The 63,634-nt window shown below is 39.7% G+C and overlaps 6 protein-coding genes and 1 long non-coding RNA gene across 8 annotated transcripts; 1 reads left to right on the top strand and 6 right to left on the bottom strand.

The window, feature by feature from the left end:
- Positions 1-608: 608 nt before the first annotated feature.
- LOC145424220 (uncharacterized) lies at positions 609-9,169 on the bottom strand. 2 transcript variants are annotated; one of them, XR_013905234.1, is made up of 6 exons: positions 8,962-9,119; positions 5,510-5,670; positions 2,486-2,602; positions 1,911-1,935; positions 1,575-1,752; positions 609-828 (listed from the first exon to the last, which is right to left on the bottom strand). XR_013905234.1 is itself a non-coding variant. In XM_080297329.1 (6 exons), exons 1-6 carry the CDS (start codon positions 8,987-8,989, stop codon positions 662-664), a joined length of 537 nt encoding a protein of 178 aa, XP_080153455.1. In that variant the 5' UTR covers positions 8,990-9,169; the 3' UTR covers positions 609-661. The 2 variants fall into 2 exon arrangements, 1 of the variants encoding a protein (XP_080153455.1); XM_080297329.1 differs by having other exon boundaries at positions 1,714-1,752; positions 8,962-9,169.
- A 5,970-nt stretch (positions 9,170-15,139) lies between these two features.
- Positions 15,140-16,185, bottom strand: LOC145424462 (uncharacterized). The gene is made up of 3 exons (XR_013905543.1): positions 16,068-16,185; positions 15,936-15,994; positions 15,140-15,604 (listed from the first exon to the last, which is right to left on the bottom strand). It is a non-coding gene; the product is annotated as an uncharacterized LOC145424462 (long non-coding RNA).
- Positions 16,186-19,513: 3,328 nt separating this feature from the next.
- Positions 19,514-20,840, bottom strand: LOC113016758 (trypsin-3-like). Its single transcript, XM_080297819.1, has 5 exons — positions 20,694-20,840; positions 20,465-20,615; positions 20,235-20,367; positions 19,884-20,138; positions 19,514-19,785 (listed from the first exon to the last, which is right to left on the bottom strand). Exons 1-5 carry the CDS (start codon positions 20,749-20,751, stop codon positions 19,618-19,620), a joined length of 765 nt encoding a protein of 254 aa, XP_080153945.1. The 5' UTR covers positions 20,752-20,840; the 3' UTR covers positions 19,514-19,617.
- Positions 20,841-31,385: 10,545 nt separating this feature from the next.
- Positions 31,386-32,767, bottom strand: LOC113016757 (mast cell protease 1A-like). The gene is made up of 5 exons (XM_080297821.1): positions 32,642-32,767; positions 32,403-32,553; positions 32,179-32,311; positions 31,760-32,020; positions 31,386-31,653 (listed from the first exon to the last, which is right to left on the bottom strand). The coding sequence occupies exons 1-5, from the start codon at positions 32,697-32,699 to the stop codon at positions 31,492-31,494; spliced, it is 765 nt and encodes a 254-aa protein (XP_080153947.1). The 5' UTR covers positions 32,700-32,767; the 3' UTR covers positions 31,386-31,491.
- Positions 32,768-36,231: 3,464 nt separating this feature from the next.
- LOC113016336 (granzyme K-like) lies at positions 36,232-38,684 on the top strand. The gene is made up of 5 exons (XM_026159100.2): positions 36,232-36,373; positions 36,508-36,649; positions 37,265-37,403; positions 37,658-37,927; positions 38,040-38,684. The coding sequence occupies exons 1-5, from the start codon at positions 36,310-36,312 to the stop codon at positions 38,187-38,189; spliced, it is 765 nt and encodes a 254-aa protein (XP_026014885.1). The 5' UTR covers positions 36,232-36,309; the 3' UTR covers positions 38,190-38,684.
- A 16,796-nt stretch (positions 38,685-55,480) lies between these two features.
- On the bottom strand, positions 55,481-56,848 carry LOC113016423 (trypsin-like). The gene is made up of 5 exons (XM_080297820.1): positions 56,696-56,848; positions 56,461-56,611; positions 56,233-56,365; positions 55,847-56,104; positions 55,481-55,750 (listed from the first exon to the last, which is right to left on the bottom strand). Exons 1-5 carry the CDS (start codon positions 56,751-56,753, stop codon positions 55,583-55,585), a joined length of 768 nt encoding a protein of 255 aa, XP_080153946.1. The 5' UTR covers positions 56,754-56,848; the 3' UTR covers positions 55,481-55,582.
- A 2,955-nt stretch (positions 56,849-59,803) lies between these two features.
- LOC113015844 (trypsin-like) lies at positions 59,804-61,180 on the bottom strand. Its single transcript, XM_026158198.2, has 5 exons — positions 61,010-61,180; positions 60,772-60,922; positions 60,544-60,676; positions 60,131-60,385; positions 59,804-60,024 (listed from the first exon to the last, which is right to left on the bottom strand). The coding sequence occupies exons 1-5, from the start codon at positions 61,065-61,067 to the stop codon at positions 59,830-59,832; spliced, it is 792 nt and encodes a 263-aa protein (XP_026013983.2). The 5' UTR covers positions 61,068-61,180; the 3' UTR covers positions 59,804-59,829.
- Positions 61,181-63,634: the final 2,454 nt, after the last annotated feature.

Here is a 63,634-nt window from a genome sequence, read left to right on the forward strand (position 1 = left end):
TACATTTATCAGCGTGATTTTTTTCCTGTGTAACCGTGATAAACCGAACAATACGTTTGTAACATTTTTGTGCAGTTGCTTAAAAAGTAAAAGTCATAAACAAACTGATATTAAATAAAAACAAGTCTGTCAGGTTTAATTAAAGATTAAAAAATGTGACTGTTTGGAGTAATTATTTCATGATCCAGGCTTTACAGGGTTAACAGCTTCTCTCTGATTAACACGGGAATGTCGACGCTGCGTTGATGGACAGGAAGTGAAGTCACAGCTGGCTGCTCGCTCAGATTCATCTGTGATCGTTCCCTGTTTAGAAGCTCTGTTTATCCTGAGGGTACCTGTGTAGCCCTGACCTCTGGTCGGACTGAAGCTACGAAATCAACGAACTTATTGCTAAAAAGCAAAAAAAAAGCAAAAAAAAAAAAAGGGGGTTTTTTTGTTATTTTTTTTTAAACAGCTGGATCTGTTTGGGGCTCCTGGACTAAAACAAAACGTTTATCTTTACATCTGGCTCCATCATCATTTTAAACATATATATATTTAAAGAGAATATCTAATAATACACTGAATGTTTATTTAACAGTCAATTATTATTATTATCATTATTATTATTGTTTTTATTATTGTTGATGATGGAGCCGTGCAATGGGTTTGTTTGCAGTGTTTAAACAGTTTGAGCTGGAGTGTAAAGAGCAGTTGGGGTCGTCACAGAACGTTTTTTCTTATAGAAGCACCAAAGCATGACAATGATGAAGATGACAGATGACAGAAGGCTAACAGCGACGATGGCTCGGGTTGTCCACTTCGGCTTGTCTGGGTGGGTGGGGTTTGCTGAGGAGACAAAAACATGAGGGCATTCTCAGGATCATTATTATTTTCACAGCTCGAACAGAAACATCCTGCTGGATGGTGATGGTGTGGTCCAGATGATGAGGCGCTGATCTGACTCCCTGACAGAAACAGAATTTTTTTAAAGTCTTACTTCCGTTTCTACAGAGCGCCGCAGAGTCCATAGAGGCGAAAAATATTTCAAATGAGCATGTGCTGAAAGCAGAGCGCTCTGATGAGGCCGTAGGAAGGACAAGAAGAATTTGTTTAGTGTTTGTTAATGAGGCAAATTTAATTGAAGGTGGACTGTCAAGAATTAGCGATTAAACAGAACGTAGAGAACAGTCTGGACCTGTTTTCATTCAGCTCTGCTGGGAGGAGCTTATGTATGAAATGACCCAGGGATGCTGAGATATAACCCTCAGCCTGCTCTGCTGTTAGCTTTTTACTAAGACTTAAACAACCTGCCCAGGAAAGACGTCCTGTATGTGCCCATGCTCCTAAACCAAAGTCATGTGGCACAGCTGAAAGTGAACGGGCGGCACAAACCTTCAGGAAAAAGTTTTGAAGATCATCGATTTAAACTGAGTGAAGAAACGTGCAGAAGTTTGATATCTGTGGCTTCTCCTGTCTGCTCTCCTCAGATATGAACAGTTTAGTCTTCGATGTTAAACTGACACTAAACTGTTATTAATGCAAAATAACCAGTTAGATTCTACAGGGAGTACATATGTGAAGTAATCCATTACTTTAAAGAAACAGTCTCCAGGTGTTCCTCTGAGCTGAGGCGGTGTGGCGTTTACTGACACTCTGTGAGGCTGCAGTTCATGTCAGAGCAGAGTGAGGAGACTTGAACACCCCAACCTGTTCAGGAAACATGTGACTTACGGGAAGGTGAAGCAGGGTCCAGGTGAGAACTGCAGTTCACTAGAAGAGAAAAAGAAATGTGGTGAATGAAACAGCGGATGATGGAAAGCATTTCCTGTCTGCTGGAAAAACGAACAAACAAAAAACAAAAAAACTTTTAAGCTGAGTGTGGGAACACCTGTATGAATTAATTATTAATTACTCTTTAGAGCTCTCACCTGCGCATTCGATCTCCTGCAGCATCTGAGGGAAAAAAAAGTTGAGGTCAGAGCTAAAAATAGTTTTCTGAGAGCATACAAAGAACAGGAAACAGTCGCTCTGTCAAACTGTGGAGATGATCTGATTTTTCTGGTAATATCTCCTCTGACTGAGAAACTGAAGAAACAGTATGCTCACATTTGCAACCTGTTAATCAATGTGTAACCCCGCCCCATTTCCTCACGTTCTTCTGCTCCTTTTTTGCTTTTAACAGCTCCATAATCTCAAAAATAACATGTTTAAATTTCCTGTCATAAAGTTAAACAAACAAACAAAATAAAAACAGATCAGATACAGAGATGCACAGTTTGTTTTTCAGTCAGTGACACAGAAGTGTTCAGTGTTCAGCTGCACGCACTGAAATGTAAATCTGTGTTTTGAAATGATGAACTCCGTTTCTGTAAAGTTAAAATATCACCGTTAAACTTTGCACACTGATAGTTCAGGACTGAGCTCAGCAGTGGAAGATTTTAGTCTTTTTGTAATAAAACCACAGAAAAAAAGGTCTGAATCTGAGCAAGAAGCTTGTTTTTACCCCAGAGCACTCCAGGATGTAGCGCAGGGGACGACAGTCAGCCAGGATGATGGAGTTGTCCGTCAGACTGTGGACAAAGACTTCATGAAAGCGTGAGCCTCGTGCCATGACAGTTTTCTGCAAAAGAAACAAAATACTTGATTATTACCGTCCATCCTTCCACTGCTGCTTACGCAGGTGACGGAGGCAGCAGTCTAACAGAGACTCTCAGACCTCCCTTTCTCAGAAACCTCTGAAAACATCAACGCATTCCCACACCATCCTGCAGACATAATCCCCAGCCAGGAGATGTCCTGGACAGACACTAAACCACCCTAGCTGGCCGACTTATGAAAGGTCAGCAATAGGTGTTACCTAACTGTCTCAGAATCGCTCTTCGTCTGGCCCCTCACCCAGGACCAATTTGCCTTGGGAGACCCTAACAGGGGCTAAATGCCCCCGACAACATAGCTCCTGGGATCACACGGGCACACAAACCCCTCCACCACGATAAGGTGGCGATTCACGGAGGGGGTTATTGTAATTCTTCAGCAGCTAATCAAGGTTGAAATGATTGATCACCAGAACACAGAGGTAGACTCTCTCAACTTTCATCTAGCACCAGCAACAGGTCAAATTTTGTTGCTCCGGGATTTAGAAAGTGCATTTGGTTTGAACAGAGACACAGGCTGATGTTACAAACACAGTTAAAGGCAATAAGAAGATCTTCAGCTGGACTGTAAGCACTCAGTGTTAGGACCTGAATGCAGTATGGTCCAGTGGGTCATTCTGTGTTTTTGAGTGAAGAGTTCACAGACTAAACATTACTGACTGGAGGTGACAAATGATTCCACATCTTCCACGGCGAGGTTTACTTTTTGTTTCATTTTTCACGCTGTTGCCACTAAATGTTGTTATTGTAACTGTTGTTTCCATAATCGAGTTTAAAAAGTGAAAACGTTACTTTACTGCTGTGTAACATTTGCCTGAACCCTCCGAGTTTCAGGTTTCACAGAACGACGAGAAATGAAACGAAAAACAAAAGAGCAAAGACACACACACACACACGCGCGCGCGCGTGCGTGCACGCACGCACACACACTCTATGCAATGCCGTCAGCCACAACTTTACAACCACACGAAGCTTCCAGCTTTCACTGAGAGGTTGATAAAGCAAAGAATGTTAATAACTTTGTGACTGAGTTACATCAGAGCTGCAGACCAAGAAAACAAACAAATTCTTCTGCTCTGCTTCTTCCGCTTCACCTCACGGGGAAAGTCCAGTGGAAATCTGGGGAAAGTCCTCCTGCTATTGTTCCCTTTTTAAAACTCTGTTCATCAACTTTATACGTAGATTCACCGAGTCCTAGCATCCAAGGGGAAGGTCAAAAAGCTTCCAAAACATACAGAATAGATTTGTGGATGAAACACAAAATAGATGCCACAATAGAGAAAATAAGCAATAGATGAGAAATAAAAATGAAAAAAGCTACAACTCTCTGTATATAAGGGCACCAAAAGTAATGAGATTTGTGTTTGGTTGATTATTTTTGCTGTAACAATGCTTGTTGGCACCTGGCACCTCTTCCTCGTGCAGGTCAGTGGCCTGGTCACACACTGCTGTGGGATGGATCCCATTCATCAACTAGCGTTTGTCAGCCAGTGTGGTTGTGTTGGCCACTCTGGCACAAAAGGCTGATCCCACAAGCGTTCAGTGAGGATGAATGCGTTCACACATACAGCCAATTTATAATCGGCAGTTAAACTAACCCATTAACCCGTCTTTTGACTGAGCCGGGCGACTCCTTTTTCCCTACAGCGCATTGCGCCACAGCCTGTGAAAGTCGCTTTGATGATTTATGATGTAATACAGCAGTCAAACCTGCTTCCTGTCTGATTACCTCACCCTCAGCCTCAGTCAGACATTCTCAAACATTCCTGATAATCTGCCTGAGATCAGACCCACTGCTGTCATGTTTCAGTGTGTTCACAAACAGGCGTTTGGCATTCGATCAGCAATTCTCTGGGAATTGCTGATCGAATTCTCTGGGAGGATTGGGAGGAAGTCTCAAAGAGATGCCGTCTTTGAGACGCGGTCTCTTTGAGACGCGGTCTCTTTGAGATGCGGTCTCAAAGAGACTGAAGTCAGACTCTGACTTCAGTCCTTCTGCCTGCAGAGTATCTCTTACTTGTCTGCATCACACAAACACAGAATCTGGTTTCCTGTTTAGCTTCAGTCTGACTTAAATGACACAAACGTGACGGATTTACTGCCACAAATCAAAGAAAACTGGTTTCAGTTTCAAAGACACCTGATTCTGTGAAAAACACCACAAACCTCCACCTCAGAGCTTCCTGCTGGCTCACAGCATCACTGGCACTGATGCTCTGTTTCATGATCACTAAAATCAACTTTTCACTCAGCCAGCTGATTTTTGCTTTGTCTGAGAATCAAAAGAAACACTTAAGCAACTGAGGAAGGCCACACCCAAAACATGGCAGCTGAGGCATTAGGAAGTATAACTGGAAGGACTAGATTTGATACCCATTCAGGTATTTATGTATGGCAGGATCTGACATTGCACTCAGTGAGCATTCTGAAAACGAGCTACAGACATAACAACGAGCCTGAATGTACCTGAAGATGTGTCCTCTAGGAGCAAACATGCTGTTCTTCTCTTAGCCTTTATCAATTAATTTATTATTCACCTGTGCTATGTGAGCCCCGCCCTTCACTGCTGCTAGTCACCTAGCAGCCAAGTCACCTTGAGCGCCTGTGATCACTCGGGTTTACATTCCCTGTCTGTTTATGGATTTCTCTGAGGTGCACAGCCAGTCCAATGACCCGCCCAATGTTTGAAGTGTCCAGAGTTCTCCAAACAAGGAAGTTAAAAGAACAAAATCTATGATGTAATCGTGGTGTTGATCAATAGCAGCAGGTTGTGAAAGTGAAATGTGTAATTGCTTGTGATTTGCTGATCTAACTCTGAGAGCATGTGTGCAGCAGTAACAGCAATGGCATCATGCTGAGTGTGGTGGACTCACGTTCTGATCCTCCCAGCAGGTGCTGCAGCTGGATGAACTGGGCCCGTGTGGCAGCTGGAACAGGACCGACCCATTAGAGAGCCGTGTGGAGTTACAGGTTAGACTTGATGGAGACTCTGCTGCAGAAAGCTGAAGACCAGGCAGCAGCGCGAGGGCGAAAACTGAAAGTGAACAAACGGCACGGTCACACAACTTCAAAACTCTGACACTGGACCAGTCTAACACCTAAAGATGGTCTCAGAGCTACGACGGCAGTTTGTTGCTGTATAAAGCAGCAGCAAAAGTGGAACGACTGGATCTGTTCCAGATGTTTACATCTAAAGCCAGCTGTCAAATTTATAGCAGTGCTCTGATACTATATTTTAAACTGTAGGGGCACACTAATAGAGCCCTGTGGGACTCCATACTGTGTTTAAAGTCTTCGATTTGATTACCAGAACATTTCTAAAAGCTGAGCTTCAATTAAATTTTAGTTCTATAGCACCAAATCACAACCTCCGTCGCCTCGAAGTGTTTAATATAGGTAAAGACCCTACAATAACACAGAGAAACACCCCATATGAGCAAACACTTAGTAACAGTGGGAAGGAAAAACTCCCAACATTTGCTCTGTAAGTTATAACGATCATAAAGGTTCTAAAAGGTCTGATAGCTGAGGCCCAAAGAAAAAATGCTGTTTATGATGCATTACTTCAGAGGGGTGGTTTACAGAGGTTTAACCCTTTAAGTGAGGTTTCTTGACATTGCAGCTGTATTTGAGAGTGCTGCCACTTAGCTGTTACAGGACGAGAGGCAGGGTACACCTGGACAGGTTGGCATTCGATCGCAAGGCTAAAGGCAACAATTCACGCCTGCAGCCAATTTAAAAATCACCAATTACCTTATTAACCCATCTTTGGCCCGAGTTGGAGAGAATCCACAGACACGGGGAGAACACGTAAATGCTGCACAGCTGTGAGGCAACAGTGCTAACCACTCTGACACCTGTATTTGTCTTTTTTACTTTACCGATTCAGTGCTTTGTCTCGGCGACGTTTCAACTCAGTAAGTAACCGACTGCTAGCTGTCTGCTAGCTTCACCTGCTGTTGGAGCATTTTAATGACATTATCTGTCCATTAATATGTCTGGAGTGAGGTTACTGTATTAACACACTGAGAAGTCTGAGTTCCAGCTTTTCTGAGTGAAATTCTGGGATTTATCCTGGATGTGACTGAACTCTAATCAGCAGGTATCTGTGTTTGTGTGATGCTCCCATAACGTCGGTAAGTGCAGACTGATAACCGGCATAGGTAGTATTAAAAGATAACTTAGTGTTCCACCCTCTCACCCAAATATGGTCACTTCTGGTCACTGACAAGCCAACAGGGTGGCGGCCAAAACACCGTCTCTGCTGTTCCTCTAGACGAGTTTCAAAGATTTTTTCATCACTGGGAAAGTCCAGTGAGAAATGCCTACAAAGTCCTTGTGCTGCTGTTGTAACAAACATGAGCCTTCATTCATTCAGCTGTTTCTCTGCTGTGAGTGTGAGGACACTCCCACTGACATACTTTCACCTGTACACTGCAAGCCCCGCCGCCTTGCCACTGTTAGATTCTAACCATGAAGGCGAATGCCTTTGGAAGAGTTCCTCCTCCTCTTCCTGACGTGTTCGTGTGTTGCTATGAAACACACTCCAGCAAGCTGCCTGACGTTAAAACTGTGTCAGAGTTTAAAGTGTGCCAGCCTCGGCAAGCCTTCTGCTTTTTATCACAGCGTGTCCTGACAGAAGGAAACGTACAGAGTGAAAATCCCCAAACAACAGCTCACAACAAACACGTTTCCATGGAAACATCCAGCTCTGATGGATGTTTCCATGGACTGTTCAGCTGACTGAACAGTCTGTGGTTCAAAGTTTTTCAGGCTGTAAAAGTCACTCTCATGTTTTTATGATGCAATACAACCATCATGACACAAACACAATGGATTTACTGACACAGATACAACCTCAGAGCCAGGATGGGACTAACAGACTCAAACGAGCTTCAGTTAAAGGAAAACTCGTCTGCTTTCAGCTTCAGAAACTCAGCTGATCCTGTGAATACACCACAAACCTCCACCTGTTATCATCTTTACCAACAGAAACACTCAGGAAAGCAAACAGGTGAATCTGAAGCAGCTAAACTCACCAATTAATACATCACAGTTCAGGTGACCTTGTGTTTCACTCTATTTGGGATTCCCAAAAGGTTGATTGTTTTCATCTGGACGTGATGTTTTCAGTGAGAGAAACATTTCATCACTCACCCAAGGTGAGTGACTCAGCTGAATGAAACGTTTCTTCAGATGTAATTTAAAAAGGTCAACGTGTGAATCTCGCAGGTTACGGAGTTAGAAAGAGAACATTCGATGAGCTCATCCAGCATGAAGCAGTGGAAAGAGGAAGTTTCAAAACACACTTAAGACTCAACCATCATGATGCGTACAAACTACCCTTAAACATGAAGAAAATACTCTGAAACAACAAACTCCACCCAACAAAAAGTCCCCCAACGGCACAGCCGGATCTCTGACTTTCCCCTCACGTTCACTGTTTTTGTGCAGACCGATGATCTGTAGGTCAAAGGGCAGGCTGCTGTTTCCACGCTCCACCTGTTCTTACTTGCAGGTGAGACTCCATGAAAGGGAAATCAGCACTGCAGAGTTCTTTAAATATGTCAATGTCACAGATTTAAAGAAAGTTGTCACAGGTTCTTCTTGGTCATTCGCCTGTTTCAATCACATTCACCCTTCAGGCAAACAGACACAGGGCTCGGGAATATAAAACGGTAACCAAAGGAATGCGCTGTTCATAATAATTTAGCGGGTTAAGATAAGAGGACTGGTCATCAGTGTCAAATTGTCCCATTATTCAGGCTGATTGATCAGTTTTCGCATTTATTTGAAGGATGGAGACCGTCTGCCTCCCCTCACAGGAAGCCAACAAACAGGATTGTTTGAGGAGAAGCAAGAAACACCTCCTCTGAGCGCCGGACTTTCCAGGAAATCACTTCACATTAACTAAATCACAGCTGCGTGTGCAGAAGGACTGAAAACACTGAAGCCATCATTAAAAATATGATGTCTGTTACTCTGTTTTTATTTACTGAGCGCAGCTGGCACTGTAATATGCTGTAACTACAAGAGTGACGTCATTATTACTCGTGATCTTTTTTGCACATTATAAAGCAACAAGTTATTTATGATGGATTCAATTCCAGCAGTCATTTTTTGGTAAATACCGGAAACCCCTTTTTGACTTTTTGGCACAGCACCGGCTATCGGAGTGCGTCAAAGTGCGTCTGCTGTGTTCACCTGTTGCAGGTGAGACAAACCCTGACTGTGGCCCGCGGATAGTTCACAGAAGAAAGAAAGCGAAGGAGGAAAATTTGAAACAAAGATCACACAGAGACCGTCAGAAGGACAGCCAACTCACCGTACACGGAGACAATCATGATGTTCATGCTGGGAGAAATCGTCTTGTTTGCAGCTTCTTGGCGGGTAAACGCACCGAGCACTGAGCCACGGGTAGTGATGTGACGTTCTGTATCGAGGCTTCGAAGCTTGTGTCGAGTAATTGAGGGAGCGTTTCCGCGATGCGCGTATCGAGGTTTGCTTCATTTATGGGAGGGGCTGAAAACGATGACGTCCGAAGCCTCGCTGCCCGGCTGTACCACGTGACTGGTTCATGAAGTGGTTCGAACTTTGCCGCGAGATATGACAGCGATACAAACCCCTCAGACTTTATTCAAAAATGTGGGTGTTTGGTGGAGAGTTGCGATTAGTGAGAGTTTGGAGACAGTTTGGAGGTTTATGAGAGTGAGGAGAGAAAGTCAGGAGAGAATGGAGCCAGCTAAGAAGAGGAGGCTGTCCTCCCCTGTGTGGGAACATTTTGATTTTATTCCTCCCAACAAGGTATGTTAATTTCTACAGAAGATATATTTTCATAATACTGATTGTGCAATACAATTTATGTTAAGCTGTCTTGACTTTTGTACAAGGTGAAGTGTTTGCTATGTGCCAGGGAGCTGGGCTATAACAACAACACCTCATCCATGCTTAGGCACTGAAGGAAATTGCCTTCCCGGGTTTCCTCCGTGGCGTGAGCGATAAGCAGAGTTCTGTCCTTTCCTAAGATTCCTAATTATTTAAAGTAACACTCAGGTATGCCATTCAGCGTGTTAGTACGAGCTCGGGAGCAGCTTGGGAGAACAAGAAAACAGAGACTGCTTTAGGTTGCCTTCCCAATCGACTCAAAGGTTTATTTGATACACAGCAGTTTATATAGAGAAAAAAAGGTTCGTGTGTCAGCTTTCCCAGTTCAAACCGGTACAGACCAAATAAGGAAACGTCTTCCTGCCTTCTGAGCAAAGTATCCCTTGTGTAGTTTATCAGTTCAGCTACAATTTATGATCATCCCAGCAAAATACACTCCTAGACATAGAATACAGAGTTCTTTCATCAGTGAATTCTGAAACAAACCACCTAGCCTTTAACGAGCCTTTTCCAGGAGATAAAGAAAAAGGGAGGATGGGAGTAAGGATGTGGTCTCATCTCTGTGGTGTTTTCGACCTTGAGGTACCAGCCTGTAAGTCTTACACATTAATTCTTGGGTCACAGAGAAAGAGAAAAACAACTAGTAGATTGGCCTTATTGAGTAACAGTTTTCCTGTATAAAACAATATCCTGTAAATGCTTACCGTGGTATCAAAATATCATAACAGGCACTACAGAGCTTTGCATGAGAATAAGGGGAACACGGATTGTGGAGCAAGACCAGGTGAGCCATCAAATGCAATGATAATATAGCATGCAGTAATGTTACTAAATGATATAACAATATTATACAACTGTAATAAGTGACGTGTGTGATATTTATATTTGTGCTTTGTCTTTATTGTCTTTCCTCAGGAGAACAATCTCAAATAGATGAAGACCTGGTTAGCATGGTGATTGAGGACTCCCAGCCATTTAGCATTGTGGAGGACAAAGGATGTAAAAGATTTGTTAAATTATTAAATCCTAGCTATGTTCTCCCCACTAAAAAGGTCATAAAAGCAGTGAAAATTTAGTTCTTATAGAATAAAATGTGAACAGGCATACCTCAACGTTACAAAAGCACAACTACTGTCCACACCCCAACCACACCTCACCTCACAGTAAATGATCATTTCCATTTTAAGCATTTCCAAATAATCATTTTCCATACTGCCAGTATAAATATACACAGTATACTGCCATCACTACAATATAGATGTTTTACACACTCCTTTTGTTGTTGACATTTACAGGCTGTGTGCAAAAGGCCACACTCTTCAAATTCATGCCAGCTATTATTTTTACGTCCAGTAGGTGTCCTACTAGAGCAAATGAAGCTTCAAGAAGCTTTGCGCTGGGATGAACCAATTGGATGAAAAGCTTCAGTGCTTCATGAAGCTTTACCTGCCCATCACTAGGCCACGGGGTGTGTCTGTTTTTGCTTTTACGTCGGAAAGCCCCGCCCTCCATTGCTTCTCCCCACCCTCCCTTTTTGACGCCATCTGTCGGTGGTCGCTATCATTACACTACTTTAACGTCTCACAAACGTAATAATAATACTAATACTACTACTATTACTACTACTAATAATAATCAGTGTTGGAACTAACGCGTTATTAAGTAACGCGTTACAGTAACTACGTTATTATTGTGGTAACGAGCACGGTAACTAGTTATTATTCCAAAATCAGAAACGCGTTATTCGTTACTGGGATTTAGATAGGGTCGTTACTCGTTACTTCGTGTAGTGGCTATCGCGGAGCTTCCACAGATTCAGTAACATTAGCAAGTGGTGGAGGCCAGCAGGTGGATGAAGGAAAAGGGGACGCAGAAGGAAAAGAGACCCGAGGCGGCCGCCGGTCCAAGTGTGAACTGAACTTCAGGTAAGAAGTTATGACCTGCAGTCTCTCTGGGTCAGATATGAACCAAGTTTAGGTGGAGTTTATTTTCGTTATTCTGACTTTTTCCGTACTGCGTACTAGCTAGCATGACGGGGTTTCTATACAGCTGGGTGGGTGCTATGATGTTAACGATGTTAAACTTTATTTTGTTCATAAGTTATAAGAGTTGCCAACCGTCCCGTCTGGTATTCAGAGAAAATATTACGCGTTTCTTATTGAGGTGAAAAGGAACAGTTTGTCCCGTAATTCAGCTACAATGAAAAAGGCACAAAGCTGGAGTTATTCTGTGTCTTTGCTGCACAGCTGCCTCTTCTTCTTTCATTCTCCCCCCTCCCTCTCCTGTTTCTACTTCAATCATGAAACTGATCAATGATCAGCTGATCGGCTCTCTTGTTTGTTTATCGCCCACTTTGCGCCAGAAAGAGGAAACCAGCCGATGTCGCGTTAAACAACAGCAGCACGTTTAAGCTTGATCAGCTGTTGTTAGAATTTATTTAATATTAATTTCTACTATCAGCTGATGTTTGCTGGAGCCACAGCTGCAAAAAAGCTGCTGGTCATGATATGGTTTGGTTATCTGGTGAGAGGGAAACATGAAGATGAAACCAGGAGATGTCCTTACTGAATCATCAGAGCTGAACAGGTGATGGAGAAACAGGTTTACCTTTAAGGTGACATGAATGAGTTGAAGGGAAGTTATGAACTGTTTCTGAGAGACAAATAACACCAGGATCCTTTTTTACATAGCTGACAGCTGGTAACTGTGCAGGTGCGGATCTATCAAAGTTTTTGCCAGGGGGGCAGGTAGGGCATTAACAGGGAGAGGTGGGCACAAGGAAATACTTTTCTTTCTTATTCTCATTTAAAATGTATAGCTTTTAAAAAATAATTATCTGAATCTTACAACAAACGATTGATAGATTGATGCATATATACCATCAAGACAGTGTACATCACTGTCACAACAGCATTTGTTTTCATTCAAAGGCTTTATGATTTTTCCTATAATGGTGGGCCGGTCTCTAGTCAAAATGCATGGGCCAATTTTTTGTCCCAGTCCAGCCCTGTATGCAGCTCATCTGCAGTCTGGTGTTACCTACATCTTCCTATTCAGAAGACAGAATTTCAGAGTTCTGAGTACAATCAAAACCTCCACGACTGCAGTTTTTGTGTTGGATGTAAAAGGCGCACATGATGCTGTGACGTAGGCTAGAATCATGGCAGCAGTCAATGACGGTCCAGGCGTGGGATTTCTCTCGTGGAAATATGCACATTATCTTTTCCTTTCTATTGGTAGGTGGCACAGTGCACTTGTGGCAAGTAAGCAAGCTAGAAGACTGGCAAAGTTATGGAAGCAACACATTAACAAGAGAATTCTGAGTAAAACCAAAGTTACTTTCCCTAGTAACTCGTTACTTTGAAAGTAACGAGTAACTTGAAGTAACTGAGTTGTTACTTCTATCAAAAGTAACTAGTAATGTAACGAAGTTACTAATTTAAAGTAACTTACCCAACACTGCTAATAATAATAATAAATTGCGAGTTTAGACCTTTTCTGGGGGACCTCTAAATTCCATCATAGCATCCCTTAAATATCTCCAGTAATCTTAATAATAATAATACTATCCTAATGTCAAATTTAGCCAACTTGTCTTTTGGAGATGGTAAATGAATGAAAACAGGCTTAAACACGCAGAGTTCTTCATGTCAGAATGTTACAGTGCACTCGTTAATATAGACTAGAGCAAATTCTCATGCTGGAATATCACGAGTTATCAGCCCAGGAGCTGATGAGCATTATGGTTATAGTTTCATGGTCTGTTTACAGCACATTTATAGGTAGTGACAGAACCAGGGTTTTCTTTCTACATGAATTTAAAGCCGTTACCTATCAGCAGCAGCTCAATTACAATGTTGCAATAATTTCTGCTACACTATTACATTTACTATTTGTGTGACAGCACAGAGCTTGAGAGGTAAGAGTGGACGTGTAGTCAGAAGCACAGTTATAATGCCAAGGTACCTTGTGCTTTGCCCACATTCACTGATGGTGATCATTTCACATAACAAAGCAGCGATTTACACTGTTATCAAATGTGGATCTCCAACCTGCTCTAATAAGAACTCAGATTATTTTTGTTATTATCATTTTTGTGTGATTGTTAGAGCAAAGAATGAGTGAGGAGGATGCAGAGATCATACAAAAGTGGGAAGACCAGGTGAGCAAATTTGCAGGTAGGGAAGAAAAACCATAACTGTCTGGGTAATTAAAAAAATAAATAGATTTACACCCATTTCACAGATGCTTTGTGTGTTTTCCATAACTTAAATTTATCGTGGACATTCTAAACAGTATTGATATGAACTGATATGCATTTAACAGAACTGACAGGACTATAAACATGCTTGAACAGGAAGGATCCTTCTGATCTTTGCTGTGTCTGCACGCCCACATTACCTGGTAATGGTCATCATTTAAAAGGTGCTGCTCAGTAACCAAACATCGTTGTGTTATTTTGTCCTAAATATACAAACCTGTCTCATCTTTGATCAGCTCAGAAAGCTTGACTACTGAATGCTTGTGTTTACCCTCAGGATGACTTATATATATATATATATATAGAATTTAAGAGGAAGGGGTGGAGGACATGATAGAAACAGACCTATTAGTGAACCAGGCTGGAATAAACTGAGTGTTGCTCCTGTTTCTTTCAATCGGAAACACATGTGTTGGGGTAAGTTTAATGCACTCAGAGCTGATCAGTGTCTTTAAACTGAGCTGCAGATAAAACAAACAACATTACAAAACACTGTTGTGAGCAAAAATAAATGGATTTAATGAAACTCACTGATTATATTGGTCATTGTTGGACCCTAAATTATTCAACATATATATCAATGACGTGTATTGTGCCCAAAGTAGTAACAAATTATACTTTTTCCATTATGCTAATATTTTTCGTTCCCAAATTTATTGGATGAGATGAATACTAAAATGAATAACTGTCATAACTGTGGAGCGGTGAGGAGTGTGGACCCAAATGCAGGCACTAATGATTAACTGTGAGTGAGTTTTATTTTTACTGGAAAGAGAAATGCAAACAAAAGCAGGGCATGGCAGTGACTTAAACTAACAAAACCTAAACTGGGAGAAGCTACAAAAGAATAATACAAAAAGCCTGTGACTAGAAACCTGAGACAGGGAAACACGGAACATGAAGACCAGTGAGGAGAAACATGGAACGTGGAGAAATACAACTGGAGACATGCAGTAGAAATGCACACAGAGTGACACAGAACTAAGACTAAACATACAACATACGGAGACAAATAAGGAGAATGGAACTAAACCTTCACTAGAGTCATGACACCAGGAACACAGGGGAGGCACAGAAACAGAACAGAAACCTCAACCAAGAACTATAAATATAATACAGAAAACAATAATTCAAAGAGTATAACTTAAACCAAAAACACTGGCTCACAGACCCAGTACTGCGACAATAACAGCACGCTTTAGCTTGATTGATGAGCTTTCTTGGGGTAACACTGATGTAGCGCTAATGAGTTAATACAGGCTAGGGATTGAGTGTGATTTTGTGGTTATTATTAATCAGAAGATTTAGGAATGCTACCGGAGCTGATGGGCAGTAATTAAATACACACAACACAAAATGCTTTTGCAGGTACCATGTATTTAACCGAAAGCAAAGAAAATTAAGAAAAGAAAATGAAAGCTTAAATAATCATTCCTGCTGTAGCTATTTAATTAATAGAAAAACCCAGTGGGGGTGCACAAAAACAACTAAGCAAATTCTTCCGGCTTATACCAAGCAATAAAGATTCTCAAAAAAAAGTTCCCCATAAATAACACATGTTAACATCGAAAACACTGATCCACACTGAAGTCCATGAGTTTTATCTGAATATCCATGAGCAATGTCCAAGCGCTATTGTCCATAAACGGGGGAACTGGTGTGTATGATTGTGGAAATCAGTGTATTCGGAAATTACGGGACAGAGCGTCGCCTTTGATAGCTTCCTACCAGTCCAGTGGAAGCTTCAATGCAGAATGAGTCCTGCTCCTAGCCGTTCATTGGCTCGCCATCCTTTTCCATACCCAAAAAAGGTTCACCTGGCCTGCATTAAATAAACAAGGCCAATAAGAAATCACATGAATAACTTACAAAAATGTCAGCCAATTAAGCTAAATACATTAAGTTATTCTTGTTCCTGTGTACACAATTTATAAAAATAAACAAACAATATATTGGTTAAATATAATATTTCTAACCAATAAGGATTTAACTGAAAACATTTCAACTGCTACATACATACATACTATGTAGCTCCACAACATTTGTTATTCAACAACTATCAGTCAAATCAAAATCAAATTGTTTGGACCGGCAGCAGCCGATTAGGGTCAGCTGGTAGCAATACAAACAGTCAATTAAAAGTTCAAACTCACCAATTCCATTCTGTTCAGTGCACAACAACATTATGGCTCTGGCTCACAGTAATCAGCATCTAAGTTGCATAAGTTAGTTGGTGTTAAGAAAATGCATTAAAACGGGAAAAGCAAATGTTTGCCAATACACACCTGCAACAGCTCTGTCACCTGGCTTGCCTCCACGCATCTGACGGGAGGAAGCCGGGACAGGCTTACTATGACCTACATGCCATTCGATTGGCTGAGCAAAGTCATGTGGTTGGAGTCATGCATTTGTGATGCGTTCAATGGCAGGAAATAAGTGCAGGAAATCACTCTGGGTTACAAGAGACTTAGCTGAAAAACACTTGTTAATGAGGTATTCATCCCAAAATATCGAGAAGCATTCCAATACTGTCAAAGGAAGCTAACAGCAGTGGCTAATATTTCCTTTACACCACCTTATTAGAATAACGGGAGCATCCACATGGTGCATCAGCAAACAGTCAACCTTAAATACAGGAAACGGATCACTGTAGGCCAAAGACACAAGACCACAGGAGCGGTTTGCTCAGGAGCCACACTCCAATATAATTTACTTTCCATTCCAGTAGGTGGCGCATCACTACACAACATGTAAGGTGGAGCTGAACAACAAGACAACACTTGTATAGAATTGTATAACATAAAAAACAGTGATCAGTTTTTTATGATATCTTAATCATCTTATGGTACCATATCACACTCATTAGAGCACTTCACTGTCACACTGCAGGCTTACTTGTTGCTCCTAGAGTATTTAAAAGTAGAATGGGAGGGAGAGCCTTCAGTTTTCAGGGGAACCAGCTTCCAGTTTGGATTCAGGAGACAGACGCTGTCTCTACTTATAAGATTAGGCTTTAAACTTTCCTTTTCACTAAAGCATATAGCTAGTTTTGGATCAGGTGACCCTGAATCCTCCGCTTGCTGGGGAATTCCCATCATGCATTGAATGTTTCTTCTTCACTCTGTGTTTATACATCTCTCTGCATTTAACTCCTTAGTGCCTGAAATATGATGTATTTGTCAGAAAATTACATTTCTTTGAAAATGGAGATATTATTGAACCATTTGACAAATTTGTCTAAAAAATTAATTACATTTTAATTTCCATCAGATTTACTATGTTTGCCCTTTAACGAAATTGTTTAAAAATGTATTGTGTAATTTATTAAGGTTTTCCCTGGGGAAAATTATATCAAATATGTTACACTAGGTGTTAAGAGATTTAATTTACGAAATCAGTAGAATATGTCAGAAACTCCACAGACAACAAAAACAGTGTGTTTGGGATTTTCATGGACTTTTATCGGACAGTTTATTGGATGTGATTTTTTGTTGAGAGAGAAGAAAATTATACTTTTGTGTTTCTGTGCTTGGAGTGAAAGGAACGGTCTGAGTGTAAAGCTCTTCAAGATGAGGTACAACTATATAGTTTTAATGAGATATAAAGAAGAGAAAGAGATCAACGATGAAGATGAAGAGAGAGCTGAGTATAAAAGCAAAGCTTTCAATGCACCAGCTGATCTGCATCCCCAGCCTCACTTACGGTCACAAGCTCTGAAAGAATGAGATCTTGGATACAAGCGATGGAGTTTTCTCCAAGGCGGGGCTGGCCTCTCTCTCAGAGAGGGGGTGCAGAGTTCAGTCATTCAAGAGGAGCTCAAAGTAGAGCTACTACACAGCAAAAAGAGCCGGTTGAGGTGGTTCTGGCATCTGCCTAGGATGCCTTCTTTTAGGCGAGGTGTCTTAGACATGTCCCACTGGGAGGAGTCCCCAGTGCAGACCCTGGACTTGATGGCGAGCTTACAACCCCTGAATGGCCCGGGAACGCCGGTGTGAGTTGGAGGAGATGGCTGGAAAGCTGGAAGTCTGGGCTTCCAGATAAGCGGAAGGAAATGGAAAGATGGATGAACTGATGAATGGATGGATGTCTGTCTTCAGCTAGTTACTACTTCATACTTATTGTAACTGTCCCTGAGACAGTCATGCTTACTTTAGTTCATTTATTTGTTGGAAAGAATACAAAATGTATTGGATAAGATAATAAACGTGCAGCATTGATTGAACTTGAACTGGTTACAAAATATGGGTTTGTTAAAGATGTAAAGTTTGTTTGAGGTAGAGTTTGTAATGGTCACATGACCAGAGTTTGGCTGAGAGCACAACCCTGGCATTGTGGGTCAGAACTAGCATGGAGCTACAGAGCTACAGATGCTGCTACAGCCACAACATTAATGTTATTCTGCATGTGGTCCAAGAGGCACACAAGGTATGGTTTTCATGTATATTGTTTATAAAATGCTGCATACATGTACAGGACATTTTCAGTAATATCTATTATTTTGCATTTTTTCTGTTCTGCTGGCTCAAGACTGTTTATGGACACTAACATGAGAGACTTTGATAAGATAAAAGATATTTATGTTGTAAACTTTGTGTTTTCTTCACTTTTCACAGTGTTTGAAGACAATAAGAGAGAGAGAGAGAATGTTTTTTTTTCCGAAGACATCAGTATGATGCGTGGCCATTCTTTGTTGGACCCCTGTAGTTACACTTATTCCGAGTTTTAATTGACATTCCAAAACTGGAGGCACTTGCTTTGATGTGTGCATGTAATCATGAAGCTGTAAAAACAAGATAATGTGACAATATTTTGTATTTTATGTACCTTATGTTTGCTAATGTGTAATTAGCAGCATACTTATAGTTGTTGTTGAGGTTTATAACAATAAAGATAATTAAAAACTGATAACTTATAGCAAAGTGGTGGGATTAAATAGGCATGCACTTCTTCCCACTCCTTATTGATATGTAAACTGAATCTGTTGGTGTCCGATTTGGGTTCTTTCTGTCTGCTTTCATAACAGCTGGGGTTATTTAATCATGTGTGATATCACTTATGTGTGCTATGGTTTATGCAGCGAAAACATGTTTACAGATGTGTAACGATGTGCAGCCATCAGCATGTTTTTATCTGGAGTTTGGTGAATGTCTATCAACAAACATTTCTTTGAATTCGGTGATGGATCACACGAAGCAGTTTCCTGCTTCACCTCTAGCATCACGTAGTCTCTCTTATCAATCTACTGCCATACAAATTCTCTTGATGTCTGTTTGCATCATTTACACAACACACTCCCCACTCACTTTAAAATAAAGTGTGTAACTGTGCATGTGCTGGAATATACATATGCTTCACACAGATCACTACATAGGTACATTTATGTTTGTTTCATTTATATTATTTAAGTGTACATGACTCAGCAAACTTTGAGAAGACTGTGGCTGGTGATAATCATCTGTTGTTTTCTGAAGATGACAATAAAACAGAACAGAGTGTATAATTTTTATATTGGGTGGAGAAATAAATACGTTTTATTATTTTGAGCTATTTAAATTAATTTCTAATGCATCTGCAAAGTGACCTTTGTTTGGTGAAGTAAATGTTGTTGTATTTGTATTGTAGGTCTACACTAATATAGTTATACATGAATATTATCTGAGTATATATCATTTGGAAGAATTTATTATTTAAATGTACAGTACATGTTCAAAATAAATGAGGAAGTCACAGGTTTAATGCTGCGGTATATTTTTATTTTCATTTTTGGTTATGCTAACAGAGAATCAGAAATCCTGACATTTCAATAATATACAAGCCAAACTGTCAGTGAATTCTTTACTCCTCATATTTTCTGGATTTCACAATCCCGTCAATCCACTGACGGTATTTTGAGATGTCTGTATAGACGTTGGGTTTATTGGGGTAACTGCAGTTTTCATTATAGTTGAAAGAAACAACGCCAACAGCCAACCCGTCGCACAGCAGAGGACCACCAGAATCTCCCTGTGAGGAGGAAGAATTTTAATTTACCAGCTTTTATTCAGTTTTTTATATATTTGCAATCAAGGAGCCATTTTAAACTGAAAGGACAGAAAAAATACCTGACAGAATCCTTTGGTTGTTTTGTATCCACCTGCACAGATAACATTGGCAGGAAGACCATGCCATAGTTCCTCACAGACCCTTAAGTTAATGACAGACACGTCCACCACCCTCAGCTCATCAACAGATTTAACATCAGTTTCAGTTTTTCCCCATCCAGCCACCTGACACACTTGGTTTCCTTCAAGGTGTATTTCAGCAGGTGGAAGCTGAATTGTTTGTACCCTTTCATTTAGCTGAACTTTGTAAAGCAGCTGGAGACATGACATGAAGTAAAAAATATAAATATGTTCATACGATAGTTCTTTAGTTATAATTTGAATAATAAAACCACACGAACATGTACTTACTTCAAGGAGCATGATGTCATTACCCTGTCCAACGTTTTGATAATTTTCACGAATGTTTTTGTTTTTAATCTTTATTTTTTGATGATTGCCGTTCTTGAGATTGTGGTTGCCGAGAACAACGTATGTGGGGTTGCTGAAGGAGTGATCAATGAAAGGAAATCAACACATTTTCTAAATGCATTTCAGTGACATGAGTTAGAGAGTACAGGAAAAGATGTCTGATTACTCACTATTTATCACAGTGTGCAGCCGAGACTACAAAGTCTTCAGTGATGAGAAATCCTCCACAAACATGTTGACCCATGTTGTTCTGCACAGAGGCCATGTAGTGCATGGAGTTCTCTGGGGCTTTTTCACCATTTATGATATCACTTCCATGTGCTGAAAAAAGGAAATCAAAATGAAGTTACTGTTCCATTAAACAATTGGAGTATAATAACAAAGACTTGCAGTTCTTACCAAGTCGTCCGAGGCATGCCAGAACATGGACAAACAGAAATTTCTGCAGACCCAGCATGATGCCAGCACAAAGGTGAAGTTGTGTTTGTAGGAGTGTCGAGGTGAACCTTTTATACGTCAGTTTGCTTCATTGCCAAATAAGATTATAATCCATCAAATTTGGCATTCAGCCACATCCTTTACTCAGCGCAAGATTGAAACTGGTGTTATCATCATGTTCATCAGCTTATCGGTGTGAAACACACAAATCATGTTTAGTTGTCGTTATTTTAACTCCATTTGTTGCTCACTTTTATTCATGTATTTAAGAGCCTTTGGGCCTCCTGATCATGTGTGATTATAAATCACTTTTAATGGGTGAAACTTCGTCTGTAACACTGAGATTCTTCTCTGTGGAAATCACACTTGGTCAGATTGAATGAGTGGCTGTTTTTGTAGTTCACACTCATTTCTGACTTTCTTCTTTGCTGTCTTTCAGTGTCATTATGAGGACCTGCTTCTCCTCACTGTGACAATAAATCAGGTAAATCTGAAAACTAAAACCTTCCCCTTGTAGTCAGTTCACTCATCTTCACTCCTGATCATCTCAACAAATGAAAACATTTTTTCTTTTTGTAATCGAGTCGGCTGTGTTACTAACACTGTCACAGACTGCCGGCCTGTCCATCATGCACTTCACCTTTCACCCTCACCTGGTTTTCAAGATTTTATTTTTAAAAATCACAATCAAAACATTTGAAAAAAAAAATAATCAGGAAACGTGGGTATAGGTAGACCCAGCTGTTCCCCTCCCTGCTCGTCCATGTTAAAGGTGGCCTGCTGGGCCCACAGGTTACGGGGGCTCAGAAGAATGAGGAAGGTTACATCAGGATGGACATGCAGCATAAAATATTTGCATAATCAAACACATGGACCAAAAAAACTCCACACAGCTCGGCTGACGCCCAGATTGAGGCATGAAACTTGTGCAGACAGTCTGACAGTCATCAGGCTCAGACACCGTCCTCGTTCACACCACCTCAAGCTTCAACAAACACCCAAATGAAAGACCTTAAATATTTCATTGTTGATCAAACACTCAAACATTAAAATATAATAAAAAACAGTAAAATAAATAAATAAATAAATGAAACCACATAAATAAAACCAGAATTTCTGTTCATGTTTTGTGCAGATATTTAGAAAGTCCTGACAGCTGCCACAATGTGAATAACAAAAAAAAGATTTTGATAAAAAATGTTATATTATGATATATATGATAATATAACCTCCACATGTGGACAAAAACATTCCAGATAAACAGGCCAGGATGAGCTGTGGGTGTCAGTGATCTGTCAGCCAGACAATAAGGACCAGGACCAGTATGGACCAGGTAGCAGACCCAACACACAGGAAGTTCAATGGTTTCAGTGATTTATTTATCATGTGGATCATTGCAGGCAGAGCGAGCAGTCTTGACATCATGTGTCTGCACAATTGCATCACTCACCTGCTAAACCTACGTTCCTCACAGCTGACAGAAAGGAGCTGCAGCGTGTTTTCTGAAACACACAGCTTTGTGTCTGACAGCCTTATATTTCTGAACCATCCATGCCGGGGTCACACCCCCACTTTAGTTTTATAAAGACTTTTATATACTTTGAGCTCCTTTGATGAACTCAGTTTTTTTCCTATTGAGCTCTTTAGGGTGATTTTCAGCCTGATGAACTCTTTGATTTAGTTAGCTTTTATTTAATTGAGCTCTACTTTATAGAAGCTACTCTGTTGGAGGTAGTGGTTAATACCTTGGCTGCTGTAACACAGGACTTTCTAAACTTTTGTGATAAGTAAAAAAATTGTTATTTGTATGTTTTTAGACTTCAGAGCCATGAAAAAAAGTTTGAGTTCATTAAAGAGGCCGGAGCTGTGGGCGGGGTGGGGCTTTTGTTTTGTTCTTCCTTCTTACACACCTTTGGAGCAGGAGTTGCAAATTCGATTCCCACCCGGTATCCAGGAGCGGTCCTGGTTAGACCCCCCCTACTAAAACCAAGCCCTGAAATGGCGCGGCTACGTCTGCAGCCTGTCCCAGCTCAGACACAAAAGCATTTCACTACATGAAATTGTTTACGTGATTGTTTATGTGACGAATAAAAGGTTATTTGATTTTGTCTCCCAGGTGGATGTGTGGGCAGGTCGTGTCTACCAGGCCTGCCTTGTGCACCTGAGAGCTACCTATTCATCAGTGAGTATTTATGCTTGGCCGTGCCTCCGGTTTGCAGCCAGATCCTCATCTTCATTGCTACTCAATTCAATTCAATTCAATTTTATTTATATAGCGCCAAATCACAACAAAAGTCGCCTCAAGGCGCTTCATAGATACAGAGAAAAACCCAACAATCATATGACCCCCTATGAGCAAGCAGTTTGGTGACAGTGGGAAGGAAAAACTCCCTTTTAACAGGAAGAAACCTCCGGCAGAACCAGGCTCAGGGAGGGGCGGGGCCATCTGCTGCGACCGGTTGGGGTGAGAGAAGGAAGACAGGATAAAAGACATGCTGTGGAAGAGAGACAGAGGTTAATAACAGGTATGATTCAATGCAGAGAGGTCTATTAACACATTGTGAGTGAGAAAGGTGACTGGAAAGGAAAAACTCAATGCATCATGGGAATCCCCCGGCAGCCTACGTCTATTGCAGCATAACTAAGGGAGGATTCAGGGTCACCTGGTCCAGCCCTAACTATATGCTTTAGCAAAAAGGAAAGTTTTAAGCCTAATCTTAAAAGTAGAGATAGTGTCTGTCTCCCGAATTCAAACTGGAAGCTGGTTCCACAGAAGAGGGGCCTGAAAACTGAAGGCTCTCCCTCCCATTCTACTTTTAAATACTCTAGGAACAACAAGTAGGCCTGCAGAGCGAGAGCGAAGTGCTCTAATAGGGTGATATGGTACTACAAGGTCATTGAGATAAGATGGGGCCTGATTATTTAAGACCTTGTATGTGAGGAGCAGGATTTTGAATTCAATTCTGGATTTAACAGGAAGCCAGTGAAGGGAAGCCAAAACAGGAGAAATATGCTCTCTCTTTCTAGTCCCTGTCAGCACTCTTGCTGCAGCATTTTGGATTAGCTGAAGGCTTTTCAGTGAGGTTTTTGGACATCCTGATAATAATGAATTACAGTAGTCCAGCCTGGAAGTAATAAATGCATGAACTAGTTTTTCAGCGTCACTCTGAGACAGGATATTTCTAATTTTAGAGATGTTGCGCAAATGGAAGAAAGCAGTCTTACATATTTGTTTAATATGTGCGTTGAAGGACATGTCCTGGTCAAAAATGACTCCAAGGTTCCTCACAGCGCTACTGGAGGCCAAGGTAATGCCATCCAGAGTAAGAATCTGGTTAGATACCATATTTCTAAGCTTTTCAGGGCCGAGTACAATAACCTCAGTTTTATATGAATTAAGAAGCAAAAAGTTAGCGGCCATCCAGGTCTTTATGTCTTTAAGACATTCCTGCAGTTTAACTAATTGGTGTGTATTATCTGGCTTCATGGACAGATAGAGCTGGGTGTCATCTGCATAGCAGTGAAAATGTATACTATGTCTTCTGATGATACTGCCTAAGGGAAGCGTGTATAATGTAAACAGAATTGGTCCTAGCACTGAACCCTGTGGAACTCCATAATTAACCTCAGTGTGTGAAGAGGACTCTCCATTTACATGCACAAATTGGAGTCTAGTAGATAGATATGATACAAACCACTGCAGTGCAGTACCTGTAATACCTACAGCATGTTCTAATCGCTCTAATAGGATATTATGGTCAACAGTATCGAATGCTGCACTAAGGTCTAGCAGGACAAGCACAGAGATGAGTCCACTGTCAGAGGCCATAAGAAGATCATTTGTAACCTTCACTAAAGCTGTTTTTGTGCTGTGATGAGCTCTGAAACCTGACTGAAACTCTTCAAATAAGCCATTTCGCTGCAGATGATCTGTTAGCTGTGTGACAACTACTCTTTCAAGAGTTTTTGATATTAAAGGAAGGTTGGAGATTGGCCTATAATTAGCTAAGACTGCTGGGTCTAGAGATGGCTTTTTGAGTAAAGGTTTAACTACAGCCAGCTTGAAGGCCTGTGGTACATAGCCGATTATTAGATATGTTGATCATATTTAAGATCGAAGAATTAATTAATGGCAGGACTTCTTTGAGCAGTCTTGTAGGAATGGGGTCTAAAAGACACGTTGATGGTTTGGAGGAAGTAATTATTGAAGTTAACTCAGAAAGATCAATTGGAGAAAAAGAGTCTAACTTAACATCAATGGTACTAAGAGTAGATAATGTTACATCTGTGGGATGATTATTGGTAATTTTTTTCTCTAATGATAAAAATTTTATTTGTGAAGAAGTTCATGAAGTCATTACTAGTTAACGTTAAAGGGATGGTTGGCTCAAAAGAGCTCTGACTTTTTGTCAGCCTGGCTACAGTGCTGAAGAGAAACCTGGGGTTGTTCTTATTTTCTTCAATCAGTGATGAATAGTAAGATGTTCTGGCTTTGCGGAGGGCTTTCTTATAAAGCAGCAAACTATTTCTCCAGGCTAAATGATGATCCTCTAAATTTGTGACACGCCATTTCCTCTCCAGATTACGAGTCATCTGCTTTAGGGTACGTGTTTGAGAATTATACTACGGAGTCAGGTACTTCTGACTTGAGACCTTAGTTTTCACAGGAGCTACAGTATCCAGAGTCGTACGCAGTGAGGAGGTAAAATTATTAACAAGATAATCGACCTCTGTTGGAGTAGCGTTCAGATAGCTGCTCTGCTCTATGTTGGTACAGGGCATTGAAGATGATAACAATGGGTGGATTATATTCTTAAACTTAGTTACAGCGCTTTCAGAAAGACATCTACTGTGATAAAGTCTACTCTCCACCGCTGTGTAATCAATTATTGTAAATGTAAATGTTATCAGGAAATGATCAGACAGGAGAGGGTTTTCAGGAAACACTGTTAAATGTTCAGTTTCTATGCCATATGTTAAAACAAGATCTAGAGTGTGATTAAACTTTGATACCAGCATGGCTGGTTTTGTGGATACCTGAGCACACAGGCAATATTCACAGCCCTCCCTTTTTTTCTCCGTATCCTGCAGATCATGTTCCTGCAGCCTCCGACTAACTCCTCCAGTGACTTAGAGATAGAACAGCTAAGATACTGCACAAGAGGGGCTCAGAACACTGCTACACTCCTCCACATTAAAAGGAGTCAGTGGAGATGAAACCTGTTCTATTTCAGTTATGTAACTGTTGCTATGGTTAACAGAAGATCACGTACACACACTGATCTTCAGGAAATGTGCTTTAGAGATATCGCATGCATAAATGCATTCTGTGCCGTGTAGTTTGAGCCTGATTACGCTACAGAAAACTTTATTCAACCATCCCGCTTCATTCTACTGTAGTTGCTGAACAGACCACAGTACTGTGCAGAAGTGTTGAGCCACTCCTCTTCTTTAAATATTTTAATTAGTGGGTCGCTCAAGACTTTTGCACAGTAGTGTATGTATCGGATATAGAAAGGCAGTACCTTCTAAAGTGTTTGCACGGAAAGATTCTTTACTGTGGAAATACTCGACACAGCCAAAATAACACAAGCTGAACCACACAAACCACATTTTTCAGATCGAATGATGCTGACAACCATGCTGTTTCAGTCTTGGCATGATGTATAGAGCACTTTGAGTACTCGCTATATAAGTGCTATATAAGTGCTATATAAGAATCAGTCCATTTACCATTTATGGAAATTTTTTGAGCTAAATGTTAAAACAATGATGATTGTCGGTTGGTGGTTTTTGGTGTTACCAAATTTAAATTCCTGAGTAGAGGTGTGGAGATGAAACATTCCTAATGCTCAGGAATGTTTACATTCAGACTGCACAAAAAAGCTTCTTTATTTTTGCTTTTTTATTTTTGTAAGCCAGATGAAAGAGAGCAACCAGCTGTTTTTGGACAGTTTTATAATTTTAGATATTGTGATCACAGATCACGTTTTACAATACATGCACAATGTAATTCAGCAGTATTTGCGGCAGCACTGAGATTCAAAAGTGCATCTCAGACAATCAGCCTGTGTGTTTCAGGTTCAGCCTGATCAGTATGTAACAGTTTACTTGTGTCACTCTGTATCTCTGCAGATCTGCCAGGAGGAGGTACTTAAAGATCAGTTACACATTACTCAGAGCTACGCTATTTTTATCTAGTTTATCTTCCTGAACATTAAAGCAAAAAACAAAAGTAGTTAAAGTTGCTTGTGTTTTTACCCAGTGAGAATAAATGGGCATGAATTTTATTTTTCAGACTTTTCAGAGGAGAAATATTCTTAGGGTTGCATGGAAATCAAATCTTTTTTTATACCCCCTAACACACACACACACACACACACACACACACACACACACACACACACACACACACACACACACACACACACACACACACACACACACACACACACAGGCGTTACATATACTTAAAATGATTCAAATGCAGTAAGTATACATGCTTCATATAAATATAGTCTATAACTTGTTTATTTTCTGTAGCCCAGAAAATTAAACATTTCAGTTCACATAAGACATGTCAATTTTATTTTATATACTGTATAGCCTGTATAATAAATAAATATGTTGCCAAATAAATATAAAAACCAGAAAGCCGCACAAAACAGGACAGTTAATTTACAAACACAAGTCTAACTTAAGTTTCACACTTTTTTGTTAGAACAAATCAAATTGTTAGTTAAATTTACACAAAATGTCAGAAAGCTGCAGTGTCATGGACAAAAATTTCAACCTAATTTTTCATGATTTCTTGGTTAACCCTGTTAGGACATTCCCAAAACTTTCCCCTCTTCCTAAACAACCAAATCCCACGTGTTGCCTTTTTAAAAAATGTTCTTTGACATGGCACATTTTTCCACCAATAGGAAAGAGGTAGCTTCATTTCCCTTTCTTTACTGTTTTCGTCCTGTCCTTGGAAAATGTTTTTTTTTCAACTGTTTCTTCTGCACTAAATGTGACGATAGTATTTAGGAAGAAAGCATCGCTTGTATATATTTTTAAAAACTAGGGGTGGCAAGAGATCATTTTTGGCTGGCCCACGCCAGACTTTTATAAATTAAAATGGATTATATAGTTTTGTAAACTGCCCTAGAGCTCCCTCTAGTGACTCCTTTGTAATATTGCTTTGATTACTTTGGAAAAAGAAAAATTGAGGAAGCAGAAAATCCAAGATGGCTGAACGTAATAAGTATTATTAGCTGATATGGAACTTCAAATGTTGTTGCTTTGTACGAGATTCTTCTGTAAGTACTAGTGATGATAAAATAATAATTGCTTTATTTAAGGTGAGTCATTTAGCCTGGCTGAACCTTCTCAAAAGGCTGGAGATGCACAGACATGTCAACTCTCATATCATCACTCGTGTTGTACTGTAAATACTTCAACCACAAATATATACCACATTTTTTAACTGGTAACCAAACAAACACGTCTTTGAACTGAGGGAGAAAACAGAGACCACAGAGAAGGACCCCCGCCATCCAAAACCTTCTTTATTAAAGAGAAAGTTCTTACCATAGGACTACCACTTTCTCCGACAAAACACTAAATCTACTTGTTCCTCACTACAGCAGCAACTACACAAAAACATTATCACCAAACACTGCCCCCTAATGGTGAAGATCTTTATTTAATTTAGCTAAATCTGATTACAAGAAGAACCTTTACGGAACAAACACTGATGCTGTTGCAATGTATTATACATATTTACAAATACATATTTAAAAGCAGTGCACAATGATGTAAAGATTTATTGCTTTTTGTTTTATTTGAATTGAACCAATGTTTGAAGTATGTTTTCTCTTTCATAAATAAAATCATTTATATAATAAAATAATGAATAATTGTGGGTAAAAGCTCATCTAATGCTGGAACTGAACATTTGACCCCCTGACCCATCCCTGGCTTAGTTCCTACCCTTTGTGGTCAAACACAACTACACATCAATGTTGTTGTTGTTGTTGTAAACAAAGTGTTTAGATTGACATGGAAAAAGAGTAACCAGCTGTTTTTAAGAGTCTTTTAGTTTTAGATATTAAGGATAACAATCAAGTCTAACAACATAGATCACAATCCAGTCCAATAATATTCTGTAAACTTTGCATTTCTTTTTGTTGAGAATGGGTTTGACCCATAAAAGTAGTTTTGATATGTCTCTATAGATGTTGGGCACATCCAGATACTCATAAATTCTGCGAGGAGGAAATATTACATTTGCTTTTGTTTTACTGAGGTGTACCTCAGTAAAGTTAGCTATGTTGCCACCACTACAGATTGTTAGACAGCACACCAGTAAAGTTTAATACAGGGCACGACTCATTGGATAGATGAGGAGATCTGCTGCCCTTGCTTGCTAGAGGTTAAAAGGGTCCCACACCTTTCATGTCCTAGCTGGTGCTTTCTCTTTTTGTTTTGTTTTTTCATTTCTCCAAAATTATTTTATTACTGGTCCTTGATGACATTCATTGTCAATACAGAATAAGGGGGAAAGTGGTAAGAACTACAACAGACAGTGGCTGAAACTTTATTAAAGCATTCAGTGTGTTTGGTGAACAAAGTGAACCTGAGGAAGGGGAGTCGGAGTCAGATCAAAGCTCTTCTGAAGAGACCAAAGCTGACAACCTCGACACATTCACCATCCTGGGGCAAGATGGCGGTCTTGAGTACCAGCCTCCCTCCACATCAAACAAACCACATCACAACACTGGCCTGCCTGCCTCAGCTGCCTGTGAGCGTCTCTTTAGCTGTACTGGACTACTGTTCACTGCAAAGCGAGCAAGGATAAACTACTAACTTTGAAAATCAACTGCTCCTCAAAATTAACAAGAAATCCAAAGAATGACAGTGCAGGATGAACACAAAGGAACTCTAATCTAAAGGTACAGTAGGGCAGGGTCAATAAAAGAAAATAATTTTTTTTATAACAGCTGCTGTATGGTTCATTTGAAAAATTTTAAGTTCATTTGACTTGTTCTATGATTTGCAGGTTAGAACACAATCTCATATGAAAGAATTACATAGTTTTGTCTTGAAAACGTGATACCTAAGAGTTTGGTTTTATTTGGGTCATTCAGGGAAAGTCACAGCACTTGTGACCATCACCCAGTTGAACTGCTATTGCACTTTAATTTGTTTTTCTTTTAATTAGAAAACAACTACTTTGAGATTTGTATTCCATTGTCCTCCTGCTGTCAAAAAAAAACTATTTAACCTTTGCTCCGAGTACATTTTAAATCAGCTACTTTTTATATTTACTCGAGTACATTTTTAGACAGGTAATTTTACTTGTACTTTAGTAAAATTTCATCAAAGTAATATTACTTTTACTTCAGTAGAATATTTTAATTCTCTTTCAACCTCTGTTCATATCCAGCAATAAGAGCTGTGTTTTTTGGGTTAAAGTCCTGCCTGTAAATCTGCATTGGGGTTGACTCCTGCCGGCTTCACAGACAATTTATGACTCTTTTGGGTTGAATAGAGCTTCTCATATCAATACAATTTAATTATAATGTAGTTGGTAGAATTTGGAGGTTTGGACTCTTTTGTATACATATACTGTGTAATATTATATACTTATTTGCCTTTGTGTTGAGATTAAGAGTCGATGCTCTACACTCGCAGTTACGAAACTATTACTGCTGTTGGTAAAACTGTACATACACTCACAGAGCTTTTCATCTGTTGAATTATCATTCATTCAGCGTCTCCAGCATTAATGTGAATTTATTATTCATTATCTTCATCCTCATAAATCTGTACTCCAGCTGTAGTAAGATATAGTGTACATAAATGAAATCTAGTGCGTTGCTGTTTGAGCCTCATTTCCCTGCACTGAAGCTCAGAAGAAGTTTTGTATGGGTCTCTGTTGAACCACTAGAACATGCTGTTTCAGTAGATGAAGTTATTAAAATGTTTGATAAAATCTTCCAGCACAGGTGTGTGCAGTATTTAAAAAATTCAAGCCACTGCAAACCAGGTCATTCTACTATTACCCTCAAATCTTATGTCTTTTTGCCAATAATCACCTCTCTCCACAAACATCAGGTGGTGACTTGCGAGTATTGTGTAATGCATTTAAGGTAAAAACAAACAGAATCTCTACCGAGCACATGTTGGAGCCGACAGTAAGCCGACAAAATCCTCATATTACTTAAATACCAAAAAGTAGTCATTCCCTGAACCCAGCATGTTTTTGAGCTTTACTGTACAAGGAATATAAAAAATGAAATGTTATGAAACATATTTTCTCATTTTCTGCTAGAAGAATGTGGCTCTACAGTCATTGACCTGTATCCATGGTAACACCTGCAGACTTAAAATTATATTATGAATATAATTTACCAATTTAAAAAAAAAAAGGTAAAATGATAAAGCTGTACCAGAAGAGCTGTTCAAGTCTGAATTTGATTACTTCTTTTGATATTGAACTTCAGTTTAATTGGAAAAAACTGAATTAAAATTTTGAGAAGCAAAAAAACATACAAGGATGCAAATATGTCTTTCATCACAGGCAAACTGAAGCGTGGTCCACTACAAAGGCAGAAATAATATTAAAAATTCAGCCTTTTGGCTGTTACAGAAAGAAATGACAGATTGAGTGTGGGATACGTTTGTATTTTTGTTTTTGGTTAAACTGATGAAAGAATCAGAAATTCTCACATTTCAATAGTGAAAAGAAATTTTTTTTACTTAAATTACTTTACTCAATTTTTTTCCGCAGAACCTCGTCGATCCATTTACGGTATTTTGAGATGTCCGTATAGATGTTGGGTTTATTGGGGTACGTGCAGTTCTTATAATAGTTGAAAGAAACAACACCAACAGCAAACCCATGACACACCAGAGGACCACCAGAATCTCCCTGTGAGGAGGAAGAATTTTAATTTATCAGTTTATGTTCATTGTGTTTATGTTTTTAAGATATGTAAACATGAAACCTGTTTAAACTGAAAGGACAGAAAACATACCTGACAGAATCCTTTGGTTGTATTGTATCCACCGGCACAGATTACATTGGCAGGAAGAGGAAGATCAAGCCATTGTTCTTTACAGACTTGTTTGTCAATGACAGACACGTTCACCACCCTCAGCTCATCAACAGGTTTACCATGAGTTTTAGTTTTTCCCCATCCAGCCACCTGACACACTTGGTTTTCTTTTAGGTTTATTTCAGCAGGTGGAAGCTGAATTATTTCTACTCCGTGGCCCAGTTTAACTTTCTCAGACAGCTGGAGACACAACATGAAGTAAAAAATATATCTATGTTCTTACGATAGTTTTTTAGATATAATCTGAATAATAAAACCACATAGAATAATCCTTTAATTGTCCCACAAGGGGAAATTACACAACATGTAAACTGTTGTGAACATGAGCATGTACTTACTTTAATCAGCATGATGTCATTACCCAGTCCAACCTGTTGGTAATTTTCATGGATGATTTTGTTTTCAATCTTTATTTTTTGATGATTGCCATTCTTGAGATTGTGTTTCCCGAGAACGACGTATGTGAGGCTCCTGAAAGAGTGATCAATGAGAGGTAATCAATACAATGTGTTTTAATGACATGAGTCAGAGAAGCAGAAGCAGAAGATGTTTGATTACTCACGAGTCATTACAGTGTGCAGCCGAGACTACAAAGTCTTCAGTGATGAGAAATCCTCCACAAACATGTTGACCCATGTTGTTCTGCACAGAGGCCATGTAGTGCATGGAGTTCTCTGGGGCTTTTGTACCATGTATGATGTCACTTCCATGTGCTGAAAAAAGCAGAGTAAAGGAAACCAAAATGAAGTTAACGTTCCATTGAACGATCAGAGGACAATAAGAAAGTTTTGCAGATCTTACCGAGTCGTCCGAGACATGCCAGAACATGGAGGAGCAGGATTTTTTGCAGACTGAGCATGATGCCAGCAAAAAGGTGAAGTTGTGTTGGCACAAGTGTGAAATTGACCTTTTATACAGCAGTTCCTCTGTCAAATCTGATGATCACAATTTGACTTCTAACCACATCCTGTTTTTTTGGGCACTTGTATTATCTTTACATTATCTTGTTCATCAGTATTACACTACCTCATCATCCTGAAACACACGGGCTGTTTAATGGTTGCAAGTTTCTCACAGTCTCCAGTTTGATATATTTAGTGAAATTTGGGGTAAATGGAAACACTACATCCGGTTAAGGAGACCCGATCTTGTTTGAATCTCTGTAACTATATATGCCACATTTCTGAATCGTTATGTGTTTATATGTATATGTTAGTATGTATGAGACTACAAGTGAACACATATGTAAGTAGGTATGTGTATGTATGCTTAAGAATATGGGTGTGTGAGTGAATATGTGTGTGCGAGTACATACACACTAGAGGGTACACCCATCTGTTTTTCTTATTTTTATTTATTTATTTTTTATTTACGTCTGTTCTTGATTATATGTTTATTTTGGATTATTTGTGTTTATATAGGTTGTTTAATAAAAAGAGAATAACAAAAAAAAAAAGAACATGGAGGAGCAGGATTTTTTGCAGACTGAGCATGATGCCAGCAAAAAGGTGAAGTTGTGTTGGCACAAGTGTGAAATTGACCTTTTATACAGCAGTTGCTCTGTCAAGTCTGATGATCACATTTTGATTTCTAACCACATCCTGTTTTTTTGGGCACTTGTATTATCTTTACATTATCTTGTTCATCAGTATTACACTACCTCATCATCCTGAAACACACGGGCTGTTTAATGGTTGCAAGTTTCTCACAGTCTCTCACACCACAACTTTTGTACACAAGCAGGCATGTCTAAACCTTCATAAAGCTGGGTTGTTGAAACATTTTTACACCACTGTTAAAGCTCAAAACAACAATATCCCACTGAGTTACTGATTTCATACTTGAACCAAGACTAATAACATTATGGTACTTGGCTCATAATCTGTCCACCAGCAATGTAAAAACAGGAAGGAGATGCCTTTTCATTTAGCGCCTCCTTGGGACCATTTCTTCCACTGTGTGAACTGTTTATGGAGCGAGGTTCTCCTACGGAAAAGTGGTAGTGCCCTCCTGTATGGAGCTTGGTCTCTTGAATGAATAATATGTAAATAGTGCTTTGGCAGTAAAGAGAGTTTTGGAAAGAATCATGAGTTTGAAGCTGGAAATTGGAGACTGGAAAGGATGTGCAGGAAGATTCAGGATCGAAACTGAAATGTTCCAACAAGTGAAGAGAGTGTGTGGAGAAGATGGGAGGAGCACTGTGAGGAGCTGATGGATGTGAGAAAACGAGAGAGAGGGAGGAGAATGGCTGGAGGATGGTGAATATAATGAATCAGGAAGTGTATGAAGACACAAATGATATGAAACGGAATTCTTTAATAGCAATACATTCTGGGTAGTCGCTACCATGTTGTTGTCCATGCAATACCAAAACAAAGATGGACACCAACAAGCATGATACGATACAGATAGAAGATAAACGATGAGGGAAAGGAGCGTCGTTAGGAGGGTTTAAACACAACGAATGGCCATTTTATCTTTAGGACCTACTGATGCTAACAGTAGTGGTGAGCACACAGCAAACATGTTAAGAATGATAAACTCACATGGAACTTTATGTTTACTGAGAGCAAAGTGGTTTTTCTCATTAACTGAAGAATTAATCACTGAGAGGTGGTGTGCATCACCACAGAAGATGTCTGATTACTAATGAGGCTATACGACATGCATCATAGACCACAGAGTATTTGGTGATTAGAAATCATTGATATACATCACCTCTGGTGTTCTGCACAGAGGCCATGTGCTGCACTGAATTCTCATGGGCTTTTTTGCCACGTATAGTTTTACCAAGAAATTGTGGTAGCGTATGCAATGCCATACTCTCTGCAAACATATAGCTCAAAAAGTGTCGAATGAATTCTGTTAAAATGTTGTAGGGGTGTAGAGCGGGGTCATCTTAACAAAGCATTAAAATCTGGCTCACATCCACCGTTGACCGTCTTCAAGGTCAACTTCAAGATTTATTGGTGGAAAACTGAAAAAGAAGCCTTTTAAAATTAAAAGTGCTTAAAAGTAAAAGTGTGGTGTGTATTGTCGACATATAGAAAGGAACACATAAAGACTTAAGGATTTTTCTGGAAACCACACAGCTCCCCTGTGACAGAGGAAGATCGTGACAAAGGAGACTGAGACAATGGCCGTGTTCCAAAATCGCCTCCTATCTCCTATTAATGGCTGTGCCTCATGTTATCTGTCTGAGCTGCTACACCCTTATGTCCTGCCTCATTCTCTCAGGTCAGCAGACCAGATGCTTTTGCTCGTTCCAAACACTCAACGTAAGCACAGAGGTAGGAATAAAGTGCTGCAGTTTGCAGTGCTTCTTACCAAAATAATCCAGTGTAAACTCGGGTTTCAGTCCAGTGGTAATCTCTGAAAATAGGCAGTTCTGATAAGTGAGAGGAGGCTGAAGGAAAATCAGTATATTTTGATATAATGTTACCGTGCCACATGCGTGTGCCAACATTCAGGCATTAATCTAACACAGTAACAGTATTAATTACAGATTCAGCAGAGAGAAGCTGCTCGCTGTGTGCGCACTGCTGAGAAAAAGAAGCTGAGCTCGGTTTATTTCTGCTCTGTTTCATGAAAACTGTGTTAGTGAGGAGCAAAGAGTGGGCTCACCGACACACTCGGCATGAAGACTGAGTGAAGAGTTTCAATACAGAGAGTTCTCTCTCGTTCTGATAACATCTCGCCTCCGAAAAATAAACTCTTCTATTAGCAGCTATTACAGCCATCGCAGGCTGAATACAGGATTTTTTTTCCATGTTAAATTTTGTGCAACTTGCAAGAAACTTTGTGTCATAGACTTTTCAATTCACATTTGCCTGAGTCATTTAAATATTCTCCACCTGAAAGTAAAACTCTTATAAATACTTCTGCTCTCAGCTTTCAGTCACCGACTCTTCAGCCTTTTCAGTGAATCCAACAGGTTATTAATGTCTCAAAATCTTTTAAGTCTCAAAATCTCAACCTCTCAAAATCACTGTAAATCAGACACAGCCGTCACAGATATTTTAGAGCTAATAATCAATCAAATATCTTTGCTTTTATGATCCTAACCTCATTGTGTCACTGACACTCAATATTCACATTAAACCACTAGGTGGTGATCTCTGATATATTTTGTGGGCACTGTGTGGCTTCAACCCAGTTCACAGTAATACTGGTAAAACTACAAAATTAATGATGATTATTAAAAAGCACATATGATTAACATGTGAGCAAATTGGCAAATTATATTTTTTAGTTTCAAAACTACTGATGATTGTTATAACACATTAAGAACACTACTGGCTGTGTGTGTGTGTGTGTGTGTGTGTGTGTGTGTGTGTGTGTGTGTGTGTGTGTGTGTGTGTGTGTGTGTGTGTGTGTGTGTGTGTGTGTGTGTCTGCTCAGCGTATAAAGCTGTGCATAACAGTGGACTTCAGTGAATTCAACATTCGCTCAGCGAGAGTTGAGACAACATGTTCTGCCGGAGGAATTTCAGTGTTTTCATCTTGTTCATGCTTCTTTCCATCATCCAGTCAGGTGAATGATGTTTTGTACTTTAATTTACATTACTGATATCTCTCAGTTGGTGTAGGATGTGTGCTCACTCATCTGTTCTTGACTTAAAAATCTGCTGATTTTCTTATGTGACTGGATTTTTTTGTTTGTTTTAGGTCATGGTTCTGAGATTATTGGAGGGAAGGAAGTTAAGCCACACTCACTGCCCTTCATGGCTTATTTGACAAGTAAGAAATCTATGTGTGGGGGGACATTAATCCACCCACAATGGGTCCTGACAGCTGCTCACTGCACTGGGTAAGAACCCGAGGTTCACTTTTCCTAAATTTCCAAATCAAAATATTGCAGTATTTATTTTTAACAGAAGATGTGAAGTGTAATGCTAACTGATATTTTTTCTTACCCAGAGCGTAACTCCTCCTGACAGGCAGGGGCTGCACTAAAATGTTTCATGCTTTTATAAGAACACAACTTTTAAACCTTTCACCTTGAAAATGACATACTACAGTTGTCTTTACTCATTGTGATGTCAAAGGATCTTGTAGTGAAAAAATAGTAAGTGTGTTGTACAGCTCTCTCTCCATGCTTTGACCTTGGGTGCTAACAGTGAAGGTCAAGGTCAAATGCATAGCCAAACTAGGTACTCATGTCCCCTAAGATGTTTGAAGATGATCCATAAACAATTGTGGGCAATTTCAAGTTTGATGTGGCTTTGACCTGATTTTCACCAACATGAAATCAGCTTTAGTTGTTATTTGTGTCTGACATCACACAACGCTTGAAAACTAGCAAACAGACAAACAAACACAAAGAACCGATTACATCCTGCCCTCCTTCAAGTAGAGAAAAATACACTCCTGACCTTTTGATGTAAGTGAAGTGTCATCACTACACTGAGTTTTTCTTTTGCAGAATGAGCAAGGCGATCCTGGGAGCGCACTCCATCGCCAAAGAGGAAAAAGAGTGGAGGCAGGTCCGAGAGGTTGAGAAACGTTTTGCTCATCCTAACTATTTCAATCATATTGTGGGCAATGACCTCATGCTGCTCAAGGTAAGCTGAAAATTCAGTGTCCAGTAGCCGGTCAAGCAAATATACAACAATGAAAATAAGTTTGTTTCTACCTGATAAAGTGCATTTCTGGGTATGTTTATACATGTTTCAATAATTCGCTCCAACTATTTCCCATTTTCCAAACAAAATATATGAATTATTAAGTAGTGACCCAGACTTTATCACAGTGGCAAGTCTGTAGCATATAGATAGTCACTGTCAAAATGTAACATTTCTTTTCAACTCTTTCTCAGCTTAAGGAACCAGTAAATACAACCAAGTCAGTAAAATGGCTCCAGTTGGGCAAAATTGTCAAAGACCCTGCAGATGGCACCACGTGTCTGGTTGCTGGATGGGGAATAACTGAAGAGAACCGCACCTCGGATGTTCTCAAGTCTGTCCGCGTGACTGTGATTGGCAGACATAAGTGTAACTCTTGTGAATATTACAACTACGCACCTTTAATCACCAGTGACATGGTATGTGCTGGTTCAAAGGGCAAAAAAGCAGCGGATACCTGTCAAGTAAGTATGAAGAATGTATATGAGCATGTAATCATTGAGCTCAGCACCATTTTGACGTTTTGACACCTGTAAGTGAGAAAAAAGGTCTACAGTGCATATGTACTTGCTGCAGGGGGATTCCGGAGGCCCACTGCTGTGCGGCTTTCAGCTGGTTGGAGTTACTTCTTTTGGAGCCGGTTGTGGGGACATTTACAAGCCTGGAGTCTACTCGTTTCTCTCAAAGAGGCAACTCAAGTGGATCAAAGAAACTATGAAGTCTTAAAAGTCATCAGGCATCAGTCCACATAAACTAGGCTAGATGACAATGTTTTATGCTTTTATGATGTTTAATCGGCTGAGCTATCACTTCATACCTTTCACTTGACCAGCATCATTTTATTATCTCATTGATTATGTTATATTTTATGGAATCTTTGTCACTGCTGGCTTGCTCTAATCGTTACAGACTGTGCACATAGCAGCCTGTGGTTAGTCCGTTTATGCACACACAAAAGTAAAACAACAGTGAGACTGTCCAGTCTGTCCCCCAGACACATTCACTATGTCCAGTAAATGAATATGAGGATTTTGAACAGATTTTTTCACAAAGATAAATTTTTAAATATGTTTTCTTGTTTAGTTTTGTTCAGTATTTGTACTTGACACATCCCCTCCCTGCCAAAAGACAAAACAAAAAACAAAATTGATACAAAACAATATTTTACTTTACTTTTACTTTCTGCTTTTCCTACTTTCTAATAAAGCTGAAGTAAAGATATCTTTCCTTCTGTCTGTGTCTTATTTTTTGTACTGTAATTCTCTCAAAGTGTCATGTTTTTACAGTAACTTCTAATTCTCACATCACTAAATCTTAATCTTAATTTAAGAAATCTTGATCAAAAATTGGTAATCAGTCCTTCATTTTTAACCAAATTAAATGTCTTTTAAGCCTAAAAAGGCAGTAAGGCCACATTCTTGATTTGTTCTTTGTCAAACGAGCCCTTTGTGGCTTATTTATTTACATATTTGATGAGGTAAAAATCATTTTGCTTCTCTTACATTTTCAAATAAAATATAGCAGTGTTTTTTTTATCACACTGTCTCATAGGTAATACATTGTGTGATTGTGTGTTTTTTTAAATTGCGATCATAAAAAAACCCCACATAATTAATTTGATTTAACATTTCACAGAATTAACAGGTGCATCAATGATATAATGTTACCATTAATACCGTTACACCAAAATATTTTGCTTTATAGCCTCAAGGTTTTGTCTGGCATCACTGGTTAAGCACTAGCCTGGTTTTCCTCCTATTTTTCTGAAAGAAGATTTTCTGTTAGGGTAAACAAGTTCTCTAGCACTGCTTCTCTAACCTGTGGGGTTCCACAAAGTTCAGTCCTTGGTCTATTGTTTTTGTTTTTTACATGCTACCTTCAGCATTATTCCATTCTTTTGTTTCTTATTTCCATGCCAATGATATTCTGCTGCTTATGTCTTTTAAGCCTTGTCAGCTGGATACACCTTAGTTGATTGTTTATTCGAGATTTGTGGCTGGCTCTCCAATAACTGCTTTGTTTTAAACTCCAATAACACCAAGGTCGTGATAATAGCTGCTCCCGATATACATTCAAGAATCAGTCAAGTGATTACTTTGTTTGGAGCTTGGACGTCTGTGCGTTGTCATAAAATAATACATAAACTAATTTAAGTCTATTAGCAGCATCCAACCAATCATCCAGTTTTTTTATCTAATAAATGCTCATTTGACTTCTCACTTGTTGGTGAGAAGTTGGTAGATTGGATCTGGCTGGTTTACGCTTTTTTATCAGTAAGTAATGTAAAAAAAATATTGATTTTTAGATCTGGTGCAACAGCACGTGCACTAAATATGTTTCCTTCTCTCCTTCATTTCTTTATTTTAACCATTTTTCTTGTCTCACACTTAATAAATACATTTCAGAAATTAGAGCTTTTGATTATTTAATTATCTACAATTGAAGAAGTCAGATGCAAGTCCATGATACTGTTCTTAGGAACTGTTTGATTTGGCCAGTTGTCACTATCTTCAGATCCTGTAGCAAATTGAATGAACCACAGAAACCACAATTTCCAGATAAGATTTAAACTTCAGAGCACTTCCTCAGACTCACGGTTATGAAACTTAGCTGTATTTAGACAGTTACCCCATTTCACCATCCTCAGAAGTTTATTGATTAAACCTGATTAAAAATGAAATGTCATCCATATTAATAAGGCTCATGAAACTGTAGACAAGATGGAAACTGAATAGCTGTTAATTGTAAAACTTTGTCTGATATTTATTTATTGCCCCACTGGTCCAATAATTAACACATTGCTTAATATTGACTTTATATTCTCAGTTTGATAGCATAATGGTGGAGTACGATGCTAATAGATGGAATAGTTAAAAGGTTTTTGCTAGGTTCTGATTATGTGTGTAAAAACATTGTCCCTTCAGTCGTAAGTATATTTCAGTCATTATAGAACTGCACTTGTGTTTTACCAAAGAAAGCAATATTTAAAAAAAAAAAATGTATTGACAGCGATTTAACAGCACAAGTACAATCCCAGGGTGTCAAAGCAAATCTTTAAGTAAGATTTAACAAGTCTTTTTTCCTGAGAATCGTGTTGATCCAGTAAAGTTGTTTTGAAATATCTGCATTGTACCATCTCCACCCCAATGTTCTGTGTATTTCCTCAGTGCTCCCTGTATTTCCTACTTCTGTTCCCAGTTTAGTTCCCTAGTTTCTTAGTTTTTTGGTTTGAGTCCCTAGTTTCTTGTTTTTGGTTTTATTTTCTGTATTAGTGTAAGAGTATTCCTAGTAGTAAAAGCTGCCTTTTTGAATTTATTCCCTCGTGCTTGAGTCCTGCTTTGAGTCCACAGCACCACACTGTGACAGCAGCTTGACCAAATCAATTCATTGAAAATGTATTGCAGTTTCTATTTAAATATTAAAGCAATGAATAAACACTGTTCTCACTTGTGTCTGTAGGTACATGAATAAAATGTGATCATGTAGAGCTTTTACATTTTTTAGGCTTTAAGTCGCTGCTAATATTGAGGATTTAGCAAGTACAGAAGTAATACATTATTTACTAATCAGTTATTTATTACTGAAGATCAATTATTTACTTTATGATTGTAAATAATTATTACATATCCATTCATCCATCCTTATCAGGGACGCTGTCCCAGGTTGCTCTGACATCCTGCTACTGTATGTTGATTATTGTCTTTGGCGCAAATTTGTACAGTGTGTAACTTGGAATCTCTCGGCTGTGGTAGACTCCACATGTAGAGGCTTTATTGTCCATGACAGTTCCTTTTCCTCTTTAACTACCTGAGGAATTCTTGGAGCAGCTCATCTCAGGTGCATGTCTTCCTGATGCATTTGCATCTTAGACTGGGCTTTGAAACTCTCTTATCCTCGCCACGTCTCTTTCCTTTGTTAATAGACTTGTAGGTGCTGGACTTTGGATCATGGTTTTCATGTCGTGACATCATGATCATCTATCTCCTACTGTGGATTATTATTCCAGTTGGGTATATGACAGCTGTGGTGATGCATGCATTAGTGGCTTGGATCTTACTTCTACTGTTTAACTGGCATCAAAGCACTTGCCTTACCTACTGTGTTTGGCTGTGATGGACCTTCGAGCATCTTTGTCATGGTTCCCCCATTTAACACAAAAGAAATCTTTATTATAATCAATTAACTCACCGCTGCTTTAATGATAAATCAGACAGGTCAACCCAAAGAGATAGTGACCACTTCAACAAAGAAAACAACTATAAGGCTTCAACAGAAAAAGACAGCAACGCTGCCAATACCCAGGCAGGCCAAACAAACTAATGGAGGCCGCCGTCACTTAAGGGAAACCACCGCTCAGTTAAGAACTACTCACAAAGAGCCACGCACGGTGGAGCTGGTCACACACAGCAGGCCTTTTCCATACCTAGACCAGTATCACACACTGCCCATCACAGAAGAACTCCACCAGAAGCCTCTCCCACATCCACACTGCTCTTCTCCAGCTTATATCACCTCTGAGGGTAATTGGTGGTAAACGAGGGCAGATGAGCAGCAGGTGTGTCCTAAAGGAGAAGGCAGGGGCAGAGAGAGACAAGGGGAGGGGCAAGAAAGAAGGAGGAGGAGAGGGAGAAGACAACACCACGCCCACACACTCCCACAGCCTCACAGGATGTAACAAGGTACTTGCACCTGTCCTGTATATCTGCTGATCTGCATTCTGGTAGCTCCACTCCTACAGTCTGGATCACCTCCCCTCTCATTGCTATCATTTGGCCACACTTGAATTACATCCTGATATCTTCACTGTAGATCGTGGTGAGGTGGATCAGTGACGAGTCGATGTCTTGCTTGCTCTTGGTGTACCACTGGCCATCACCTGGTCTTTACTTTGCAGGCGGTGGTTGATGGCCGATATGAAAATTGGTGACTGAATCTTGAGAAAATAGAAAATGAATCTTTAATTGGCACATGTAATTCCTGCTTTAATAAGTCAGAGGTTAGTTTAGATATATTAAATAATTTTATTTCCATTCATTATTTATGGACCAGGACTGACATAATGAATTAATTAAATACATTTATTTATTTATTTTAAATAAACTGCTAAGCTAATGACAAAAACACAGTTTTTAATCCAATTAACACTTGGTGTCATTTGAGTTCTCACTCATTTCCAGCACATTTGCACATTTAAACTTTTGTAAATAAATGACTTGATTTAGAAAAGTTTAAATGTGCAATAATAAGCAAAACTCTTGTAGCTCTAGTGTACTGTATAAAAACAAAAGTTGTTGACTTCTCTCCCTTTTTAATTATTTGTGGACCATTTTCATTTGGATGGTGAGGCAGCACGGTGGCACGGTGGTTAGCACTGTTGCCGCACAGCAAGAAGGTCCTGAGTTCAATTCCACCATCAGGCCGGCGTCTTTCTGTGTGGAGTTTGCATGTTCTCCCCGTGTTTGCGTGGGTTCTCTCCGGGTACTCCGGCTTCCTCCCACCGTCCAAAGACATGCAGCTTGTGGGGATAGGTTAATTGGATAATCCAAATTGCCACTAGGTGTGAGTGTGAATGGTTGTCTGTCCTTGTGTGTTAGCCCTGCGACAGACTGGCGACCTGTCCAGGGTGTACCCTGCCTCTTGCCCTATGACAGCTGGGATAGGCTCCAGCGCCCCCCGCGACCCTGAAAAGGATAAGCGGAAGCGAATGGATGGATGGTGAGACACCATCTTGTCTCACATTTGTAAACACATAAAGAGTGTTTTTGTTAAATTTGTTCATCTAAAATTGAAGTCCATGATACTGTTTCTTGGAACTGCTCGACATGGTCATTTGTCACTATCTTTCTACAGCAAACTAGATGAACGGCAGAAACCACAATTTCCAGATAAGCATCAAACTTCAGTGCACTTCTCTGAACTCACAGTTGTGAAACTTTATTATTTAAAAGAAAATACATTTTTGCAGTTTTTTCAATGTCTAAATTAATGAAATGCAGTCTGTTGCTGTGTAGATGGGGCCTAATTACTCTGCCAAGAAAACCAGAGGTGATGTTTCATAGCGTCTCTTTTTTACAGCCATTACAAGGTGCTGTATCTCCTGTTTCAGTCATTAAGCTGTTCGATAACTCCATCAGCATGGCATTTTTTTTTATCCACACAGGACATCTAAGCCAAACAGTAAGACCTCCTTGACATCCTAAAATGTTAGCCAGCATAATGTTCACTTACAACATTGTGCTTATGTTTAGCTATTTCTTGTTAGCCTTTTGGAAAGGGGGGGGGGGGGGGGGGGGGGCATATGTCTGATAACTAATCAAAATTAAATAAACCTCTTCCTCTTGGTTTTCTCATGTCAGAACCCTAACTTTGGTTTAGGAGTGAGATGGTGATGAGGAGGAGAGTAGTGGTTGAGGAGGCGGATGAAGAAGATGAGAAAGAAAAAATTAGAGAGAGAAAATTAAAATGTAAAAAATGTAAATGTTCAAAAATTGTTTGAAATTGATTTTGATGATTTTCAAAATTCAAATAACTGATAATTACTTATCTAATGCTGGTGTTGTTCATCTTTGTTTATCTACATCAGCAGAAAAGCAATTAAAAAAAAAAGGATTCACTTTCTGTCCTTGATGATTGCTGCAGCCAACACAGCAGAAGATAACTAACAAGAAGGAAGTGATAACTAGTTATTGGACGTGAATGCTAATGGTTATCATGTCCAATAGCAGGCAGCCGAGTGTTGTGTGCATGACATCAGATGCAAAACCTCGATAGGCAAATAGCAGTTCAGTTACAGTAAGTGAACATCAGTAATTCAGTCCAAATTGGTTCTCAAACAAAGCAATTATAAAACAGCTGGTGTAGTTACAATTATCACTGATGTTTCCTATCACTGTGGCTTAATCCAGGGCACATTTTTCTATGCACATATTATATATTTCTATGAATATACAGTGGGGGTCTAAAGGGGTTCTGAATAGTCTCGATAATTTCACACCATTTAAAAAAACATATAAAAGATGAAACTGGAGCTAAAATATCAGAATCTCAGGAGTGGGTCCACACCTCCATACACATTTCTTCCAGCTCTCTGTCTGTGTATGACCAGTCTTTTGCAGCTGAGGTGTAATAAAGAACAAAAGCACTGTTGACCTGCCCAATAATGACACCTCCTTGGTGGCTGAAGCTCAGGGGTTAGAGCAAGTCATCTGCGAAGGTTGGTGGTTCAATCCCTGGGTGCTCCAGTCCACATGCCAAATATCGTTGGGCAAGATACTAACTCCAAGTTGCTCTCCGACGAAGAACATAGAGTATGATTGTTGTAAATGTTGGATAGACACTTACATAGAAAAAGCATATTAAATATTTGTGAATGGGTGAGGCTAACTGTGTAAAGCACCATATAAGAACCAGTCCATTTACCAGAGTCATTCTTTTTCACAAATCTTTTAGCAGCCTTCTTGAAACATATGTTATCAGTATTATTGTTACTATTCATAGTAGTACAACAGTAGAGGTGATGTTAGTATTATTACTGATTATTGTATTATTATTGTTATTTATTGATGTGTCATGTAGCATGACAGATGTTCAATGTGATTACACAGACATTATGTAGGAGCGGATAATGGATAACAGGTACTGATCTTTAGAAAACTATTTCCTTTAACTATCTAACACATTTTAGGGTCGACTTGAAAGAAAGGCAAATATGAAAAGTAAAAGTGAGGTCAGAGGTCAAATGTGACATTTGGATGTAAACTATAATGTGACATTTAGAATTCCCATAGTTTTAAATGGCTCTGTACAGCATTATTATCACTTCAACATTTAAATGTCTATTTACCTTGAAAGAGAGGTCAGAGGTCAAATATGAGATGATATTTTAAATCTTTATTTAAAGATTAAAGACTGTGTCGCCCTCTCTCTGCCGCTCCCTACGCTACTTTCTATGTGCTGACAACAGAGGTGGGAAGTAACAAAGTACAAATACTTACACATGAGCTTCATATGTTTCCATTTTTTCATTTTTTCCAGTATTCATAATTTTGTATCTGTTAGATTTTTGAGTTTTTGCTGCTTTCAGTCATTTAGACTATCGTGCATTTTTCTTTTTTTATGCCTTGTCACAGAAGTATTTGTTTTGTTCTTTGACCATCAGAGGGAGCCAGGTGTGCATCGGTCTGAGGAGAGCTGCTTATTGAGTCTTCTTACTGTACAGGTCTCTTGTTGTAATCCAGGAAAAGAATCATCCCATGATGGATATGAACATAGGTCATTATTATTATTATTTATTATTGTTATTTCAATTCAATTTAATTCAATTTTATTTATACAGCACCAAATCACAACAACAGTTGCCTCAAGGTGCTTTCAAAGGTCATCAGACAAAAATCAAATTGTAAGTCTTGTATGGAACCAGGCAGCAAAAAATTAGGAGCACTCGAAGGCTGTAGGCCAATAATTTATTTTGTGAAAAGAAAAAAGGTGTTACTATCTTAGTGCAATCTTTCAAGTACAAACAAGTTAACTGATAACTAAAAATATGTATATTTAAAGGTTTCCTTTATTTGTTTATCCAAAAGTACAAATAATACTTATAATAGGAGACCAGGCAATTTCTTCTTACAGACATTTCAGCCGCCATCAGTTGGTCAACACTTCTGTCATCAATTCTAGTCTTCAGCCAATAAGCCCCATGACACTTAATTTAAATTTTTTTTTCAGAAAATGCGAAGCATTTGTATGATTTTGTTTGCCTGGACTTCCTTAGAGATTTGTAGACAGACACAGCTCAAATGAACAAAAGACAAACAAACAAAAACAAAACAATTAAATCTCTCCAGACACATGAATCATTTAAATTCATGTACATAGAGTTTCTTGACTAGGTGTTTTAAGTAAATAGTAAGTACTGTGTACCAGCACCAGAAATAACACTTTGTTGTTTTAAATGGCCTAAACTACTGTTATTTAGCTAAGTGTAAATGCAAATAGCACACAAAGTAGAAGACATGAGGTAGCGTAGCTCACTGAGTTCAGCAGGTGTCACGTTGGTGTGTGGATGTGGAGAAGAGAGGACCCAAACGCAGGACCCGCAGGCTGGTGAAGCACTTGGATGGTGTTTATTGTGATGACAGGATGAACAGAACATGAGACTAATGAATGGCTGAACTGGAATCACATGTGGGATTGAGGATGACAAGACAACAAACTGGAGGAATCTAAGGACTTAAATACATAGGATGATGATGATTAGAAACAGGTAAGTACACAGCTGAACTAAATCTGACTAATAACACAGGAAGTAGAACTGAACAAACCGGAAACACGTGGAAAACTAAACTGTGAGAGAGTGTAAACTGAAAATGCTGGGCCAGGAACCCTGACAGCTCCAGAAGCTTGGGTTTAAATCTACCACGACGGGCCGTCATCATCATCGTCATTTTCTTTATAAAGCGCTTTAAAACAACCACAGCTGACACAAAGTGCTGTACACTGGAACATGTACAGCACTTTGCATCAGCCATGCTGCATCTCTTGCTCTTGCTTTCTCTATCTGCATTTCTTCTTCACAGCTCAAACTTCTTTATGTTAAAACCTGCTCGTGTAGGATAGCTGAATACGTTAAAATCCAAGATCATCAGTAGATTATATGACGTGGTATCAACAATAAAACAAAAATAATAAATATGCATGTAATTTGAAAGTTTTAAAAAGTGAAAAAAGGAGAAATATATAACTCAAATTATTTTCAGTGTGGAGCAGTGAAAAGTGATTTTTATATCTGACTACTTAACACAAATGTAGCTTCAGTTCTGCACTTGGGTCATATAGAGCGGTGTTCCAAGTGCAAATGTAATTAGAGAAAAGCTCAAGTTACAACGTTCATATTTACACATTGGTGGGCCAGACAAAAAGTGCTGATGTGCTGCTACTTATTATCATCTGAGGCATATCAGAACACAAATAAGTACAAACTAATGCAGAGTATGCGCCTCACAAGAACATGATTTTATCACAGCTTGCAGTAACATCCTTTGATGAATGTGGTTTTGCAACTTTCCAAAACACAGACTTCAAGTTTTAGAATAAACACGGAATATTATATACGCCCCTTTCTTACCAAAAGACTTGAATTTAGACGATAATTGAGCTACTTCTACTCTTCTGCTTACTGAGAGTCCTTATTTCTGTTTTCTCTGGGTGGACAAAAATGACAGCTTGTTTAGCTCGTACCTTGAAGCAACAAAATGAAACTGGGGTTTAATAGAAAAGTAAAAATAGTTTGTTATTTAAACTTTTGTTTGAATCAGCTGCAATGCAACCCGATACACTCAGATAACATGGGTGGGACTTTCGTGCCATCATGGGAACTCTTTAATCTTGGTGTTTTCATATAAGTGCTAAGATGCCTCGACAGATAGAGGCTTATACATGTACAGCCTTATTACATTGTGGTAAAAATGTCCTAAAATTTTTTAATGAGCATTAAGATTTTTTAACAGTTAAATAAAGTCAGTGTTTGGTGACCACCAGCTTTATGTAACTCAGTTAGCTTCAGTTTTATTTATATAGCACCAAATCAGAACAGCAGTTGTGTCAAGGTGCTTTATAATGTAAGGTAAAGATAATATATGTATAAAAATATAACTCCCTATGAGCAAGCGCTTTGGCAACAGTGGGAAGGAAAAACTTTCAAAACTTCTGGATTAGCTGAACGCTATTCAGGGAGTTTTTAGGACTTCCTGATAATAATGAATTACAGTCTTCTAGCCTAGAAGTAATAAATGCATGAACTAGTTTTTCAGCATCACTAAGAGGCAGGATATTTCTAATTTTAGAAATATTGCACAAATGGAAGAAAGCAGTCCAACATATGTGTTTAATATATTTAATATCCTGGTCAAAATGACTCCAAGGTTCCTCACAGTGTTACTAGAGGCCAAAGTAATGCCATCCAGAGTAAGAATACTTGGTAGTACTAGACCACCATTGTGGGGTTTTTTGTTTGTTTGTTTTGTTTTTTTTAATTTTTAGACTTATCCATAACATTTTTTTTTAATTAAAAAAGACTGAAGCATTATTTAATGGCAGGACTTCTTTGAGCAGCCTTGTAGGAATGGGGTCTAAAAGGCATGCTGATGGTTGGAGGAAGTAATTACTAAAGTTAACTCAGAAAGATCAATTGGAGAAAAATACTCTAAATGAATATCAATGGTACTGAAAGTAGCTGTGCATAATGTTTTGTCTGTGAGATGGTTATGTGTAATTCTTTCTCCAATGATTAAAATTTTATTTGTGAAGAGGTTCAGAAAGTCATTACTAGTTAATGTTAAAGGAAGATAATAACAACAGTAGGCAATCTTATCACTACATGCTAAACATGTCAACACTTATCTTGACTTCTTTTACCACATCCTTAATTGGAGCAAAGATGTAGCTTAGTCAATCACGCTATCTTTGGTTGCTCTGGAACCTTTTCACTAACTGCATTGCAACACAGTCTGTCACATTAATCTACATTTCGTCCTTCATTTCATCATTTTACATTTTATAAAAAATGAAAATAAATCTGGGTTTTATATGATCAACTTTTGGTGAGTGAATGAATGAATGAATGATCCTGAGAAGATGGCAGGCAAAAGGACAGGCAAGTGAGAACAGTGGGTTGTTTAGGTTTCCACAATTGAGACACAAAGTGAATAAAGTGAATCTTGCCGTGGAGGCCGGCGTCCAGATTACTGAGCTGCAGGTGAGTTGAGCAGTGACTTGACAAGGTTACTGGAGGCATGACAGTGTGTAGTATTTCACATCAACTTGAAGTGGTGGCCAAATGTAATCTAACCATACTGAGTCGGAACCTTGTAAGTCTCTCTGCAGCTTCTCTTCTCTTCTTTCATCATCTCTCCAAACCCATCACCAAAGAGGCTGTGTCTGCTCCTAGATTCCCCCCAAAAAAAAAAAAATGAGTAGGGCTGCCACAATTAGTTGACTAGTCAAGTTTACGTTGACTATCAAAATTGTCGACGACTTATTTAAACAGTCAACGTGTCGTTTGAAGCTTTGTAAAATCCTGAAAGACGCAGGGATAAGTAGTAGAATTTAAAAGAGTAACAATGGATTGAAACAGAAGATGGCAGCAATGCATCTACAAGGATGCCAGCTGCCGTTAAACGCAGAAGAAGAAAAAGAAGCAGTCTCCGGTATCGTAGCTGGCGGCCACATTTGTAGGCCGATTACGTTACAGTGACGCAACGAAGACCGTTCAAATTTGAAGACTCTGACAAATACGTCCTCCGTTTCCCCAGAGACCCAGAGATGGGTCGGGTGTATTCTTCATGGCCCAACCTATCCCAGAATTCATAGCGCGACGCAGCCAATTCCAGTTTCCAACAATGGAAACTGGAGTTATATATGACACCTATAACTCTGTCTGTGTCACAAAATAAACTTTTAAGATTTTCTCAGGTGAGGATGTAGCTGTGTAAACTTCAAATATCTGCTCAATTTATCAAAACATTACATATTTGCAAAAGTGCTACGGAGTTTTCGGAGACGTCTGTTACCCACCAGCTCGGCGACCGGGAGGTCAAGGCTCACTAGAGCTGGCGAGAACAGCGAACTCCTGGCACATCGTTTTCAAACCCCCCGTGGTCTTTCGCTACTCAGGTTAAACGTGATATATAGGCCACTTTGATAACTTAAAAATGTTATTATTTTTACACAACAGAATAAACGTCTGTGCCTATTAGTTAATTCATTAATTAATACCCAAGCTTTTAGGAGAAACCATCTGTTAAACTTGTTCACGGTGGTTAGGAACCATAATACTCCCTCTACAAACGCTTATAGCTGCCTATTTAAATAGTTCAAACACCAAATATACCTTAAACTGTGATTGTAAAACACCTTAATATCACTTCAGAGTTTACATGAATATTAATATTTGAAAATTAGGCTTGCAGCTCAGTCCACTCTAGAATCAGAATCAGAATCAGAATCAGAATGGGGTTTATTGCCAAATGTTGAGCAGGTTTACAACATTAGGAAATTGCTGCGGTGCTTCAGTGCAAACATAGTGTCATAAATAACACTTAAATAGACATGGAAAAAATAGGGATAAGAATTAAAAGTGCTACGTGGAAAGATATGTGCATGAGATATACATGAGATATATACATGAGAGTAAGAATTAAGAGTGCTACGTTGAAAGATATATACATGAGTGCAGGTGGTGATCAGTGCCAAACATGGAATGATACAGTGAACACAGCGTAGGGTCATGTGTTAGTGGCGGGGACAGTCATATGGTTATTGTTCATGTGTCCAACAGCAGAGGGGAAGAAACTGTTCTTATGGCGAGAGGTTCTGGTGCGAATGGACCGGAGCCTCCTGCCTGAGGGGAGCAGGTCAAACAGACTGTGTCCAGGGTGAGAAGGGTCAGCTGAGATCCGAGCTGCACGCCGCAATGTCCTGGAGGTGTACAGGTCCTGCAAAGATGGGAGTCTGCAGCCAATCACCTTCTCAGCAGAGCGCACAACACGCTGCAGTCTCTGTTTGTCCCTGATAGTGGCTCCAGCGTACCACACGGTGATGGAGGAGGTGAGGATGGACTCGATGATTGCAGTGTAGAACTGCATCATCGTCCGTGTTGGCAGGTTGAATTTCTTCAGCTGCCTCAGGAAGTACATCCTCTGCTGGGCTTTCTTGATGACGGAGGTGATGGTGGGCTCCCACTTCAGGTCCTGGGTGATGGTGGTACCCAGGAAGCGGAATGAGTCCACAGAGGTGATGGGGGTGTCAGTCAGGATGATGGGGGGGAGTGGGGCTGTGTGCTTCCTGAAGTCCACAATAATCTCCACTGTCTTCTGGGCATTCAGCACCAGGTTGTTGTGGCTGCACCAGGACACCAGACGTTCAACCTCCCTCCTGTAGGCAGACTCGTCCCCGTCCGAGATGAGTCCAATAACGGTGGTGTCATCTGCAAACTTGATTAGCTTGACAGACTGGTGGGTGGAGGTGCAGCAGTTGGTGTACAGGGAGAAGAGCAGAGGAGAAAGAACACAGCCCTGAGGGGAGCCGGTGCTGATGGTGCGGGAGTCCGAGACATTCTTTCCCAGCCTCACATGCTGCTTCCTGTCCGTCAGGAAGTCAGTGATCCACCGGCAGATGGGATCAGGCACATTCATCTGGGAAAGCTTGTCTCGGAGATGGTCTGGAAGGATGGTGTTGAAGGCAGAGCTGAAGTCCACAAACAGGATCCTGGCGTAGGTTCCTGGGGAGTCCAGATGCTGCAGGATGAAGTGTAGGGCCATGTTGATGGCGTCATCTACAGACCTGTTGGCTCTATATGCAAACTGCAGGGGGTCCAGGAGGGGGGCCGTGAGGGTCCTGAGATGGGAGAGAACTAGGCGCTCAAATGACTTCATGACCACAGATGTCAGAGCCACGGGTCTGTAGTCATTTAGTCCAGTGATCCTAGGTTTCTTGGGGACAGGGATTATGGTGGAGGACTTGAAGCAGGCAGGCACATGACATGCCTGCAGTGAGGAGTTGAAAATGCCAGAAAACACTGGGGCCAGCTCGTTTGCACAGTGTCTGAGGGTGGCAGGAGACATGCCGTCTGGGCCGGGAGCTTTCCGAGCATTCAGGTTCTTAAACTGCTTCCTCACATCTGCTTCATGAATATGAAGAGTTGTGGTGGGAGGAGGTGGTGTGAAATCCTCTTTTGTGTGGGGTGAGGAGGGGGGTGTTGTAGGTGAACGGTTTGAAGGTGGTGATGGCTCTATGGAGGGGGGAGAGGTGGGGGAATTAGTGTCCAAAGTGCCTCTATTGTTGGGGCCGTTGGAGGTGTGAAGGCTGCCTGATGGCTCGTCAAAACGACAGTAGAAGTCGTTAAGGGTGTTGGCCAAGAGCAAGTCATCAGTGGAGTGGGGGGTTTTAGGCTTGTAGTTTGTGATATTCCTAAAACCTTTCCACACAGAGGCCGAGTCATTCTCTGAGATCTGCTGCTGCATCTTCTCAGAGTGCTGATGTTTAGCAATGTCCACTTCTTTAGTGAACCTGTACTTGGCCTCTCTGTAGCAGTCCCTGTCTCCGCTTCTGAACGCCTTTCTCTTTTCCAGCCACAGCTTTTTGAGTTTAGGAGTAAACCAGGGTTTGTCATTGTTATAACTCACCCTGGTGCGTGATGGCACAATGCTGTCCTCACAGAAATGGATATAGGAGGTGACAGTGTCCGTAAACTCGTCCAAGCTGTTAGAAGCAGCCTTCATTGTGTCCCAGTCTGTAGACTCCAAACACGTGCGAAGCTCCTCCACAGCCTCGTTGCTCCTCGTTGCTAGCACAGCTGGCTGCCGGCAGAGCCTGCGGGAACGGTGGGGGCGCTCCTCAGCTCTTTTCTGGGTGGGTGGCACAGCTGCCCCTCCTGGTCCTCCCAGGGCTCTCATGCTCTGGGGGCCTCTAGATGTCTGGGGGCTGGATCTCATCCATGCCTGCTTCATGTCTTGGGGGGCAGGGCTATGGCTCCCCACACTATTAGATAGTTAGATGGAGGAACTGTTGGGTTTATCTAAGTACAAACCCTGCTGGAACGTAAGACAACCAACCGCAGCAGCAAAACAAGACACAAGACAGAGCTCTTTGTGAGCTCACTCGCGAGGAAAGCCGACCAAGGTCAAGCGCTGTTCCTTCCACATGAACCCCGTCAACCTCGGACGGACTCCTCGTACAGCTACTTTTACTGACAACAGTGATTACATGAATATGCATAGTTTGTGTGTGTGTGTGTCAAAATATGAGCCTGTGAAAACTGCTCAGTCAGGCCTAACAATGTTTTACTATGTTATCTGCAAAGAGATGAAACTCCCATGATGACCGGTGCCAGGAGCCTCCCGGGAGAATAGTGGGAGTCCTCCTTGCAGCAGCCCAACTAAGACAAAAGACTGTTGTAACTGAAAAGATATAGAGTGTGTGCTCTGCCATACCATATATCACCAAACAAGATGCGACCTTCCCATGAACTTAACATGTGTATGAGGTATGCCGAAACAGCAGAAGGGAGGGGAACGTCCTCCCCTCTCATGGTGCACACAGTGCACACAGAACCTTAGCAGACCTAAATAAGGATGACATATTTTATCAACATACAAACGATTATATATCTCTAAGCATAAATGATTATATTTTTCTAAGTACAAATAATAATCTTAAGTTATCACTCTCATAGGAACCTTTTGAATACAAGCACATTCACGTGCACAGGTGCGTGAGCATCAACTTATCCAGGTTGATGCTGTGGTCTCCCTACTGTGTTGTTCTCTTTTTTCTTGGTTTCTTCTTTTTCTTCCAGCAGGTGATCCAGCGGATTTTTAGTCTCCTTTCTCACTGTCCCTCTTGCCCTCTATTTTTCTTTCCCTCTCCTTTTCTTGAAATTCTCTTCTCTGCGTTTTTCCCTTTCCAGTCCCCCAGTCATGTCTTTTCCATTTGTAATTACTTAAATTTTAAAATAAACAAATAAATAAATACATAAATAATAATAATAATAAAGATCAATCAAGTGAACCGGTATGGATAAGCCATAATGATCCACTTGGAAAAATAAATCCGTTGGGCATTTCTCTTGGCCTTCACACAATAATTCTGATTGCCACAGTGCCGAACGGGACAGGCAAAGAAAAAGAAAAACCCCCAAAACAGAAAAATGCTAACTTGTACTGACACTTTTGGATAATGTGTAATGAACTAAAATGAGTTTCTTAACAAAGCAGATGAAGCAGCTTTCACATACACACTCAGTGATACGATACACTCGTGAATCATCTCAGTAATGAAACCTGCATCTCAGCCGTCATCTTGGTGACTTCTGACCTCTCCTTCAAGGTAAATAGAAACTCTCTGAAGGTTGAAGTGATAATAATGTTATATATGATCATTACTGTCACTGTTTGTATTGAGAACATGTAGGCATATATGGAATGATATATAGAAATTCCTGAGAAAGCTGGCCTCTTCTTTAAGGTCAAAAAAGGTCAAACTTTTATAAAATGACTTTTATCTTTAAAACTCTGCTTATAATTCTGCTCCCTTTGTTTGTACTGGAAACGTTTAGGAGAAGATACTGGTGTATGGGCTATCACATTTGACCTCTGACCTCACTTTTGCTTTTCACCATCCAATGCATCTTCTTCCGCTTTATCCGGGGCTGGGTCACGGGGGCAGCAGCCCAAGCAGAGAAGCCCAGACCTCCCTCTCCCCAGCCACCTCCTCCAGCTTATCCGGGGGAACACAAAGGCGTTCCCAGGCCAGCCGAGAGATATAATCTCTCCAGAAAAGACTATCGTATAGAGCCTGCTCCACACACAAGCTGCACAGGCACCTGAGAACTGTCCACCCATCAGTGGAATGGGAAGAAAAAACACAGTCAGTTGAGTGTGATATTAATATTTCTAAATGCCAACCTTTCCCTTAATTAAAGATCTGGGCATTCATTTTTTTTCTTTTTGTTTTGCATATTTTAATCAATATTTTATTGTGTTGTGGTTTGCAGTATCTTGTGTTGTTTCCTTTTAAATTTGTTTATAAGGAAAAATCTGAAAATTTAAATAGTTAAAAGTTGAATTGTAAATAGTTGTTTTTGTATTTTTGTAATTTGTTTTTACATTTTATGTGGAGTGAATAAATAAAAGAATATTTATATAATAAAAATATATATAAATAAAAACACATATTTTTTTTACATTAGTAGTTCATTTTGTGCATAATTTTATATTGTTGTTGATAATAAATTAATTAAAGCAACAAAACAACCTGAAGAGACTCTGGTCAGCTGGCACTAACAGCATCACTGTAGTTTTGTGAAAACAGGAAGTTGAAGGGATAATGGTGATAGCCTTGATATTAGCTTATCTAACATTCACTTGACAAAAAGTCATTTCACATAGTATCTGAGTTTCTTGTTTGTTTTGTTAACTCATATGTTTGCAATGACACTGAAATAAAGGAAATGAGACTGCGGCTTGTCAGAAGCATTTTTATTTCCATTTTTTGGTCACGATGACAAAGCAAGCAGAGAAAACCACTTCAAAATGTTTAAGTTTCAGTATGCAAAAGACGAACTTTTACACCAAACTGTTTCTGCCAGTCACAGTTTTGTTGATCCATTGAACGTATTTTGTGATGTCGGTGTAGACGTTGGGCTCCTCTGGGTAATTGCAGATACCATTGTGGTTATAAGAAACAATGCCAACAGCTAACCCTTGACACACCAGAGGTCCCCCAGAATCACCCTGTGAGGAGCAAAGATTTTAATTTTTCTATTTAAAAAAATGATTCTTTTGTTGATGGAATACAAGTTTAACTTTCAGTGAAAACAGAACACATACCTGACAGAATCCTTTGTCTGTGCCATATCCACCTGCACAGACAACGTTGGCAGGAAGATGACCCCACTGGTCCTTACAGACTTGTTTCTCAATGACAGACACGTCCACCACCATCAGCTCATCAACAGGTTTATTAGCATCAGTTTTAGTTTTTCCCCATCCAGCCACCTGACACACTTGGTTTTCTTGAAGGTGTATTTCTTCAGGTGGAAGCTGAATTGTTCGTACCATGTGGCCTAGATGAGCCTTCTCAGACAACTGGAGACAAACACAATAAAGTAAAAATGCCATTTTTCTTATGATTGCTCTTTTGTTGCAATGTAATTAGAATAATAAGACCGCAAATATGTCATCTAAAACTGTTGTGAACATGAACATGTACTTACTTTAATCAGCATGATGTCATTACCCTGTCCAACCTGTTGATAATTTTCATGGATGGTTTTGTTTTCAATCTTTATTTTTTGATGATTGCCGTTCTTGAGATTGTGGTTGCCGAGAACAACGTATGTGGGGTTGCTGAAGGAGTGATCAATGAATAAATCAACACATTTTTTAAATGCATTTCAGTGACATGAGTCAGAGATTACAGGAAAAGATGTCTGATTACTCACTATTTATTACAGTGTGCAGCCGAGACTACAAAGTCTTCAGTGATGAGAAATCCTCCACAAACATGGTGACCGTTGTTGTTCTGCACAGAGGCCATGTACTGCATCGAGTTCTCTGGGGCTTTTTTACCATCTATGATGTGACTTCCATGTGCTGAAACAAGTAAAAGAACAAACTAAAGAAAATGTAGTTAATGCCATATTAAATGATCAGAGAATAATAACAAAGCTTTCTTACCGAGCTTTCCGAGGCATGCCAGAAGATGAAGGAGCAGGCTTTTCTGCAGACCGAGCATGATGCCAGCGAAATAGTTACCATGTGTTTGAGTGTCTAGGTGAACCTTTTATACAGCAGTTTGTCTCACTGACAAGTATGATTACAATCAATCTTAATTTACTTTCTGTTACGCCCCAGTCTAGGGGTACAGGAATGTAGCATAAGAGTTAAAAAAGGAAGTAACACCTTCTAACCACATTATTTATGCGACGCAAGTTTTCATGTTTGGCAATTTACATGATCTTTTTTGTACAAAAGGCCCCATAGTTACGGTTTTATTCTGTTCAGTTGTTAGTTCACCTGTAGTTTTTTAGAGTGGCCACCCCGCCGTTTTGTATGAGAGAGACTATGGGCAGGGAGAAACGTGGGCAAGGCACCTGAGCTTTTCTGCTCCAGATTACCAGCAGAGAAGTGGTCATTCCGTGAGAAGTGTGTGTTAATGAGCAACGTAAGTTTGTGATGTGTGAGAATGTGATAATAAGATCAGAGCGATCCCACCGTCCCTCCTGTTTTTGTGTAATATCCAAAACTATGGTTAGCGGGCGATATTTAACAAGCCCTGTGTTATGAGCCCTGTTGTTATTTGCTAATGGTCTGACATTAAGAAGTGTTGGGAGTGATGGTAGCATCAGCAGATTTTGATCACTCTCTGTTTTTGGTCTGTTGATATTTATAATGATGTTGTTAATTATTATGATTTGGGAAAGTTATATAGTGATGTTTGTGTAGACAGTGAGAAGTTCAAGGGATCAAAAAATATGTGGTTCCTTATTATAAAGGAAGAGGTCTCAATATGGGATTCATAATGTTTACTTGGGGTCCTATCTCCACCATTTAGGACCCAAATGATGTCAGTAGTACCCGGGTTGGTCAGACTGAGTGAGTGATGACTGTGATGAATTGACTTCACCTGCTGTGATGGTACCTAAGTGGATAATAGAGTATGAGATGTTTGGGGAAAGAAGTTTTGCTCCAAGTCTATGTGGATGTATACCATCGTATCTGAATGACTGTGTGAGTTCTCAGCAGAGGTTGACATTGTCAGTGAAGGAGACGGTGCAGTGGGAGTGGTTTGTGGCTCAGCTGCAGGGGAAGGGTTGAGCAGTGGGTTTTGGGGTGTGGTGTAGGCGGAAACTGACTCCCACAGCTGTTTTCAATCACCTGGTCATGCCTTTGAGACATATCTATTCAGCAGACAGACAGGCATGTAATTTAATTACATTTTATATGATGGATTAAGCAGAAAAAGTAGAATTGGGCTGAAAGATCTATCGCTTTATTACCTATTCAGGTTGTAAATCATGTTTTTAAAAAGTAACTAAGTAACTAATTACTTTTGAAAATAAGTAATCAGTAAAGTAACGGGATTACTTTTTGGGGGAAAGTAATCAGTAATTACTTACTGATTACTTTTTTCAAGTAACTTGACCAACAATGCTTGTGACCATTACCCAGTTTAACTGCCATTGCACTTTAATTTGTTTTTCTTTTAATTAAAAAACAACTACTTTGAGATTTGTATCCCATTGTTCTTCTGCTGTCAAAAAAAAAAACTATTTAACTTTTACTCTGAGTACATTTTAAATTAGCTACTTTTTACTTTTACTTGAGTACATTTTTAGATAGGTAATTTTACTTGTACTTGAGTAAAATTTAATCAAAGTAATATTACTTTTACTTGAGTAGAATATTTTAGTACTCTTTCAACCTCTGTTCATATCCAGCAATAAGAGCTGTGTTGTTTGAGTTAAAGTCCTGCCTGTGAGTCTGCATTTGGGTTGACTCCTGCTGGCTTAACAGCCAGTTTATGACTCTTTTGGGTTGAATAGAGCTTCTCATATCTATACAATTATATCAACACAATTTCATTCTAATGTAGTTGGTAGAATTTGGAGGTTTGGACTCTTTTTTATAAGTATAATGTGTAATTTTATATACTTATTTGCCTTTGTGTTTTAGATTAAGAGTCGATGCTCTACACTCACAGTTATGAAACTATTACTGTGGTTAGCAGAACTGCACGTACACTCAGAGCTTTTCATCTGTTGAATTATCATTCATACAGCATCTGCAGCATTAATGTGAATTTATTATTCATTATCCTCATCCTCATAAATCTGTACTCCAGCTGTAGTAAGATATAGTGCACATAAATTAAACCTTTTGTGTTGCTGTTTGAGCCTCATTGCCCTGCACTGAAGCTCAGAGGAAGACTTGTATGGGTCTCTGTTGAACCACTAGAGCATGCTGTTTCAGTAGATGAAGTTATTAAAATGTTTGATAAAATCTTCCAGCACAGGTGTGTGCAGTATTAAAAAAAATTCAAGCCACTGAAAACCAGGTCATTCTACTATTACCCTCAAATCTTATGTCTTTTTGCCAATAATCACCCCTCTCCACAAACATCAGGTGGTGACTTGTGAGAGCGAGGACAAGGATTGTGTAATGCATTTATAGTAAAAACAAACAGAATCTCCACCGAGCACATGTTGGATCTGACAGTAAGCCGACAAAATCCTCATATTACTTAAATACCAAAAAGTAGTCATTCCCTGAACCCAGCATGTTTTTGAGCTTTACTGTAGTACGCTTCTGTTCATCATTCATAGAGCAACAAACAAGGAATATAAAAAATGAAATGTTATGAAACATATTTTCTCATTTTCTGGTAGAAGAATGTGGCTCTGCAGTCATTGACCTGTATCCATGGTAAAACCTGCAGACTTAAAATTATATTATGAATATAATTTACCAATTAAAAAAAAAAGTAAAAATAATAAAGCTGTACCAGAAGAGCTGTTCAAGTCTGAATTTGATTACTTCATTTGACACTGAACTTCAGTTTAATTGGAGAAAACTGAATTAAAATTTTGAGAAGCAAAAAAACATACAAGGATGCAAATATGTCTTTCATCACAGGCAAACTGAAGCGTGGTCCACTACAAAGGCAGAAATAATATAAAAAATTCAGCCTTTTGGCTGTTACAGAAAGAAATGACAGATTGAGTGTGGGATACGTTTGTATTTTTGTTTTTGGTTAAACCGATGAAAGAATCAGAAATTCTCACATTTCAATAGTGAAAAGAAAAACCTTTTTATTTTAAGTGTTTTACACAAAAAAATGTTTTCGGAAACTTTTTTTTTTCCAGAACCTCGTCGATCCACCGACGGTAATTTGAGATGTCCGTATAGACGTTGGGTTTATTGGGGTAATTGCAGTTCGCATTATAGTTGAAAGAAGCAAAACCAACAGCAAACCCATGACACACCAGAGGACCACCAGAATCTCCCTGTGAGGAGGAAGAATTTTAATTTATCAGTTTATGTTCATTGTGTTTATGTTTTTAAGATATGTAAACATGAAACCTGTTTAAACTGAAAGGACAGAAAACATACCTGACAGAATCCTTTGGTTGTGCCATATCCACCTGCACAGGTTACATTGGCAGGAAGACCAGGCCATTGTTCCTTACAGACCCTTGGGTTAATGACAGACACGTCCACCACCCTCAGCTTATCAACAGGTTTACCATGAGTTTTAGTTGTTCCCCATCCAGCCACCTGACACACTTGGTTTTCTTTTAGGTTTATTTCAGCATGTGGAATTTGAATTATTTCTACTCCGTGGCACAGTTTAACTTTCTCAGACAGCTGGAGACACAAGATGAAGTAAAAAATATATCTACGTTCTTACGATAGTTCTTTAGATATAATCTGAATAATAAAACCACATAGAATAATCCTTTAATTGTCCCACAAGGGGAAATTACACAACATGTAAACTGTTGTGAACATGAGCATGTACTTACTTTAATCAGCATGATGTCATTACCCTGTCCAACCTGTTGATAATTTTCATGGATGGTTTTGTTTTCAATCTTTATTTTTTGATGATTGCCGTTCTTGAGATTGTGGTTGCCGAGAACAACGTATGTGGGGTTGCTGAAGGAGTGATCAATGAATAAATCAACACATTTTTTAAATGCATTTCAGTGACATGAGTCAGAGATTACAGCAGAAGATGTTTGATTACTCACGAGTCATCACATTGTGCAGCCGAGACTACAAATTCCTCAGTGATGAGAAATCCTCCACAAACATGTTGACCCTTGTTGTTCTGCACAGAGGCCATGTACTGCATCGAGTTCTCTGGGGCTTTTTCACCATCTATGATGGCAATAACATGTGCTGAAAAAGTCAAATAAAGCAAACCAAAATGAAGTTAACGTTCCATTAAACGGTCGCAGGACAATAAGAAAGACTTGCAGTTCTTACTGAGTCGTCCGAGACATGCCAGAACATGGAGGAGCAGGATTTTTTGCAGACTGAGCATGATGCCAGCAAAAAAGGTGAAGTTGTGTTGGCACGAGTGTGAAGTGGAGGTTTTACACAGCAGTTGCTCTGTCAAATTTGATTATCACATTTTGACTTCTAACCGCATCCTGGTTTTTTTGGGGACTTGTGTCATCTTTACATTATCTTGTTGTCTTCCTGAAACACATGGGCTGTTTAATGGTTGCGAGTTTCTCTCTCACACCACAACTTTAGTACACCATCAGCACATGCACACAAACCTGCCTAAACCTTCAAAAAGCTGGGTTGTTGAAGCATTTTGCACCACTGTTAAAGCTCAAAACAACAATTCTCACTGAGTTGCTGATTTCATATTTGAACCAAAACTAATAACATCATGGTACTTGGCTCATAATCTGTCCACCAGCAATGTAAAAACAGGAAGGAGATGCCTTTTCATTTAGCGCCTCCTTGGGGCCATTTCTTCCACTGTGTGAACTGTTTATGGAGCGAGGGTTGCAGGATTTGTCCTGTAGTAGGGCACTACGACTCTTCTGTAGAAGGCATTATTATGGAGCATGGTCTTTTGAAGGAAGAATATGTAAATAGTGCTGTGGCGGTAAAGAGAGTGTCAGAAAGATTCATGAGTTTGAAGCTGGAAATTGAAGATGTGATGCTGAAGTCAGTTGGATGAAGCAGTAAACATCCGTGCAGGTGAAGGGAGCAGAGGCAATGAGGAAGTGTTGATCAGGTGTTGATTAGGTATGGTGTTAAGGAGAGAAATGCTGATGGTGTTGGATTTTGCCAAAAGGATGGAAATGACTGTGTGGTGAACCTCGTGAAAAACGAGGAACATGTATAAGAGTGGAGCAAAGTGTAAACATGTGGAGTGCATCTTTGCAGAAGAAACAAAAGATAGTAGACTACTAAGACAGGCTCCTTGTGGCAGGGCAGAGTTATCAGATGACTGTAAAAGTCTAGCTGAAGTGCTAAGGGAAACATGCCATACCATCTGTAAACATGATAGCTCAAAAAGTGTCGAATGAATTCTGTTAAAACATTGTAGGGGTGTGAAGCGGGGTCATGTTAACAAGCCATTTAAATTTGGCTCACATCCACCTTTGACCGACTTCAAGGGCAACTTCAAGATTTATTGGTGGAAAACTGAAAAAGAAGCCTTTTAAGATTAAAAGTGTGGTGTGTATTGTCGACATATTGAAAGGACTGCATAAAGATTTAAGGATTTTTCTGGAAACCACACAGGGGAGGACAGAGGAAGAACGTGACAAAGGAGACTGAGACAATGGCCGTGTTCCAAAATCGCCTCCTATCTCCTATTAATGGCTGTGCCTCATGTTATCTGTCTGAGCTGCTGCACCCTTATGTCCTGCCTCATTCTCTCAGGTCAGCAGACCAGATGCTTTTGCTCGTTCCAAACACTCAACGTAAGCACAGAGGTAGGAATAAAGTGCTGCAGTTTGCAGGCCTTCTGACCAAAATAATCCAGTGTAAGCTCAGGTTTCAGTCCAGTGGTAATCTCTGAAAATAGGCAGTTCTGATAAGTGAGAGGAGGCTGAAGGAAAATCAGTATGTTTTGATATAATGTTACCGTGCCACATGCGTGTGCCAACATTCAGGCATTCATCTAACACAGTAACAGTATTAATTACAGATTCTGCAGAGAGAAGCCGCTCGCTGTGTGCGCACTGCTGAGAAAAAGAAGCTGAGCTCGATTTATTTCTGCTCTGTTTCATGAAAACTGTGTTAGTGAGGAGCAAAGAGTGGGCTCACCGACACACTTGGCATGAAGACTGAGTGAAGAGTTTCAATACAGAGAGTTCTCTCTCGTTCTGATAACATCTCGCCTCCGAAAAATAAACTCTTCTATTAGCAGCTATTACAGCCACCGCAGGCTGAATACAGGATTTGTTTTTCCATGTTAAATTTTGTGCAACTTGCAAGAAACTTTGTGTCATAGACTTTTCAATTCACATTTGCCTCACTCATTTAAATATTCTCCACCTGAAAAATCAAAATCACTGTAAATCAGACACAGCCGTCCCAGATATTTAACAATCAATCAAATATCTTTGCTTTTATGATCCTAACCTCATTGTGTCACTGACACTCAATATTCACATTAAACCACTAGGTGGTGATCTCTGATATACACTCAACAAAAATATAAACACAACACCTTTGTTACTGCTCCCATTCCCCATGGGATGGACGTAGAGACCTAAAATTCATTCCAGATACACAATATAAACATCCCTCCCAAACAGTGGTCACAAATCAGTCCAAATGTGTGGTAGTGGGCACATCTGCTATATTGAGATAATCCATCCCACCTCACAGGTGTGCCACATCAGGATGCTGATCTGACATCATGAGTAGTGCACAGGTGTACCTCGGACTGCCCACAACAAAAGGCCACCCTGGAATGTGCAGTTTTGTCTCACAGCAAAATGCCACAGATGCCACAAGCAATGAGGGAGCGTGCAATTGGCATGCTGACAGCAGGAATGTCAACCAGATCTGTCGCCCGTGCATTGAATGTTCATTTCTCAACCATAAGCCGTCTCCACAGGCGTTTCAGAGAATATG

Source organism: Astatotilapia calliptera, chromosome 23 (genome assembly GCF_964374335.1).
Source record: "Astatotilapia calliptera chromosome 23, fAstCal68.1, whole genome shotgun sequence".
NCBI classification, from domain to species: Eukaryota; Metazoa; Chordata; class Actinopteri; order Cichliformes; family Cichlidae; genus Astatotilapia; species Astatotilapia calliptera.

Excerpts from the sequence above, each read along its gene's own strand:
- LOC113015844 (XM_026158198.2), bottom strand. The coding sequence starts at position 61,067 with ATGCTCAGTCTGCAAAAAATCCTGCTCCTCCATGTTCTGGCATGTCTC. Across the intron at positions 60,386-60,543 it reads ATGACATCATGCTGATTAAA|CTGTCTGAGAAAGTTAAACT; the intron begins GTAAGTACATGC and ends TTGTGTCTCCAG. Across the intron at positions 60,025-60,130 it reads CAACCAAAGGATTCTGTCAG|GGAGATTCTGGTGGTCCTCT; the intron begins GTATGTTTTCTG and ends TCCTCCTCACAG.
- LOC113016423 (XM_080297820.1), bottom strand. The coding sequence starts at position 56,753 with ATGCTCGGTCTGCAGAAAAGCCTGCTCCTTCATCTTCTGGCATGCCTC. Across the intron at positions 56,366-56,460 it reads GCTGCACACTGTAATAAATA|CAACCCCACATACGTTGTTC; the intron begins GTGAGTAATCAG and ends TCACTCCTTCAG. Across the intron at positions 55,751-55,846 it reads CAGACAAAGGATTCTGTCAG|GGTGATTCTGGGGGACCTCT; the intron begins GTATGTGTTCTG and ends TGCTCCTCACAG.
- LOC113016757 (XM_080297821.1), bottom strand. The coding sequence starts at position 32,699 with ATGCTCAGTCTGCAAAAAATCCTGCTCCTCCATGTTCTGGCATGTCTC. Across the intron at positions 32,021-32,178 it reads ATGACATCATGCTGATTAAA|CTGTCTGAGAAAGTTAAACT; the intron begins GTAAGTACATGC and ends TTGTGTCTCCAG. Across the intron at positions 31,654-31,759 it reads CAACCAAAGGATTCTGTCAG|GGAGATTCTGGTGGTCCTCT; the intron begins GTATGTTTTCTG and ends TCCTCCTCACAG.
- LOC145424220 (XM_080297329.1), bottom strand. The coding sequence starts at position 8,989 with ATGAACATCATGATTGTCTCCGTGTACG. Across the intron at positions 1,753-1,910 it reads GCAGGAGATCGAATGCGCAG|TGAACTGCAGTTCTCACCTG; the intron begins GTGAGAGCTCTA and ends TTTCTCTTCTAG. Across the intron at positions 829-1,713 it reads GGACCCTGCTTCACCTTCCC|CAAACCCCACCCACCCAGAC; the intron begins GTAAGTCACATG and ends TTGTCTCCTCAG.
- LOC113016336 (XM_026159100.2), top strand. The coding sequence starts at position 36,310 with ATGTTCTGCCGGAGGAATTTCAGTGTTTTCATCTTGTTCATGCTTCTT. Across the intron at positions 36,650-37,264 it reads ACAGCTGCTCACTGCACTGG|AATGAGCAAGGCGATCCTGG; the intron begins GTAAGAACCCGA and ends TTTCTTTTGCAG. Across the intron at positions 37,404-37,657 it reads ATGACCTCATGCTGCTCAAG|CTTAAGGAACCAGTAAATAC; the intron begins GTAAGCTGAAAA and ends ACTCTTTCTCAG.
- LOC113016758 (XM_080297819.1), bottom strand. The coding sequence starts at position 20,751 with ATGCTGGGTCTGCAGAAATTTCTGTTTGTCCATGTTCTGGCATGCCTC. Across the intron at positions 20,368-20,464 it reads GCTGCACACTGTGATAAATA|CAACCCCACATACGTTGTTC; the intron begins GTGAGTAATCAG and ends TCACTCCTTCAG. Across the intron at positions 19,786-19,883 it reads CAACCAAAGGATTCTGTCAG|GGAGATTCTGGTGGTCCTCT; the intron begins GTATTTTTTCTG and ends TCCTCCTCACAG.